Source organism: Artibeus jamaicensis, unplaced genomic scaffold, assembly GCF_021234435.1.
Source record: "Artibeus jamaicensis isolate MK-2021 breed Jamaican fruit bat unplaced genomic scaffold, CSHL_Jam_final contig_469, whole genome shotgun sequence".
NCBI lineage: Eukaryota > Metazoa > Chordata > Mammalia > Chiroptera > Phyllostomidae > Artibeus > Artibeus jamaicensis.
Window position 1 is genome coordinate 1,726,406 of NW_026521847.1, and position 71,150 is coordinate 1,797,555.

Genomic DNA, 71,150 nt, shown 5'->3' on the forward strand with positions numbered 1-71,150 from the left:
ATGTTAGCTCTTAGAATTTCAGGGTGATGACTCAGAAAGACAGGGAAAGAATGTTAAAACTCTGGAGATGCTTGCTGACTCTAGCTGCTGAAGCAGAGCTTGCTTCCCATCTGCTCTGTCTAGGCTTTCCCCTGCTGCATGAGAATGGGCATTGAGTCCCTGGGCCAGGGCAGGGCCCATCTCACCCACTGTAATAGAGGCATGGTTTCCACGTGGGGCCACAAAGGCAATTCTGCTAACATTTTGATGTATTTTCTTCCAGCTTTTTAACATATATATGCCACAGTTGTATGAATTTTAAATCCCTTTTCTCTCTCAAATTCTCACTTTTTCAATGTTAGTATCATTGGAAGATAAGCTTTTAAACATGTTTTCATAACTATTCCTTTGAATGGATATATTCCAACTTACTGATTCAGGTACCTGTGATTTGGAACTTAAGATTGTTTCCTTTTCTGGTTTAGCACCAACAATGTGGTAATGAATATCACCAAGATAATTTTCAATTTCCTAGAATCATAGCTTCCATCTTCCCATATGCTCATTTTGAAGCCCCCAGGACTTCAGGGAAGCCAGAGACAAGTTGCCAGAATGAAAGACCTTGGGAGCTTGTTTGTAGGTTGCCTGGAAAGCACCCACTCAGATATTCCCCAGCCCTTCTGTGTCTGGGAAGGGTTTCCTCTGAGTACTCAGCCATGCCAGGACCATATGCCAGGAGCACAGAGGGTGTCCCACTGGCCAAACAGCTGATGTAGCCTGTAGATAGGGCACAGAGGCAGGAAACATCTTTCCAAAGTAGTCTAAGAAACTTGTCCATGTGGTATTTTCTTGATGTCAATGATTCTGTTTTAGTTGAAACCCACTTATTTTGATTCTGTCCTGCTAGGAGGACAGGCCACTTAGAGGAGAGGTGGCTGTCATTTTGAGTGGTTACAAATCCTGACCCACTCTACTGCTTTTCTGTCCATTTTTCTAGTTGGGTGGTTCTCAACCAGTCCCATGAGAACATTTTGAAAATGCGTGGGCTTTCTTTTTGTAATTATGATGATGGAGGAAGGCACAATTGGCATTCATGGGTAGGGCAGGGGTACAAGACAGTCTTCAAACTAGTCTGCACAATGAAGAACTGTCCCTCATCCAGATTCTCAAAAGTCCCCTAGGACATTTCTTGTAGGTGAAACCTGTGCTTAATTATCTGAGTCTAAAATTTAATAGTTAAAAAAACATTTTAATATACGATGAACTTTCTGGGAATGCAATCACAGTTTTCTGTAAACCTAGGGAAGACTGACTTTGCTAGGAGAGGTGTCCAACACTTTAAGTTACTTCCCAGATGACAACATGCTGGAAGTAGTCTCACCTGCAGTAGGCCATGTGCAGCAGCTCCATCCCTGTGGCTCCATGGGTAAGTGCCAGTGGCTGTGTGCTTATCCCAGGTTCTAGTTTAGTCAGGCCTCAACATTCACACATAATAATATTGTGTATGCAATTTTACTACAAATTACTTTTCATTAGACAGGGAAGGATGTTGGTTCTTTTAAAGGTCTGTGTATGTAGTTAGGGTATAATATCTATGAATTTCAAATCAGCACAATAAAGAAGTCATTACAAAATATTTGTTATAAAAAGGCTGAAGATTGAGAACTTCAGTCCTAATCAGTATTTAGTTTTTCCCCACCTCTTTCCTAGGACCAGCCAGAAAGAAGTGGGGTTCCTCCCCCACAAAAGCCCCCTGTCTCCTCTCTCCCAAAGTCACTCACATGAACAACAGCCACACAAGCAGGAAGGCACGCACGGGTGCGCGCGCACACACACAAACACACTGAGACACCTTCCACCACCTGACCCTAGCCAAGATCCTCTAGAACTGTCAAAAGGCCTGCATTTCCCCCATTCTCTCTAGAGCTTCCAGTTTTTCCTCAGTGAGTAAATACTGATTGCCAGGCCTTGTGGGACTGCAGAAGATAATGCAGGTTCCTGTCCACTTCTTGGAGGCCCTTTTGTCTGTGCGACCCCCCCCCCAACCTCCTACTAGCTCAATTTCTCCCCTTGATACTCCCCTCCCCATCTTTTGCTTCCAGTTCTCTCTCCGCATTCCTTTCCCAGAACAGGCAAGTAGAAATACTGCTGAACCGGTGTCGCCACTCTGATCAAGCGCAACTTCTGTTGCGCTTAGAAGGCTCGGGGAGTTAGAGGGCTCCTGCCCTCCTCTCCACTGTCTGACCCTGGCTTTTCCTTCCCCTCCCGCCTGTCTTCTCCTCCTAGCCTCTGCTTCTCTCCTCTCACTCAGACCCAGAGCGGCCTTCTCTTTGTGCAACCATTTTTCTCCACCTGCATCCTGGATTCCCTGTCTCAACGCCAGCTCCTGCGCCTTGGGCAGGGCTTTCCTCGCCTCTACTACGTCGTCCTGCGGCCTCCGCCGCGGGTCCGGTGGAGAGCGCACGTGCACGAGCCTTCCCTCTGCGCTAACCACCGCCCCTCGCGCTGCGTGCGGTCCAGGGCGGGGCCGGGGTCCAGGGCGGCTCCCCAGGCTCGGGCTGTGGGAGGGGCCCTCCCCCCCCCCCCCCCGCCGGGCTCCCTTCCCCCGCCCTCCTTCCCCACTGTTTCCCCGCTCTTCCCCCCCGCCCGGTCTTCTACCGCACCCGCCTCGTCCCTCCGCCCGGGAGCGTTCCGGGTCCCCGGCGCCGCCTCCTTCGCTCGCGGCTCCCGCGGCCTCCGCCGCCGCCCCGGGGAAGGATAGACGGGGGTGGGGTCGGGGAAAGCTAGGGAGGAGGCCGAGACCCTGGCTGGGCCGGAGCCCGCATTCTAGTAGGAGGGTCAGGAGGAGGGAGAGCGGGGAGCAGCGGCCGGGCCTGGAGCCTTGAGGCCGTGGACCGGCGGGGAGCTGGGCCGGCGCGCCGAGGTAGGAGCCGGGGTCCGGAGCAGGGCTGGGAGGGACGCGGGGAGGGCCGAGCCGGGGACCCGAGGCTGGGGGAGAGCAGGGGCGGCGGGGAGGTAGTCGGGGAGCTGGGTTAGCCGGGCTGTAGAGCCACGGGGCACGGGGGAGAAGAGGTGGAGTCCCGGGAGGGTGGGGGGCCGAGGGAGTCTGGAGGAGGGTGTGGACAGGGTTTCTCTCCTCCTCTCCCCTCGCCCGCCGGGGCTCCGCCCCCGCCTCCCTCGCCGGGCTCTCTTCGCGAACCCTGGCTGGGTCGAGTTGGAGCCTAGAAGCTACGGCAGAGAGGGCCCGGCCACCTCCGGGTTCGGGTGGTGCCGGCGGGGCTCGATGCGGTCCTCACCGCCGCCTCTCACTCAGATGCTGCTGCTGCTGCTGCTGCTGCTGCTGGCGCCACTCTTCCTCAGCCCCCCGGGCGCGGGCGGGGCGCAGACCCCCAACGCCACCTCTGAAGGTGCTTCCTTTTCCCGCGACTTCTGGCATCCCTCCATTTTTCCTGGTCCTCATTCCTGTCCTGTCAGTCAGGCAGGCACGTCTGCTTAGCCCACTGGACTGTTCCTGAGAGCCTTTCTGTCACCCCCACATCAGTACTAGGCTATACCTCTCTGTGACCCTGCGTTATTTTCTCAACTACACCCCTTTTCTGGCCCCACATTACTACTCCAGTTCTGCCTTTTTCTTAGTTCCACGTTTCTCCCAGGTGGCCTTGTAAGACCCTCGTCTCATCTCGTCCTAATTCATCTCAAATGCTCTCTTTGAATCTTTCTCACGCCCCTACGGTTTCTCAGTTACTATTCTCCTTACCTCTAGGCAGCACCCTTTCTTCCCAACTTGTGGGCTTTTTCATTAGACTTAACCCTGACTCATTACCATCTGCCCAGAGTTCCCTGAGCAGAACATTAGCTCTGAGCAGAGTTTTGTTTCTTACCCATCTCCACTCCGACACTCTGAGCATCCCATTCCATCCCCTCTGCCTTCCACCTGTCTATTGACCACACCTTAGGGTCTCCTTACATTTGTGCCCAATGACTCTGCCCTCCGCCATTCCTTTCTTTACTCCTTCTTGACCCACCCCTCAGGTTGCCAGATCATACACCCGCCCTGGGAAGGGGGCATCAGGTACAGGGGCCTGACTCGTGACCAGGTGAAGGCTATCAACTTCCTGCCTGTGGACTATGAAATTGAATATGTGTGCCGGGGAGAGCGCGAGGTGGTGGGGCCCAAGGTCCGAAAGTGCCTGGCAAATGGCTCCTGGACAGATATGGACACACCCAGCCGCTGTGGTGAGTAGCCTCTGAAAGTACCCCCCTTCTTCAAGACCATTCCTCTTCCTGCCTCAAACTTAATACTATTGTTTGCAAGTCAGCACTTCAAATCCAGTGTAATTAAACTCACAAATACATTTACCTAACAGGGACTTTATTGTGTGCAGTGTGAGCCAGTAAAGTTAGCAGCCTGCACATTTAATTGCATCCTTCCTTCATTAGGCCGTTGACCATTGATAAAATAACCTGATTATTCATCGTGTGCGTTATTTTCTTGGAGTAGTATTCATGGCAGATTGTGCAAAAACATTCTAAGATGATTTCATCACATTTCCAAATATCTCTGTCTCCAATGCAGAGACCGCCATACCTAAGAAACAGAATACAGTTTAATATTAATACAAACCAACTAGAATAAGAAAGGCAAATCTGACTGTGCATCTAAAGCCCCCCCCCCCACACACACACACAAAGCCAGGGAGCCACCCACTGAAGAGGTCCCATTTTATGTGCTTGTAGCTCCATCTTGGCTCCCCACGTGGCAATGTTTTTTCCTGTGGGAATGTGGATGCTTCCAAGGCTAAGGGAGGACTGGAGGCTGAGAGGCTAATCCTTTTTACACTGGATTTCCTGCACTGTAGGATACTTGTGGGTCTGAACCCAAAGCTGAGCCTCCTGCTCTCTAAGAGGAAGGAGCCTTCTCCAACCTGCCTGTCTCTCTCTCTTCCTGTCTCTCCACAGTCCGAATCTGCTCCAAGTCTTATTTGATGCTGGAAAATGGGAAGGTGTTCCTGACGGGTGGGGATCTCCCAGCCCTGGACGGAGCCCGAGTGGATTTTCGGTGTGACCCAGACTTCCATCTGGTGGGCGGCTCCCGGAGTGTCTGTAGTCAGGGCCAGTGGAGCAGCCCCAAGCCCCACTGCCAGGGTGAGGGGAACAGCTGCCTGCATGCAGCTGATGAGAGCATAGAGTGGGCTGGGAATGGAGGGACAGAATGGGTGCTATACAAAACTGGGGCTTTGGGGAGGGAGAAGTGAAAGCCCAACTCCTTTCTCCATCCATCTGCCTCAGACTTCCTCCTGCAGTCCTCAGTTTCCATTTTACCTATGTTGGCTTAGGGCTTCCTTTCTTTACCTTTCTCTTTTTATATCTTCTCCCCACTTATAGTTCTTACACCTCACATTTTCTCTTTTCTATTATGAATCTCACCCTCCATTACCCTTCTTAAAATTTAAATACTCCAGTTTTCCCTGTTCTCACTCCCTTTCTCTAAACTTAGAACTTTCTATGCATAAACTTCTTCTAAAATTGATCCCTCTCCCTTCACTGTATAACTGAATTATTGTACAGACCTAGAAATAAATCATGTCATACTTAGAAAAGTTAGTAAGATTGGAAAGAATATCTGGGCTAGCAAATTATCAAAATAAAATGAAAAAGGCTTTTAACTGGGGGGTGGGCGAAACTGTCAGCACTAAGGACAACCCAGGAATGGGGGAGTCAGACAACCTCCATCATTCACCCAGGGAGTTGGTCTCGTGTTCATCACCTTTTCTGCCATCTAGTTTGGCAAGTTTCCCTCTTTCTTAGTCACATAGATTTTCCCTCTGTAGCCTCCTCTCCTGGGATACAGGCATACTTTTTGCTTCTTCTTCCCTTGTAGACTCTTTCAACATTCTCAGATTCTCAGTTATTTATTCTGCATGTAGTTTATCATTCCATTCTGGAAATTAGGGGTCCCATAGAGGGGTGGGTTAACTATGAAACAAATGAAAATTAAGCTTTAGATTTCTTCATTTACACAGGTCTTTTCTTGTGCTCTAATGATGTAGAGAGCTCTAATAATGTTTTCACATGGTCATAGGTATTTTATAAAAATTGCCTAAGATGTTTTAACAGCAATAGCTTAAAACCAATTGTATTTGTAATTATTTTCTCTAAAAGACAGGCCCCCAACTTTTATAATATTTAAGCTCTACAAACCAGGATCTGCCCATGTCTTAGCTGTAGGCATTTCTGTCTTAAATTCTGCTGTCTTATGAAAAATAAAAGAAGAAAACTAAAAAGTCCTGACCCACAGTCCGCCTTGCTCTTATCCAGGCACCCTCCCCTCAGAAAGGTATCCTTTCCAGAGAAAGGTACCAGAATCTCCCCCTCTCCCCTGTCTTCCTTTCAGCATGAACAGGTGTGGGAGGGGGCTGGGGTTGAGGCCAGGGAAGCTGGGCGCCAGTCATAACTCTTTGATCCCGTCTTTCCTGCTGCCAGTGAACCGAATACCACACTCAGGTGAGCTGAGAAACCCTTATCGCGTGCACTGCAATACCCTGTCCCATCACTCTTTACCCTCCACCCGCCCGGATTCTGCCCTTAGAGCCCTCTCAACCTTCCCCAGTCACCCCAGTTTACGACCGGGATGTCCTTTCCCTACCTGTTTCCTGCCTCTAGTCCCGTTTTTTTTGTTTTTGTTTTTGTTTTTGTTTTTGTTTTTTTTGCTAGGCCCTGGTTTCTCCCATCTCCCTGCCTGGATGCCTTTCCCTCAGCGCCTCCTTCTCCCAGACTTTGCTTCGGCCAAATGGCAAAGCCCCAGCAGGGGGCAGCAGGGTGCTGGGATGCCCTGAGCTTCCCCCTTGTCTTTCCCTTGGGGGGGGGGGGTACCTTCAAACCCTCTCGAGAACCTTTTCCTTCCCTAGAACATTACCCCTCTCGAGGGCTCTGAGGACTCTGTCAGCTGTCCCACCTTTCTCACCCCTGGCCCAGCCTCATCTCCTTCCGTTAGCTCCTCCCTTACCCGTTCCTTCCCTTCATCCTTTTTCTCTTTGTTATCTCAGTTTCTTTTCCCATCACCCTTTCAACAGCCTCCCAGCCCCTTGTTTTCTACTTCTGTTCTCATCACTCCTTTTTGCACCCCATTCTCCACCCACTATCTCTCCAAAACCGTTCAGCCCCTCCCATCCCAGCCCTCACCGTGCACCGTCTATTTGCTCTCCCATTGAGACGCCCTGGCCCAGCCCCTTTCCTCCCGCGTCCCACTCCTCTTTGCCTAATCTGCCCCTCTCTGCTTAATGCTCCAGCATTCTTGCCTCGCACTCCTGGCAGGCCCCTCCCCCTCTTTTTTGCTCCCACAATGCCCCTTCCTCGTCCTTTTCTATCGCTATCTCCCTCTCCCCCCTCCGCTCTGGTTGTCTTTCCCAAGGTTGCGCTGGTCTCTATCCCCGCCCCCCTTTTTCCCTCAACTCCAGCCCCACCCCCTCCGCGTCTCCAGTGACGTCAGAGCCCCGTCCATCCCAGCATCTCTCTCTCCCTCCTCCCCTCGTTTGGTCAGTCAGTGGCGAGGAGGTGGTGGCTGGTGGAGACGGTGGAGGAAGCTAGAGCCGTGGGGACCTTAGGAAGCCAACCTTCCCTGCTTCTTCGAGGCCCTTGTCCCTTCCGCTCCACAAAACCAGGGATGGAGAGGCCTCCTCGACACCCCTTCAGCAGCCCTCCCCAGGACAAGTGTCCCCCCTGAGCTCCTCCTCCCCAAGCAGCTACCTCCCCCTCTCTCCCTGCCATGGGTCCAGGGGACGCCACTACCCGGGTGGGGTGGCCACTGCCCCTCCTGGTGGCCATAGCGGTGGGGGTGGCTCCGGTGGTGTGGGCCTCCCACTCCCCCCATCTCCCTCGGCCTCACCTGCGGGTTCCCCCGCACTCCTCCTCAGAACGGCGTGCGGTATACATCGGGGCACTGTTTCCCATGAGTGGGGGCTGGCCAGGGGGCCAGGCCTGCCAACCCGCGGTGGAGATGGCCCTGGAGGACGTGAATAGCCGCAGGGACATTCTGCCGGACTACGAGCTCAAGCTCATCCACCACGACAGCAAGGTAGCCCTGGACAGGGGAGTGGATGGGTGGGGAGGCTTGGAGAGCAGGGGCCAGGCCATCACAGTCAAAGTCATTTCTGGGATTTGTAGGTGTACCCCTCCCATATGTGACTAGCAGGAGAAGGGCTGCGAGTGCAAGAGCTTGGGGAGAGTCACAGGGGCTGGAGGTTCAAGATGAGGGTTTAAGGGTTCAAGATGGTTAGTTGCGTTGCAAGGCAGACCCTCCTGTTCTCAGAGACCCATGGAAATGCTGGGGTTTGGGGAAGCCGGTGATGGATTTAGGGTACAAGCTGAGCCTGATTCTCTGGGGAGTAAGCTAACTCTGGGATGATGGGTTGGGGGATGGAGAGAATGTCAGAGGTGGGGAACTGTATGGGATTTACATTTACTATGGTAACAAGGTAAATAAATCTTGACATTGGTTTTGAGCTGGAAGGAATTAGGGACCAAATGAAAAACACTTTGGGAAGGGACTTGATAGCTCTAGTTTATCACAAAAAAATAGCAGGTAGTGAAGAACCCCACCTGACTTCTCGACCCTAATCCTGTGGATTCCTGGACTGTGAGACTGTATAACATATGTGGTTGGGGAAGGCAGATTCATGGTCAAGAGATGAGCAGAGACACTGGGAAAATGAATTGGATTAGAGGTCCACCTGGGAGCCCCCACAATAGTGTGGGGGTGGAGAGAAATCAGGATATAGGCAGCAGAACTGGACTGGGAAAGGATGGCAGTGAGGGAGGGGCAATGAGGGAGGCTGAGCAGTGAGAGAGACAGGAAATGGGATGTAGGGTTAAAGAAGTGAGGAAGAGGGAGTGGGGAAGGTAAAGAAATTTAAGTCTAGGTGTAGCAGGGGATGGCCCTGTAAGTTTCCTTTCCCTCTCCTATTTGCTACCTAAATAATTGGGAGTGTGGGGAAGGATGTGACACAGGGAGGAAGGAAATTTGGGACCTCACATTTATCTTCTCTGACCTGTGGCCCAGTGACTTAAGGGATTGGGGGAGAGTGAAATAAAGTACAGAGGTAAAGATTTGGTGACCTCACCTCTGGGGTGAACTGAGGATTTATATTCATGCTTTAGAACAGTAATCTATATCTAGAAATAGGTACTCGAGGGAGGGTCTGAGTGGGATTGAAGGCAGAGAGCTTGGGGAGAAGAGAGCACAAGGGCTTGGAGAGGGAGCTTCAGGTCTCTGACTTCAAGTTCAAGTCAATCTCTGACAGTGATTCTCCAACTTCATTGCGCATAAGCATCACTGCAGGACTTTGTTAAATATACAGATTCTAATTCCTTGGTTGGGGATGAGTCCTAAGGGTCTGCATTTTTAACAGTAAAAATTTGTCCTGATGGGTGCCTGTGTAGCTAACCCCAGATGTTAATGGGAAGAGTAACAAGGCTCAGGAAGAGAATTAGGTTTTAGGGCAGGAGAGGCAGAGTGGGAAGAGGGTCATCTGATGGAAGGGTCCAGATTAGGAGAGCAAGAGAAGTAATTGGCTCTGGGGGTGGGTTTCTAGGGCGAGACAGGGAGGGATGGATGTAAGCTTTGTGATGGGGATCACAGGGAGGTCAGACTCATCCACGATGACAGGTGAGTCCCCGGAGGTGTTGGGGAGCAGATGGGGGGTACCTGAGAGAAGGGAGATGGAGGAGAAAATATCAGAGGCAGCAAGGGGGAGATGGAAGGCAGACAAGCCGGAATGTGTTGTTTCCTGCCTGCAAATATCGGTCCTTGCAAGAACAGGGGAGTGGGAGAACAGAGGAGGTGTGTATTAGGGCTGGGCGAGAATCACGTGATGGGGGAAGTCTGTAGGAATGCGCTGGTTGTGGAAGGGGAAAGAGGTGTGAGAAGAAGTAGGGAGGGATACAGATACAAAGGAAGAGACATTTGGGGAGCATACATTGCCCTGTTTGTATGTACCTTATATATGTTCTTGTTGTTCCTAACCACCTTTTCTTTAGACAAGGAAGGGTCACTGAGGAGCCTTGGGGGAAGCTGGGGTAGGATCTAGAGTAACAGATGCTGGGAGAGGTCAGGTAGGTGGGACCTGAGAACTGAAAGATATGCAAAGGTGCCCAAGTAGGGGAGATGAAGAACCTTCAAAAAACAGCCATTGAGCACTGCCCTTGGCAGTGGGGGCAGGTGGGCAGCAGAGTCCTGGGTTCCTGTTGGCTCTTCAGACTCTGCCAGCCTCCCTGAGTCTCCCTTCTCCAACTTCCCACAGTGTCCCAAATGTCAGGGCTCAGTGGGAAGTGAGCAGATGCTAGGGGGCCTTCTTTATGTCCTTGTACCTTGCCCTCCCTGTTTCATCTTCCCCAGTCCCCTGTGCTTCCTATTTGTGTCCCCTCTGCCTTGGCTCCCCACTGGCTTTCATTTCTTCCTTTGGGGCTCCAGCAGCTTCTGAAATGTCATCTTTCAGCAGGAGGGCAACAGGCAGTAGGAGACCCTGCGATCTTCCTCCCCCACTTCCCCTTCTCCCAGTATTCCTTTCCTCTCAAGTTTTCTGCATTGATTGCTTTCCCATCTCTATGCCTCTCCTTCAGTCACCCCTGAAAGTATCTAGTTTCTTGAATATCATTCTACTTATTCTTCCCTCATCCTTGTTTCTTCCCCCAGCCTTAAGTGTCTCTTTTTCTAATGGGCCCATCAAATGTCAGGACCCAGCAGGAGGGGATGGATGCTGATCTAGACTCCCTAGTGGACTTGTTCCTGCTCTCTGTTGTTTATCGCTAGCCTCTGAGGAGAAGAGGGAGGAAAAAAGGAAGGAAGGAAGGAAAGAAGGAAGAAAGGAAGATGGGGAGAGGGAGTTTGCAGAGGTGAGGGAGGAATTTTTCTAAACTGGCTTTGAGGAGGCTGTCTGGGGACTTGTGGAGAGTTTGTTCATGTTCCTGCAGACTCTTCTATGCACAGATGTTTGGAGCATAGAAGCATGGTAAGGAGTAGGAGTGATGGAGGGAAGGTGGTAGGGATATCTTGATGAGCTGGAAGGAGAGAAGGGGTATATGCATTTATACTGACCAAAGGTTGTGGAGGAAAGGATATGGGTTAGCACCAGCTGGAAGACAGAGAGGGTATTTAATAGGTGCAGGGAACCGAGAAAATGGGAACGGATGCCAGGAAGGAGAGGAACATGGCAATAATGACAAAAAGGTTTTAGCAGAGGGCTGGGTAGTTGGGGGAAGTAACTAGGTTTAGTGGGAAAAATAAAAGAGTGAGAGTTGCAGGGATCAGAGGACCTCTAGGAGAGCCCACCTCTCCCCCACCCCCATTTAGTGTGACCCAGGCCAAGCCACCAAGTACCTGTATGAGCTGCTCTACAATGACCCTATCAAGATCATCCTCATGCCCGGCTGCAGCTCCGTCTCCACGCTTGTGGCTGAGGCTGCCAGGATGTGGAACCTGATTGTGGTAAGTGGGGCTTGGGGGTCAGAAGACAGGCTATTCTCTTTTGGGTGTATTTAAGAGGACAGCTTCCAAGATTCAGAGCTCTTTGCAGATCTGAACTAACTGGCCTCCTAGCAACAGTGTCCTGGCTGTGCTGCAGCTGCCAGGCTGAAGTCAGATCAGGGAAGGAGCATCTTGATTGTGAGGGTGTGTGGGCCTTTGAGAATTGCTTTCCCAGGGCAGAAGTAGAGGCACTTGGAGAGAGTGGGCAAGGTTGGAAGCTGTCTTGGCAGCTCTTGGCAGTTCTTGCTGGAGTCCACGTGTGACATCCCCTGTTGCCTTATTCCTGTCCCTCATAGCTTTCCTATGGCTCCAGCTCACCAGCCCTGTCAAACCGGCAGCGTTTCCCTACATTCTTTCGAACTCATCCATCAGCCACGTTGCATAATCCTACCCGTGTGAAACTTTTTGAAAAGTGGGGCTGGAAGAAGATTGCCACCATCCAGCAGACCACCGAAGTCTTCACATCGGTGAGGAGGACCTGGGTAAACGGGCTTTCACTCCAACTGCAGTGCGGAGGGATGTGACATGGAATCCATTTGGGGGGGAAGATCCTGATTCTTTATCACAAGAGAACACAAGGGGGTTAAGTGTATGTTCTTTCTATAGCTAGAGGAACAGACAAGTTTAATTTTTAGGATCCTCTTCAACTTTGTGGTTTTAGGGCTTTTCCCCCACTTTGATGCTTTGTTCCCCAGACAGGTAGTTCCCAAATGACCCAGGTCTATTAAAGTCAGGACACAGTAAGGGAGAGAATATGTGATAGGAACCCAGGTAGCAGATTCCAGAGTTGCTCATGGGGCTGGTGGGTGGGTGTGAATGGGAATAGCAGGGTGGAGCTGTGGAAGTGGGTGCAGGCACAGAGAAGGAGAGAAAGATGGAGACAGGTGGAAAGACAAATATGTGAACACGGGTCAGGTAAAACTGACTCAGAGAGATGCTGACAAACAAGGGAAGGTGGAAGTAGAGAGGAAACACATGATCTGCCTGAAAAGAACAGTTGCTTCCTCTCTTTTATTCTATTTGAATCTTCTATTCACCCCTATGTTCAATGGCCCTTTAATCTTCCCCCCAACTTTGTTAATGATTCAGTACATTCTTCTGTGGTCCTTTTGTCTCTCTGCTCACTTGCCTCTTGAGATTGATATTATCTTATCTATATCAGATCCTGTCTTGTCTTTTCCTGGTTCTTCTGTTTCCTTTTCTCCTATTTTTGCCGTCAGTGGTAAGGGGGGGGGCGGGGAGTGAATGGGTGTGACTTGTCTGGACATAGAAGCTCAGGAGGGCTCACCATGCTCCTGCTCACTTGGAAGCCATATCCTGGGATTCCAGGTGCTTTCCTTTGAGCACTCCTGGACAGGGGGTGTTGAAGGAAGAAGGTTCACACTGCTGCTGTTCCTTCATTGCGCAATCGCAGGTAAGATCTCTGGTCTTTGCCCACTGTGCACCCCATGTTTTCTCTTTTTCATTCCCACTCAAGACTCTGGATGATCTAGAGGAACGAGTAAAGGAGGCTGGAATTGAGATTACTTTCCGCCAGAGTTTCTTCTCAGACCCAGCTGTGCCTGTCAAAAACCTTAAGGTGGGGATGATTGGAATGTCTGGGTGACAGTGGTGGGTTGGAGAGGAGAGTCAGGTGGGGGAATGTTGGTTATTTTGTTTATAAACTGAGATGTAATCGACATATAACATTGTGTAGGCTTAAGGTACACAACATGTTGATTTGATACACTTACAGTATGATTGCCACTGTGTTGGCTAACACCTCCATGACAGTCATCTCCTGGGGAAGTTTATCTCCATCTTCCAGTTGATATCTATCACCTATTGAATAGAACTGTGCACTAAACCCTTTGGGTCAGAAAATCACAGCTGTAAGAGCACTTGGCTTAGCCCCTCCAGCATTCCAGATACACTTAGTGCTGTTTTTCTCTCCATTGTGTAGCGCCAGGATGCTCGAATCATCGTGGGACTTTTCTATGAGACTGAAGCTCGCAAAGTTTTTTGTGAGGTGGAGTTGGAATCTGAATAGGGAGGGGGACTGGGCGGGCTCTTTGCCTTGGGTGTCTCATGGGATCTCTCTCTGCATTTCTGCTGAAGTTGATAGCAAATGATATGAGATGTTGATTAATATGATGTCCCCATCTGTTGGCTTTGACTCCATCTCTTGGCTTCTCGCACACATGGCACAGATCTTATTTTCCTTCCACGTTGTATTTCTGGAGGAGCCTGTGGATCCCATCATTCCTTACTGGCTGTTAAAGGCCACTTGAAAATAGAGGCTGGGGAGAAATTTAGGAGGAAGAGTAGAGCCTTTCCTACCACCCCCCACCAAGACTTGTAGATTTCTCTTTTCAGTTCTCTGCTCTTCTCTGATTCCCAAGAGGGTGAATAGTGACAAGTGAGAAAAGGGAAAAAAAAAAAGAAACAGAGACTCAGCCCTCTTTCTTCTTTGTATTTAGGTGTACAAGGAGCGACTCTTCGGGAAGAAGTATGTCTGGTTCCTCATTGGGTGGTATGCTGACAATTGGTTCAAGACCTATGACCCATCCATCAATTGCACGGTAGACGAGATGACTGAGGCGGTGGAAGGTCACATCACCACTGAGATCGTCATGCTGAACCCTGCCAATACCCGCAGCATTTCCAACATGGTGAGATTGTGGGAACTTGGAAGCTGACACTTGGGCAGGTGGGGAGGTCTGAGGGAGTCTCAAAGGGGAGGGGAACAGGTGTGGTGTTTGGAGGTGCAGGGGGCAAGGGGCCTCTACCCACTTTGAGCTTCTTTTTACATCGTATTTCCATGGGTTCCACTTCTGCTCTGGGAGAGAGAAGAGATGAGAGTGGTTTAATGAGTATAAAGGCTGTTCATGGAAACAAAGAACAGTTAGCAAGAAATGAAATGAGGGAGAGGTATTAATGATAATTTATTGATAGGTGCTATATACATAAGCACACCTTTATAAGAGCAGTGTTCCTGGGCAGAAATACATTTTATTTTCTTGGTGATTTTAGAGATTTTTAGAGTTGGTTTATACTAACTACTTAAAAAAAATTTTTTTTTTTTTTATTGATTATGCCATTACATTTGCTCTATTCCCCCCTCCCTTCCCCTCCACCCTGCATACCCCTCCCCCACCATTTCCCCCTTTAGTTCATGAACATGTGTCTCAATTTCTTTAGATTCTGTATTTCCCCTACTATTCTTACCCTCCCCCTATGTATTTTCTATCTCCTGTCTATGCTACTTATTTTCTGTACCTTCTCCCCCCTTCCCCTCCTCCCACTCCCCTATTGCTAACCCTCCCTGAGATCTTCATTTCTATGGTTCTGCTCCTGATCTAGCTATCCTCTTAGTTTGCTTTTGTTTTAGGTGTGGTTCTTAATAACTGTGAGTTTGCTGTCCTTTCACTGTTCATCTTTTTTATCTTCTTTTTCTTAGGTAAGTCCCTTTAACATTTCATATAATAAGGGCTTGGTGATGATGAACTCCTTGAATTTGGTCTTATCTGAGAAGCACTTTATCTGTCCTTCCATTCTAAATGAAAGTTTTGCTGGGTAGAGCAATCTTGGTTGTAGATCTTTGGTTTTCATGACTTGGAATACCTCTGTCCAGCCAAAAAAAATTTTTTTACATTGATTTGAGGCAGGGTGGGGGAGTTTGGGGGGGGGAGAGAGAGAGAGAGAAAGGAACATCAATTTGTTCACTTATTTATGTGCCCTGGCTGGGGATCAAACCTGTAACCTTGGCATAATGGAATGGTGCTTTAAACAACTGAGATACCTGGACAGGGTGTTTTATATTCACTTCTGATTGATGCCAATTAGCTTGGCTCTTCCTGATGGTTTTTAAATGATCTTACAATTTTAGATGTAAAGGAGACTTTGAAATTATTTCACCCCAGATAGCTGGTTAGTGTCAGACCTAGAGCTAGAAGACACATCCTCTGATTTAGGAAGGCTGAGGCGGCCTTTGCAGGTATGGGGCACAAGTGAGTAGGGTATGGGGGGGAGGAAGCACTGCATCTTAAGGAATACAGAATCTTGGATGGGCTGGCTAGGGCTACTTGTGTGTCTGCTTATTATACGAAGGGCAGCCCCAGGTCTGGAATACCTGCTTGGACAGATTGCTAGGGGTGAGCTAATGGTTATAAAACCCTCCAAATATCTCATTAAAACAAAGTTGTAGTAATAATTGCATTTGTGTAGTAAACCAGGAGCTTGCATACATAATTTCAGTGATCCTCACAGCAATATTCTGATGTAGATTTTTCATTTCTATTTTATAGGCTAGGAAGCTGAGACTCAGAGAGGTTAAGTTACTTGTCCCAGGTCATGAAACTACTGAGTGGTCAGGCTGGTATTGAACCCTAATTGAATCTGAGTCCAAACCACTCTGCCCTCTTTATCTTCCATGGAAAACCATGAAGTCTGCTAAAAAGTTTTTACTTTTATTGGCTAACACTATTTAAGTGTTGGCAGTTTATGAATAAGAGAGAAAGAAGATTTCGTGTTGTGATGAAGGGTTAGTCGTTTGCCATGTGGGCTCTGATTATGGATACTGTCCTGGGATATTCTAAGGGACTCTATTGTAAGGTATCTTGGTTGAAAATATATTGGAAACATTCTGGAAGTTCACTTGATAGGTGAGTCATCCTCAAGAACCTAGGAAAGTGATGTCGAAAAGGCTTGTTGGTGCTGTGAGCCAGGACCTTCCAGTTGTGGCTTCTGCCTCCTTCCCAGGAGCTGGAGGAGCCCCTCACAGGAGGCAGGGATGTGGTGGGGGCATGAAGGGACATTTGAGCAGAATGAATTGGAGAGAGGTCTCCTTTTGACTCTTGCTTTCTAGAGAAAAATGGTACCTGCCTTTGAGCTCATAGGGCTTCTAGTGACACCAGGCAAGCTTAGTAGACTAAAATGCTAGGCGCAGAAGCCAAGATTTACCAGAGGGTAGAAGCAGCCTTAACAGTTAACTAGGGGAGAGATTTTATAGGTCCATGAAAAGTAGATCAGAAGCAAGGATTGGTCTTAGGGGCCCAGAGCCATGATAATTTAGCAAAGAAGCAGAGTCGCCTTTACTCTACAAGGATGGCCTTTAATTTAGATGAATAGTTCTGAAAGTGTAGCATCCATTAGAATTACCCAGAAGGTCAAGTCAGTTAATAAGGGAAAAGGGCCTTTTCCATTAGAAGCTCTGATTCAGGGGTAGGCCTGGGTTTAGGGTTACATTTCTGACAAGTTCTCTGGAGAAATTGATGCTTCTGGTTTAGAGACCACATTTTGAGGACTGTTGGTTAGAGCAGTGGTTTTCAACCAGAGGTTACAATATCTAGGGACAATTTTGGTTGTCATATCTGTTGTCTAGTCGGTAAGCCAGTGATCCTTCTAAAACGTCCTACAATGTACCAGACAGTCCCCCACAACAAAGAGTTACCATACTCCAATGTCAGTAGTGCAGAAACTGAGAAACCCTAGGTTAGAGAAAGAGTGTTTAGGAGTTAGATGTGGGAGAATGAGCTAGAGGGGCTCTGGAGAAAGGTTATTATAGCTCTGGGCTAGAGGGGCAGGTGGGAGGTGGGGGTAAGAATGTGAGTAAAATGAGTAAATTTTGATTGGGTAAAGGTCCCATCAGATCTGGGGACAATATAAAATAAAAACCCACAGGCCTGCAAACCAAAGAGTCACTGGTTCGATTCCCAGTCAGGGCACATGCCTGGGTTGCGGACCAGGTCCTTAGTAGGGGGTGAATGAGAGGCAACCATACATTGATGTTTTACTCCCTCTCTTTCTCCTTCCCTCCCCCTCTCTCTAAAAATAAATAAATAAAATCTTTAAAAAAAAAAACTACCTCAGTCTACATATTTTAGATCACTGTTGAGCATTCATTCTCACATATAGGAACAGCTAGACAGAGCTGGAAAAAGTTACTATCATAAATTTGAAGTTAGTTACTTTACTAATTTCTGTGAATTATGGAATTTTTATTGTTCTCTTCTCCTTAAACTGCCTAGTAACATTTCCATTTGAAAATTGACAGCTCTATATTTGCCAACCCAAAGGGGAAGATGTTTTTGTTTACTTTAGTTGTGTAGGGGTCAGTGATACCACCAGAGCCAAATGTGGTAGTGGTAGTGATCTGGAGCCAGGAGGATGTGAGAGTGGTATCATGCAGAGTGGATGAGTCCTCCCCTATTGGGTGATTTTGTGATGGAGCATTTACTTTGAACTGCAGATTGGTTAGACTTGGTGGCCGAAGGACTGCTCAGAAAGCCTCAGCCTGCCCTGGCCAGGTAGCTCAGTTGGTTAGAGCATTGTCCTGATACACCAACATTGTCGGTTTGAACCCTGGTCAGGGCCCATACAAGAATCAACCAGTGAGTGCATAAATAAGTAGAATAACAAATCCATGTTTCTCTCTCTCTCTTTCCCTCTCTAAAAGAAACCAAATTAAAAAATTATAAAAGAAAAAGAAAGCCTCAGGCTAACTGCTGCCTGCTCAGTAGATGCTCTAGAATAGAGACATTTCAGCTTTCAGAAGCAGTGTAGGATGGTTAGGAAGAGTTGCGACTTTGACGTGAGGCTGCCTGGGTTTGCATCCTGCTATGCACTAGCAGTACTTCAGACAGGTTGAACTTTTCTGTGCCTCAGTTTCCTTATCTCTAGAAAGGGCCATAAACCTCATTAGATTATTTAAGGATTAAATAAGTTGATATATGTACTTTAAAAAAGTGCCTGGTACATTGTATGAACAATATAAATATTAGCTGCTATTCTGTGTAGGGAGGGATGATATTAATGAGATATTTCAACAAAGGAATTAAGAGAACTTGGTGATTTGAAAGAATGTAAGCCCACAGGGATGTCCAACCTTTTGGTGTGTCTGGGCCACACTGGAAGAAGAATTGTCATCTTGGGCCATACATTAAATACATTGTAACTTGTAATCACAAAAAAACCTCATGTTTTAAGTAAATTTACAATTTTGCATTGGGCCATATTCATAGCCATCCTGAGCCGCATGCGGACAGCGGGCTGCGGGTTATACACCCCTGCAGGTGATTCTAAGGATATTTAATCTCATGTCCTGGGAAGTGTTGGGGAGTGATGAAAATTGAGCTTAGTCTTAGATATTTTTAACTTGAGATCATTGACCATATAGTTACAGATGCTTTAGAGATAATTGGAAATATAGGACTGAAAACACTGAGCTGGATTGTAGAGCTCAGTAATAGTGACAAAGATGAAGCTGAGAGACAAAAAAAATTCATGAAGATGTGAATTCACAAAAATGTAACTTGCTTTATACCCAGCATTTTATACATGTGTTATTTCTTCTTTATAATAACTCTTCAAGGTAGTATTATTCTCATTTTAAAGCTGAATAAGCAACTACTAAGGTTTACTGACTTGTTTGAGATTAATAGCAGGTAAATGAATTAGTTAGAATTGGAATTCATTCACCTATATTTATACATCCAAAAACACTTAAACATTTAAGTGTTTAGGTGTTTAAACACTTAACATTTAAAAAATACTTTATTGTTTTTAAAGCAGCTTAAGTCCACAGCAAAGTTGAGAGGAGGGTGCAGATATTTTCTGTATGTTCCCCTGACCTTATACATGTATAGGTTCCCTCATTATCAACATACTACAAAGCAGTTACAAATGGTGAACCTACATTCATGCATCATTGTCACCTATAGTTTACATGAAGGCTCTTTCTCCGAGTTACACATTTTTTAAGTGTATTTTATTGATTATGCTATTATAGTTGTCCCATCTGTTTTCTTCTCTTTATACCCCTCTGCCTCCCACCACCCCTTTCTCCAGCATTCTTCCTTCTAGTTCATGCCCATGGGTCCTACATATAAGTTCCTTGGCTTTCCTATTTCCTATACTATTCTTTTTAAAAAAATTTTTTTTATTGATTATGCTGTTACAGTTGTTCTATTCCCCCCTTCATTCCCCTCCACCCTACCCCCCCGTCCCCACCATTACCCCCCCTTTAGTTTATGACCATGTGTCTCAAGTTCTTTAGATTCTATATTTCCCATGCTATTCTTGCCCCCCCCCCATCTATTTTCTATCTACTGTCTATGCTACTTATTTTCTGTACCTTCTCCACCCTTCTCCTCCTCCCACTCCCCTGTTGCTAACCCTCCATGTGATATTCATTTCTATGTTTCCACTCCTGATCTAACTGTCCTTTTAGTTTGCTTTTGTTTTAGGTGTGGTTGTTAATAACTGTGAGTTTGTTGTCCTTTCACTGTTCATGTTTCTTTAACTTCTTTTTCTTCGATAAGCCCCTTTAACATTTCATATAATAAGGGTATGGTGATGATGAACTCCTTGAATTTGATCTTATCTCCTTGAGAAGCACTTTATCTGTCCTTCCATTCTAAATGAAAGCTTTGCTGGATAGAGCAATCTTGGTTGTAGGTCTTTGGATTTCATGACTTGGAATACCTCTTTCCAGCCCCTTCTTGCCTGTAAGGTCTCTTTTGAGAAATCTGCTGACAGTCTGATGGGGACTCCTTTGTAGGTGACTGTCCCCTTAGCTCTTGCTGCTTCTAGGATTCTCTCCTTCATTTTAATTTTGGCTAATGTAATTATGATGTGCCTTGGTGTGTTTCTTCTTGGGTCCAACTTCTTTGGGACTCTCTGAGCTTCCTGGATTTCCTGGAAGTCTATTTCCTCTGCCAGATTGGGGAAATTCTCCTTTATTATTTGTTCAAATAAGTTTTCCACTGGTGGCTGTTCCTTTCCCCCTTCTGGTACCCCTATAATTCGGATGTTGGAGCGTTTAAAGATGTCCTGGAGGTGCCTAAGACTCTCCTCATTTCTTTGAATTCTTGCTTCTTGACTCTTTTCTGTTTGGCCATTATTTGCTTTCTTCTGGTCCACTCCATTGATTTGAGTCCCAGTTTCCTTTTCATTGCTATTGGTTTCCTGTGCAATTCCATTCGTTTCAATTAGTTTCGCCTTCATATGTTTCTCTAATTTGTGGCTATAATCAACCAGTTCTGTGAGGATCCTGATCACCAGTGTTTAAACTGTGCATCTGAGAGTTTTGCTATTTCTTCATCGCTTAGATTTATAGGCTCTGGGGCTTTGAGATCTTCTTGAGCCATTTTTGGTCTGTTTGCACCCTTTAAGTGTGAGGAGCGGAGCCTTGGACTCCCAGGTCTCTGGGTTGTGATGCTGTATGTGGGGGCGTGGTCAGAGCGGAGAAATGGCAGCACCCTCTGCTGTTTTGCACCCCTGGGTGAGGAGCAGAGCCTTAGGTGGTTCACCAGGGCCGGGCCACTCAGAGTCACTGGGTTATGACGCTGTATGCAGAGGTGGGGTCAGAGCAGCGAAATGGCAGCGCCCTCCCTGCCGCTTGCTGTGGGGACCCGCTGGGTCCCAGTCCAATCGCCCACTCCCTCGCTTGTCTATCTGTGCACAAATGCGCGACCACAGTCAACCCACAGCCCTGCTCCCTTGCTGTTTCCCCGCGGTCGCTCACTTGGTCGCTTGCTCGGTAGCTTACTAGGTCCAACCCTGCACCTGGATTCTGCACGCCTGAGTCCGTCTGACTGAGTTTTCCTGTGCAACCCTGCTCCACCAGCTGCTGGTTTCACCCCTTACCGGTCAGACTGAAGAATTTGTTGTTAACAGACTTCCGAAAAGTTCAATTTTCTGTGTTCTGGCTGTGTTTTCTGTTGCTAATATTTAGTTGTCTCTAAACTTGGTTGTGTGAGAAGGCACGGATATCCATCTATGCCTCCATCTTGGCGGAAGTCCTTTCCTATACTATTTTTAACCTTTCCTTGTCTATTTTGTTCCTACCAGTTACGGTTCTTACTCCCTATACCTTTTTCCCACGATCTCCGCCCTTCTCTCCCCCACTGATAACCTTCCATATGACCTCCATTTCTATGATTCTGTTCCTGTTCTAGTTGTTTGCTTAGTTTGTTTTTGCTTTTGGTTTTTTTAGGTTCAATTATTGATAGTTGTATTCGTTGTCATTTTACTGTTCATATTTTTGATCTTCATTTTCTTAGTTAAGTCTCTTTAACATTTCATACAATACAGGCTTAGTGATGATGGACTCTTTTAACTTGACTTTATCTGGGAAGCAATTTATTGCCCTTCCAATCTAAATGATAGCTTTGCTGGATAGAACAATCTTGGATATAGGTCCTTGCCTTTCATGACTTTGAATACTTCTCTCTAGCCCTTTCTTGCCTGCAAGGTTTCTTTTGAGTAATCAGGTGATAGTCTGATGGGAACTCCTTTGTAGGTAACTCTCTCCTTTCCTCTTGCTGCTTTTAAGATTCTCTCTTTTATCTTTGATCTTGGGTAATGTAATGATGATGTGCCTTGTTGTGTGCTTCCTTGGATCCAGCTTCTTTGGGACTCTCTGGGCATCCTAGACTACTGGAAGTCTGTTTCCTTTGCCAGATTAGGGAAGTTCTCCTTCATTATTTTTTCAAATAAGTTTTCAGTTTCTTGCTGTTTCCTTCTCCTTCTGGTGCTCCTATGATTCAGATGTTGGAATGTTTAAAGTTGTCCTTGAGGTTCCTAAGCCATTCCTTATTTTTGAGAATTCTTGTTTCTTCTTTCTGTTCTGGTTGAATGTTTATTACTTCCTTCTGTTCCAAATTGTTGATTTAAGTCCCAGTTACCTTTCCTTTACTGTTCGTTCCCTATATATTTTTCTTCATTTCACTTTGCATAGCCTTCACTTTTTCCTCCATTTTGTGACCATACTCAACCATTTCTGTGAGCATCCTGACTATCAGTGTTTTAAACTCTGTATCTGATAGGTTGTCTTTCTCCTCATTGCTTAGTTCTTTTTTCAGAGTTTTGATGTGTTCTTTCATTTGGGCCATGTTTCTTTGTCTCCGTGCACCTGTTACGTTGTAAGGGGCAGAGCTCTTTATCATTGTTCCAGGGTGGGGCAACCCACTTCACTGCCTTGTGGTGCTGTCTGTGGGGGAGGGGTCAGAGAACAGTGCTGCTTCCTTGGCTCTCGCCCCGCTTTCAGTCACTTCCCTCACTTCCCACAAGTGGATTGTGTCCTTTCAGGTTCTGATTCTTGGGTGGGTGGGCTTGTGTATGTTCTAGGATCCCATGGGCCCCTCCAACGATCTCTCCTGTGAGACTGGGAGTTTCTCCCATTGCCACTGCAATCCTCACGGGTTTTTAATAGCCAGCGGTTTTGGGGCTTGAGTTTCCCACACTGGAACTTTGGGTTGTGTTGTCTGGCTCACTCCCCAGTTGTGCCTCCTGGCCTATCTGCATGTGAATGTGGGATATTCCAGTCCGGTGGCTGCTGCCTTGCCTGCCCTGGTCTGCCAACCACTGTTTTTCATGCATCCTCATTACTCCGGCTTCCCATCTCCTCCTTACCTACCAGTCTGGATGGATTTTTCTTTAACTTCTTGGTTGTTAGACTTCCATACAGTTTGATTTTCTGGCAGTTCCAGTTGTTTTTTTTTAATCAGTTGTTGTCCTTTTGTTTTTGAGGAAGCAAAGAGTATCTACCTATGCCTCCATCTTGGCTGGAAACCTCTGGAGTTATACATTCTGATATATATATATATATACATATATATATGTATGTATGTCTGTATATAGTCTGTCTGACAAGTCCAGCCATTGTTAATATAACGAGAGTGGTTTGTGAGACATTGGTGTAACCTGGTAGCCATGGGAGATGGACTGGAATGCCCAGGCATGTATAATGACAACTTCACTCTACTAGTCAGTGGGAGCAGTAGATGCTGTTGAGTGAACATGTGTACTGTGTGGCTGTCACATTCAAAATGACAAAGCATGGCCCTGGCTGGTGTAGCTCAGTGGATTGAGTGTGGGCCTGCGAACCAGAGTATCGCGGTTTGATTCCCAGTCAGGGCACATGCCTAGGTTGCAGGCCAGTTCCCAGCAGGGGACACACGAGAGGCAACCATACATTGATATTTCTCTCCCTATCTCCTTCCCTTCCCCTCTAAAGATAAATAAATAAAATCTTAAAAAAAAAGACAGAGCAAGTAGAGCAATGAATCTGTATTAAATTTTTCAATAAGCTTGAACATTCCTCCAGGGAACCTATTTGGATAGTTCAGAAGACCACAGCTGTGGATAACTAGTGATTGACATCTTCATTGTGACAATGTACCCACACATGTATCACATCTTGTCTAGTGTATTTTGGCAAAACATTGAATCACCCAGGTGACTAAGCACCCCTAGAGTACAGATGTGGTGCCCTGCAACTTCTGGCTTTTCCCAAAACTAAAACCTTTGAAAGAGAAGACATTTCAGATTGGTGATGAGATTCAGGAAAATATAACCTGACAGCTGTTGGTAATTGGGAAAACTGTGTGAGGTACCAAGGTGTCTACTTTGAAGGGGACTGAAGTATCATTGTCCAGTGTATCTTGTATTTTGTTAAATTAATGCCTCTATTTTTCATATTACATGGCTGGATACCTTCTGGACAGACTATATATATATATATATATATATATATATATATATATGCAGGTATATATGTATATGTGTGTGTGTATATATATCTGTGTGTATATATATACATGTATTTATTTCCATCATTATAGTATCATATAGAGTATTTTCACTGCCCTAATCCATTGGACATCCATTATCAGCTGAGCACAATGCTCTGTTCTGAGGATAAAGAGAGAAATGGAACCCGATCCTGTCCTTAAGGAGAATAAAGTACAGGCCTATCTGTTTTGAAAGCCCAGGCTGTTTCCACTGTACCACAACTGCCTGTCCTTTTCATTTTCCACTCCTTTGTGTCTCCAGAAAGTTGAAGAGAAAGTAAAATGAGCAGGGCATGGGGAATGGATATTTTTATCTATTTTTCATTTCTTCATAGAGTATGTGTATGTTAATATATTCCAAATCTAAATAGAAGGTGTAGTGCCTGTGCCTTACTTGTGCCTTGCCACGAGGTGGCCACTGAGCCTTTTTGTTTGTGGTTTCTGGGACATAAGGAAGGGCAGGTGTGATTTTCTATATTATGGAAGACATTTCCAAAAACTTAAAGCAATTTGCCTATGGTCATTTAGCTAAGCCAGGTTACTGCTAAGTATAGAAATTTGGGTCTCTCAATCTATTCCATGACAGAGTTAAAGGAGCTGTCATTCTATTCAGCTTTCTTGGAAAAAAGGTTTAGGGTTGGAACAAGTGTTGTGGGTAGGGATTGAATAACAGGCTTTAAAAATGTTAAGGTTATTTCCATAGTACTCAGTTTTCTCAAAACCATTTAAGAATCAGTGAACTGAAAGCACATGAGGATGGTGAAAAGTCAGAACACTAAAGAAAAATCTTCCAGGCTGACAAGTAGACGAAAAAGGTGTGTTGCCACCTTTTCTGAGATCTTTCAGAATTAAAGGAGCTGTTTGGTCCTGGGTCAGTTCTGTTGGGAAGGTCTGAATGAGAGCGCAGTGTTGCAACTCTCCATCAGACTATCCATTCTTTTGCTTTTCTCTATCTCTACTTTTTATCTTTTGCCATTTATTATGCAAAGTGTCTGTTCTTTAAGAACTTGGTAGTTCTGAGCTAGCAGCTATGCACACTAAGACCATTGGACCCAACTAATCTCTGCTCTAGTCTAGTATAGCTTCTGCTACAAGAAAGACACTTGGGTATGGTCATAGTTAAAGATTTTAAATGTGCATGCATTTAACATGACAACATGAACTTAAACCATCTAGTCAAGTCCTAATGTCAGAACCAGAATCATGCCACCACCCATTCCCTATCACACTCTAATTCTTTCCTCCTCAGACATCCCAGGAGTTTGTGGAGAAACTGACCAAGCGACTAAAAAGACACCCTGAGGAGACAGGTGGCTTCCAGGAGGCACCTCTGGCTTATGATGCTATCTGGGCCTTGGCACTGGCTTTGAACAAGACATCTGGAGGGGATGGCCGCTCAGGTGTGCGCCTGGAAGACTTCAACTACAACAACCAGACCATTACTGACCAAATCTACCGGGCAATGAACTCGTCGTCCTTTGAGGGTGTCTCTGTGAGTTCCAGGGACTTCTTCTCACTCCTCTGGTCTCCCACTGAGAGAGAGATACACTCTCTTGGAATCATGTGTTCTCTGTCTGTTACCTCCCTGTGATAATTGGTCTCAGACCAAGGAAGTAGGGATCCCCAAACCTGAAAACCAACCAGGGGCCAGAAGGGAAAGAGGGGTCTGTTCTATTTCTTTCAGTCCCACCCCTCATTTCTTTCTAGTCCAGACACTGATTAGTCAGATAAGAGTCATAGGATTTTGAAAGAAGAAACGGAGACCATCTCCTTATTTCTTTTAAAGTGGGAAAAGTAGCATCTAGGGGGATTTGGTGACTTGCTCAGGTCACACAGCCATAAGCCAGGTCTCCTGGTGCTCCCTCTACCTGGGGATTTATCCCATTTCAATATCATGGGTGAAGTTTCTCTAAAAAATAACGTTTCTGAAATCTAGGGTATGAGTATCTGGGGTACGTCCTATATGCAGGCAAATGCCATAAATAGAATTCATTCTGAAGCTCAATTAACATAAAAAACCTAAGGATTCAAAGAGTCTTTGATGTTCTCTTTCACTCTTGCCTTTGTCCTCTTTGCCTTACTGCTCATGTTCTTCTCCCTCAGGGCCATGTGGTGTTTGATGCCAGTGGCTCTCGGATGGCATGGACGCTTATTGAGCAACTCCAGGGTGAGCACAGGGCCATAAGTTGGGGCAAAGGGACCATGGGGTGAGGGCATGGGGCCCAGCTGGAGCTGGGCTAGGACACCAGATGGTATCACAAGGCAGCCTGGGTGCCTCTCCACCTCCTGCCCTCCTCTTTTAACTGTTCATTGAGCTTTTATAATAATAACAAACAGTAAAAACAACTCATATATGGGTGGATTTCTTTGAGTAGCAGTGCTCGTTTTCTTGAAAAGTGGCATGTACTTTGGAAACAGCCTCTGTGTCTCCATTGACTTTTTGAAAAGATTTTTTTAATTTATTTTTAGAGAGAGGGGAAGGGAGGGAGAAAGAGAGGGAGAGAAAAATCAGTGTGTGGCTGCCTTTTGCATGCCCCCTACTGGGAACCTGGCCCACAACCCAGGCATGTGCCCTGCCTAGGAATTAAACTGGCTTGAAGGCCACCAGCCAGGGCTGTGTTTTATTTTATTTTATTAAAGAAATATTTTATTTATCTTTTTTTAGAGAGAGGGGAAGGGTGGGAAAGAAACATTAGTGTGTGGTTGCTTCTCATGTGCCCTCAACTGAGGACCCGGCCCACAACCCAGGCATGTGCCCTGACTGGGAATTGAACTGGTGACTCTGGTTCGCAGGCCAGCTCTCAATGCACTGAGCCACACCAGCTAAGGCCTGGGTTTGATTTTAATTAAAGAAATTTTCTTTTGGTAGATTGGGTTGCAGGGTTAATGACCTCTCCTTTGCATACCCGTGGACTCAAGGAAAGTTGAATCTAGGACACCTTTTATTTTTAAAGAGAATTTATAGAATTTTCTTGCTATCTAAGTAAGCATTCTGAATATTTCTGCAGTATGTATAGTTTGCCCTTTCTAGGTTGTATTTTCTTATAGCGTAGCACAATTATGTATTTGAAAAACTTTGAGTTAATTTTTCAACTCCCCCACATTCACCCTCATAGCATGGTCAAGAGAGCTGTTTCTTGGCTTCCTGTGAAAAGTTTCTTTCCTCCTCCTACCTCTCACAGTCTCTCAGTTCCTCTTTGTATCTAGGACAAGAGGGAATGGACTTCAGCCATGGTGAAGGGGATGTGAGTTGGCTTTTGATGGAAAAGTTAGGGTAACTGGAACAGTTTTAGAACAGATATCTTAGGAGTGACTGAATTTTACTTTGTGGCTCTTTAAGGGGCAGGTACAACTTACTTAAGAAATTAAAACCCAAGCCAAGCAACATAAAATAAATTTATAAAATTAAAAGGAAAGCCACTGGGAAAATAATTCTATGATTCTGTCTATCATGAGAGGGAGAATAAACGAATGTTTAAAGCTTTAAAACTAGAATCAAAGTGAGATATCTTGCTAAGAGAGGTGTGGGGCAGTGGAATGAATGGCAGACACATGGTGGAACCTTCTTCGCTGAACAACTTGACACATACAAGATTGATTTGTGGGACCCACACTGCTTTTAAGTCAGGTTACTTATTCACATGACCCCTCAGGTCCTCGCAAGTATCTTTCAGGGGCTCAGGTGAAGAGAAAATCAGATATAACCACAGAAGGCTACTTTAGGGAAGTGGGAAATTGGGAATGCCCATGATCTGCTCTTCACCAACCTGTGGTAACTTTTTTTATTGTCGTCTGTCCAGGTGGCAGCTACAAGAAGATTGGCTATTATGACAGTACCAAGGATGATCTTTCCTGGTCCAAAACAGATAAATGGATCGGTAAGTAGATCCTATTTTATTTCCTTTCATCCCCTCTGAACAATCACAGAAAAGGGTCATGAATTTGAATGAAAGTGGGGTGGTAGCTGCCATTAAGTTGAAATGCTCCAGAGAATGGACCAGGAGCTGGGTTCAGAGAAAGGAAATAGACTCTCCAAGACGTAGATAGGGGAGACTGGTGTATTTGGAAACAGAATAGACAGTTGGTAGCATGCACTATTAAAAGCAGTTATGGGGGTCAGAGGCAGGGCAGGAAATGGAAACTCCATTTGGGTGTCCCAGATGTTCTGGTGCCTTGATATGTTAGGTTTCAGTTGCCTCTTTATCTCTGAAGAAAACAATTGCTTAAACTATAGGAGATAGAAATTGTCTTCTACTAAAATGTGCATTATAAAAGGGGAAAGTAACCAATATTCTTTGCTTGGTGGGCTAAAATAATAGGAAATGGGAAAGACATTAAAGGTGGGCAAAAGGAAGGTCTTCCTGATAAAATAAAGGCTTGACATTTTAAGAATGGAGGGAGGCACAGCCATGGAAGACCCTGCCATTCACCTGCTCAGCTGGAGTCTAGTAGCTCCCACCCCTGCTGGAATTCTGAAATGTTTTATAATTTGAATGTAGGGCAGTGTTCTGTATAACTATAAATGCTGCGTGGCCTAAATTACACTTTTCCCCAAGCTAACCAAATGAAAAACTCCCCCCTGCCCTGCCCCGAAAACTCTGACAAATTTCAGCTTCTTCTTAGTGCTTAGTGATAACTGAAAAACACCTTTGGGAATATCAGCCTGTCAGAGTTAAAAATCATAGATTAGTTCTTGTTTCTTCTTTTCCTAAAGTTAGGCGGGCAGACTAGATACTTGGAGGCTCTTTAGCTTTATGAATTTACAGTCGTTAAGCTTTTTTGCAGCTTTTGATTTGAGTCATAAGAAACCTCATCATTCTCTCATCTCTCCCCTTCTTTCCATTCCCATTTTCCTTTCCTGCAAGAAAAACAAAGAATAAACAATAACAAAAAAAGACTATAACTTTGGTGACACATCTCAGCCTCTGTCAGCCTCTAGTTCACACATGTACTCCATTTGCCGATCGCTTTTCTCATTGTCCCTTAAGAGCTTTCTTTGCACCTGCAGCAGCACTGCTCAGGGCACTTAAGTCTCCTGTCCTCCCAGCCAAAGGACTGAGTGTCCACCAGCAGCTCTGTCCATTGCCTTCCCCCATCCCACCTTCATTCCTTCATCCCCCTTCCTTTTCTTTCCCTTTCTCCCCCTCCCCCTCTGCCATAGGAGGGTCCCCCCCTGCTGACCAGACCCTGGTCATCAAGACGTTCCGCTTCCTGTCACAGAAACTCTTTATCTCCGTCTCGGTTCTCTCCAGCCTGGGCATTGTCCTAGCTGTTGTCTGTCTGTCCTTTAACATCTACAACTCCCATGTCCGGTAAGTGTATCTTCTGATGTTTTTCTTGTCCTGTCTGCCTCTCCAAGATAATGATCATTGAAGGGAGTAAGAATCAAATCTGAGTAACTTCTAGGCCATGTATAATTGAGGTTTTTACACTGTCTTACTGCTTCCTCAATGATCACTGAGCATGAAAGTGGGGAAACCAACTAGAACTCCCATCTCTGCTTCAAAGCAGCTAACTGTGCAGGCAACACAGTGCAGGGCTCCAAATAAAATGTTTGTGAAGGGAAGCCCTCTGTAAGTCCATGCATAGCCCCTCATCAGTCATCTTTCTCTCAAGGCTCTGCTGCCTGCTGCAGGCCTGTCTTCCTTTGTCTGTGGCATTTGGAGAGCTGAGCCTCCCTTCAGAAGGGGGTGATTCTGCTCTTCTCTCTCTCCCTCCCTTCCTGCCTCTGCCCTAGTTATATCCAGAACTCACAGCCCAACCTGAATAACCTGACAGCTGTGGGCTGCTCGCTGGCATTAGCTGCTGTCTTCCCCCTCGGGCTGGACGGTTACCACATTGGGAGAAACCAGTTTCCCTTCATCTGCCAGGTGAGGGGGGTACAGATACCATGTATGGTCTGGCTGACCCGCCACTTAGGAGCACCTCCTGTGCTGTCTAGTTCCCTGCCTTTCCTTCTAGTGTCACTGCTCTGATCTCTGTCTGTCTCTGCCCTATCTTTCTGTGTCTCCAGACACTTTCATTCTGTAGCTCACTTCTTGGCTCCCAGGTTGCCATGGTGTGCTTTGCCAAGAAGAGGAGTGGGTATTGAAGATGAAGGAAGGGGTTTGAACAAAGGAACAGTGATGGCTTGTCTTTGGTGTGGGGACTGAGAACAGGAACTGGGGTTCCTGTGGGAGCCTTAGTTGGGCCTGGGAAGGATGGAGGCAGAAATGTGAATTGACAGCTGGGAGAGTGCGGGGAAGGAACCACTGTTACACAGGGAGAGGCCCTATGAGACTCTTGATACATGAAAGATTCTGCAGCTGTGGGGAAAGGCTGGTTTCAGCAGTGATATTTGTGTGGTTCTATGTTATGCTGGTAGGAAACATACACTGTTTTCCCTGCCTACCTTACTACTTCCCTTTCCTCTGCCTAGTGCTTGTCTTCATGCCTCTCTGCACTGGGCATTTGTACATACATGCACATCCCACTCATTAGGAGCATTCTCTTTCCAGTGAGACCAGAATGCAGTGAGGAGGCAGACAGTTTGCTACAGTACAGTGTGACAGGTGTCTGAATAGGGATATGTGCAAAGTGCTGTGGGAGCAAATGAGAGCAGCTCAGAGTGGTTGGGCAGACCTTAAAGAAGAGGTGATGTTTAAATATTGAAGGATGCATGGGATTTTGTCAGCTGGGAACATCATATGACTAGCAAAGACACAAAAGACAGCAGACCAAGGGAGAGCCCGTTGAGCAGCATGGCTAGAGTGTTGGGCATGCAAGGGCCTGGGAGCTGAACCTGGAAAGGCAAGTGAGACCATGCTGTAAACAGTCTCCTGCCATATCCTGAGATTTCTAGGCTGCACCCTGTAGGCATTGGGGAATGGTCAGAAGTGACTGGTCGTTAAAACCAGGAGGTTTTAGCCAGATCACCTGGTGGCAAAGTAGAAGATGGATGGGAGGAATCTGTTGAAGGTAGGGAGCCCTCCCCTATGGGTATTCCCCTCCCCCACTATCCCTGCTGGCTGCCTTTTGCCTGCATGGTCATCTGTCCCCTGCTGCATCCCTGCCCTATTCTGCTCCTGCCCCTTTCCTTTCCTAGGCCCGCCTCTGGCTCCTGGGTCTGGGCTTTAGTCTGGGCTATGGCTCCATGTTCACCAAGATTTGGTGGGTCCACACAGTCTTCACAAAGAAGGAGGAGAAGAAGGAGTGGAGGAAGGTGAGCTGTTTGCCATCCCTCAGCCCCTGGTGCCTTGGCTGTCAGCTTAGTGGACTTCCCCTTATGTGCCTGTACTTTGTGTTTGCCCAGACCCTGGAGCCCTGGAAGCTGTATGCCACGGTGGGCCTGCTGGTGGGCATGGATGTCCTCACTCTCACCATCTGGCAGATTGTAGACCCCTTGCACCGGACCATTGAGGTACCACTTGGGTCAGAAGGCTGAGCAGTCACGGCCTTCAGGGCTGTGTGTGGTTCTGAGGAGATAAGCCCCTCTGCAGGAGTGTGCTTTTCTGCCTTCTGCATGTCAGAGCTTTTCCTCCTCCTTAGAAGGAGTTCCATCAGAGGCCTCTGGATTAATCTGAAGAATGGAAGCAGTAGGGGGTCTGGGAAGGATTTGCACACTTTCCAGGATTCATGGAAAGAGGGGGAGTAATCATTTCTAAGGTGTTTAGGTGAATGCTTTCTGGCCCAGAGTGGAACTTGGCCTCATCCTGGGGGTCTCATAAGAAAGGGGGCCAAGTTGGGAGTCAGGGACTGAGCAGAAGTGGGGGGAACAGGGAAGGATGACAACCATCTTTCCTGTGGCCTTATTTCTCCCTTAGACTTTTGCCAAGGAGGAACCAAAGGAAGATATTGATGTGTCTATTCTGCCCCAGCTGGAGCACTGTAGCTCCAAGAAGATGAATACATGGCTTGGTGTGTTGATGTGGGGGACAGACTGAAGGATGGGGCAAGGACAGTGGGTTTGGAGAAAGAAATGTCTTTAAAAAAAGAGGAAGAGGTGAACCCAGTTTGAATGTCCTTGTCTGTCATGGGACTGATCTTTTCTGAGACTGGGGGACAGTTGGTATTTTGCTGGGGGGAGGTTAGAAGTTAAAGAAGGGATAAGGCAGAGTTGGGTTCAGCAGAAGCAGAGACCAGTGGGAATAGCCTCACTCTCATCTTCAGACCTGACACGTCTACATCTAGACAACTCCCTAGAGTAACACTGGGGCTCTGTGGGCATGGGTTTAGGTCTCTTCTGGCCTTTATAAAATTGCTCTGATCTGTGATCACAAATGGTATACCTGCCCCTAGTCTGAAAAGCTGTCTTCCCACCTTAAAGGTGAGAAGACACTGTGTGGCCCAGGCCCTTGCCTTCCTGGCAGCCATTATTGACTGTCATCTTCCTGTGTGACATGGCTCCTAGTCCCAGGAGGAAGTGGTGAGGTGGGGGGGGGCGGAACTGGATAGACACTGGGGGCAGTAGACCGGAAGGAGTATGCTAGGTCAGAGGGTTTGATTGGGGGGGAGGCTCCCTTTTCATTGGGGAACTATGAGAAGGATCCATGGTGGGTGACTAGCATAGAGGACGGGGAGTGGATGGGACCATGGAGATCATGCTGCCTAGGTGACCCTTTTCTGCTGTCGCAGGCATTTTCTATGGTTACAAGGGGCTGTTGCTGCTGCTGGGTATCTTTCTTGCTTATGAGACCAAGAGTGTATCCACTGAGAAGATCAATGACCACCGGGCTGTGGGCATGGCCATCTACAATGTGGCGGTGAGCTCCCTGGACACTTGGCATTGACCTGAGGGGCTGACTACAGCAACCCAGATGGGGTGGCATGGGAAGGATCAGGCACTGGATCATGGATGCTTCAGATTTGTAAAGTACTTTACAGTTTATAAAACACACACCGACACTACCTTATTAATCTTCACACTACCCAGTGAAGTGGATATTAGTGTCCACACGACATAGATGAGAAGGCAGAAGGAAAGAAGTTAAATTGCTTGTCTGGGGTTCGCAGGCTGGAATCTGAATTGGGAGTTCCTGCCAGGTATGACCAGGGATTGACTCTTCAGGACTCTGGGTGTGTTGGGTTGACCTAGAGCTGTGAACTGCTTTAGGACACTTTATTTGTGATTCTTCTTAAGCGAGAGTTGAGGATGATCCTATCTGGAAAGTTCAACAACTCTCTTTCCTTTTCAAATGGAAAGTTCAACAACTCTCTCCCGGGGAAAGAAAATCCTGGATCTTGTCTGAGCCCATAGAGCTGAGACTCCCCAAACACACTGCCCCCAGGTCCTGTGCCTCATCACTGCCCCTGTCACCATGATCCTGTCCAGCCAGCAGGACGCGGCCTTCGCCTTTGCCTCTCTTGCCATTGTCTTTTCCTCTTACATCACGCTGGTTGTGCTCTTTGTGCCGAAGGTAAGCTCCTGGGTATGCTTCTACCCTCCCCATTCCTTCTTCCCAGGACTCTGCTCCCCTGTCCCCTTTACCCTGTTTGGGGCTGAACTTGTTCCTCTTATTTTCATTCCTTCCAATTCTAACCCACCATCAGTCTATTGCCAACACAGACCCTGCTTGGCCCTCCCACATTGGCCCCAAACATTCTTCCCCAGATGCGCCGACTGATAACCCGAGGGGAATGGCAGTCGGAGGCTCAGGACACCATGAAGACAGGATCATCAACCAACAACCATGAGGAGGAGAAGTCCCGGCTGTTGGAGAAGGAGAACCGGGAACTTGAAAAGATCATCGCTGAGGTGTGCTGATGCAGGGTGCAGAAAAGGTCCAGGAAGCCCCATCACAAGAGAAACCTGTCAGGGAATGAGTGCAACAGACAAGGGAAGGAGCGGGGGGGGATAGGGCAAGGAGCAAGGATTCCGTGCCAGGTAAGATCCAGTGTTGGCGTTATCAGGAGGTGAGGGCTCTGCTGGGCAGTGGTGAGCCTTCAGCAGCTAATGTTGAGCATACCCTCCAGGAAAGGGGATGGGCGGGTGTTCATGGTGTCCACTGGGCCCCAGGCTATGCAGTGACAGTGCAGGGCATGTTCAAACTGGGTTGACACAAATCTGTATGAGTTGTTGGAAGCAGTGTGCACTGACCTTTGCCCCCTTCCTCATTTTCTCTTTCCATTTATTTCTCTGATCTTTTCCTTCAGTGGTGCTCCCATTAATGCTCTTTTGGCTTTTCTTGTTCTTTCTGGATTTCTCATTTTAATTTCTTTTGTCCACCTACTTCTGTGTCCCCCACCTCCATTTTTCTCTGTTGTCCCCTTTACCCTCCCTCACCCTTCATGACTTCCCCTTCTCCCCATCTCCTAATTATTTTCTTTTTCCTCCAGAAAGAGGAACGAGTCTCTGAATTGCGCCATCAGCTCCAGTCTCGGCAGCAGCTCCGCTCACGGCGCCCACCTCTGACACCCCCAGAAGGTCCTGGGGTCCTACCCAGGGGCCCCCCTGAGCTCCCTGACCGACTCAGTTGTGATGGGAGTCGAGTCCATTTGCTTTATAAGTGAGGGGTGTGTAGGGAGGATAGGCCAGTAGGGGGAGGGATGGGAAGAAGCAGGGCTCCCTGTCCCCAGATGGAGGAACATACTGCCCCATTCCACCTCTTGTAAATACAGCCCCTCTGTGACTCCTCTGAGGTTCTCTGGTTCTCCATTGTTCTAAGAACCAGACCCTTTTTTATTCCTCTTATGATTTTATGTCACTACTTAATAATCTAGTTGGTACCTCCTTGAAGCTTTTCACTCACTAGCTTCTTAGCAGCCTCATACACACACCTCTCCCTTCTGTATACTACCTCCCAAGATTGCTTCCTTGAGTTTTGTGTTTTTCTGGGGCAATTAAAGGAGAGGAAATGTGGGGAGATTTGGGAGCTGCTTCCAGTGGATAGTTGGTGAGAATTCTGAGCAAAGGAAGGCACCCCTGACTGTTGACATGGATAGATGGGCCTATGGAGCAGGAGGTGGTATCCCTTTCACACTTTGGTGTCTTTTGGGAAAAGATCTCAATAAACCAGTGAACAGTGTGACTTAGCACCTGTCCCTTATTGGGAACAGAGTGGGCTTCAGTCCAGCCACAGAGACTTAGAGGGCTTCATAGCACTGGAAAGGCATGAAAGTGGAGGGGTATAAAGAGGTGTTTTATTGATCCTGTGAGGACTTAGCAGGACAAGGCGGGACATGCTCAGGGCTGCCATTACTGAGTAATGGCATTAATGGTTAAAAATGGGGAGTCGAACTACCAGATTGTTAGGTTCCACAACATGCAAAAACTTCTGTACTCTGTATTTTCTAAGTCCTTATTTGTGAAGACAATAATTATATTCCAGCACCACCATCACCATGCAGATTCTGGGTAAATGCTAGCCACTTTCATTGCTGTTTAATGAGTTCTCTCGCAGTGATGGACACATTTTGAGAGCCCAGAGCATGTAGCTGAACAGATGTGAGGACTCTCCTTATTAGGAACTAAGAACATCAAAATGATGATTGCTAGGAGGTAGTGAATGAGCTGGCCACTGAGTGCTTCCAAACTTAGAAGTCTTTGTCTAAGAACTCTTGGCATCTTGGAAGGACTTTCTATCCAAATAAAAAGAAAGTTTTGAATGGCTGTTGGAAAAAAATAAACAGTTTTGCCTGGGACTTTTATAATCCTTTGTGTTCTCTTGGAGAAGCACTTTAGCTTTATTTCTTTCTCTCTTTTTTTTTTTTTTTTTGAGAATTTTTATAAAGTTTATTTGAGCGACAATGACAACATATGCCAGGGAGCAAGATCTCAAATGCTCCCAGAGACGTGTTTTTCTGAAGCTCAAACTTTCTCTTTCCCGTTCACACTGATTCTTTTAAGTGATTTTTGTAAACAAGCTCAAGGGTTGGGTGGGCTGTATCATTTCATTGTCCTGTTTCAGGGTCAGTTTCTGTAGTTCCATGAAAGCAGTGGTCATCACCTCTTAGACCAGGCCTTCCACTGTGATTATCTGTCTTGGACCATTTGGACTTAATGTGAGGTTCCCCTCTTCCTGCCATGGAACATTCTCAAGCAAGGCAGAAGAAGCCTATGGAGTAGGTAAGCCTTCAGCATGTAAATGAGCAGCTAGCTGCCTTTAGAAGCAGCAGAAGCTATATATACCAGCCCTGGGTAAGACCTAAAAGAGCAGAATTACCACTTTGAATTTTCTTTGCACTTAGGCATAGTGTGTGTTACAAAGGATTGGAGGTTCTCTTATGGCCAAGTGCAAGTTGGACACTTTGCTGGCAGCCGTGTGAGGCCATGCCCCATGACAGGGCTAGTGGAAGCTCCTGTTGCGTGGGGAGCTCTGCTTGGTGGTAAGACCACCATTCAGCAGGCTTGTGGGGAGTGACTCCCTTGGTGTCACCAGCTCTACCTGTGTCACCCTCAGGCTTTAGATCTGACTTTAGAGTGCCCCGCACTTGAGACTGCCTGTCAGCGTTTCATGACACTGACAGCCTTTTTTCTCCCCACCGTAGTCACTTTGGCATTTTGTGAGCACGTTGATGCTGTTACCTTTTTATTTCAGTCAACGTGTTTCAATTGGTAAGGTTGCTGAGAGCAGTGAGGAGAATGGTCTTTCATGAAGGTACATTTTCAAGGGGGAAGGTGAAGCCAGTAAGCAGGTAAAATAAAGATGGCTGGAGCAACCAGGACTGTTGGGCATCTTGTCATTAGCCCTGGTGCCCAGGACAGCCCTGTAGAGGAGGTGTGTGTTCTTACCTGTTGTCTGGTAAGGAGACTGGCTCAGGGAGAGGAGGACTCTTGTCCAGGGTCACATAACCAATGAGTACAGCTGGCATTCACACTGCATGTATTGTTACCTACTACCTGTTACCCAAAACAATAAGCATTATCACAGTTTCTGTGGGTCAGGAACTCAGGTGGGACAGCAGGGAGATACCTGGAAGATTTGAAGGCTGGGAGCTGGAGTCATCTGAAGGGTGTAAAGGTAGGTATTGGCTGTCAGCTGAGACTCCACCAGGGGCCTCTCACTGTGGCCTGGGTTTCCTCATGACATGATGACTAGGTTCCAAAAGTGAGTGTCCTGAGAGAGCTGAAAGGAGAGAGCCAGCTAGGTTGTAGCCATCTCTTTTCTCTGACATAGCCTCAGAAGTCACATAGCACCACTTACGTGGAACCCTATGATCTAGGCTGTCAAAATGCTGCATCCAGATTTAGGGGAAGGAAATACAGACCTTTGACCTCTTGATGGGATAAGCATCAGTCCTACTGTAAAAAGAACACGGGATGGGACATGCGGTCACAGCCTTCTTTGGAAAAAATGATCTGCCACATGTGGTCTGTCCACTCTGGAGCAAGTGTTCACTTTCCTTGGCCACACTGCTTGCCTGATTGCCAGTATTGTCTCTTCACTGATTTTCAGCCTCTCTGGACACTTCAGGACCAGCTGTTGTCCCACACCTAGCCCTTTCTGCAGCTGTGGCTCTTCCCATAGTCCTGTGTAGTTTCAGGCCACTCTGGATGGACACCTTATTCATTCACTCAGGCTTTTGAAGCAGGGAGTTCTGTTACTTTACACTTCATGGTGAATTAACTGGTGGGAATCAGGATGAGCTTCATGTCAGGTGATGCCCCAAACAAGTGATATTTGACATACTTGGCAAGTATGTCATCTACTTACCTGACCCACTGAAGCAAGAAAGGAAATTGCTAGACTGTTGAGGAAACATGCAAACCTATAGAGGATTGTTATGAGTTTAGCCAAAATATTGAGAATTGCTAGGAAGCAAAATCTCATTGGATTGAGACAATGCTCTAGAGAATGGGAGTTTAACATATTATTTTATACATTAGAATTAAAGGAGTAGACAGGGGTACATGAAATCCGTTGGTGATAAAGGAGGCAGGAGAAAGCAAAGCAGGACAATTGAGATTGGATAGAGTAAATGCAGACATTTCTTTTACCTTGGTGGGCACAGGACAGTTAATTATATTTTCAGCACATAGAATTGGTATCTGGGGACCAAGATAACAATGAGGGGTTTCATTGTTTCTGCTTAGGTATCGTGGGTGTGCCTTGAGGGATCTGGAAAAAGGCGAAAAGATTATTCTGAAATTCCAAAGGTGGTTTTTATGTGGCCCCTTTTTCAGCCACAAAACTATCGTGGAAGATGAACTCCAGCACCACTGGCCCACATGGTGAAACACTGAGGTCTGCGTGAGCCAGGAACTCTGCCAAGGCCTGATACAATCAAGGAGACAGACATGCCGAAGTCATGCTACTGTGGCATGCAGAATGCCTTTAGGTGTGTGTAGAGGGGAGGGGAGGAAAAAATAACCTTTTTCCTTTACCCATGTTGGGTTGTCCAGCTGTAGTCCTCTAAACTAGACTGGCAAAAGGTGGATTAGCAACAGAGAAAAGTTTAACAGGAGTGCCACACATATACACATGGCAGCACCCAGTGATGAGTAATCAGTCCAAAGGAGTGGTTAGAATTGGGGCTTATGTACCATTTTAGGCTGAACAAAGAAAAAGGATTTGGGCTTCTGGGCGGTGGAAGCAAGTAATGTGAAGGTGATCAGGAAAAGTGAATGAAGGTTCTTTAGTAAGGACTGAAGTAGGTTTAAGTCAATGCCTTCTTCCTGCTACAGGACATGGAGGCACCTTTACAAATGTAAATTTCCTTTACTAAAGAAAAACTTTTGCCTTGATTTTAGAGCTTTTCCTGAATCTGCAGGTTCTCAATAACCTATGGCTCTACATGCTGAAGAAGCCTATTTGGGGGTGGTATATTCTGGTACTTGGGTTGAGTGATTAATTGTACATGGGGGAAACCAGGAAGGCTGGCTTCACTGTGGGTAGGAGGTATTCAACAGGGTCTGGGCTAGTCATGACTCAGTGAGCCCTTCAGCAGTGAACTGGTGATTATAACTTGAATAGGCAACTAAAATGAAGGTTCTAGAATAACTCCTTAAAGCTCCCAGCTCAAGTGTTGTATTAGGTGGATAGGTAAGTGCCCTCCCTCATAAGATCTAAATCTTGTAGCTTTTTTTTTAATCCTGGAAGTTATTCTCTTTTAAACTTTATCATTTAATTTTGTCTTTTCCATTACAGTTTACATTCAATATTAATTTGTATTGGTTACAGGTGTATAGCATAATGGTTAGAGAATCATATACTTTACAAAGTGCTCCTTTTGGTGTTTCTACTACTCACCTGGCACCATACATAGTTGTTACAATATTATCGACTATATTTTCTTTTTTTTAAAAATAATTTTATTTAGTTATTTTTCAAGTACAGTTTTTTGTCTATTTCTCCCATCCCAGCCCTCCCCCCCTGCCCTGTGCTCCCCACCTCCCTCCCATTTCCACCCCCCTTAGTTCTCGTCCCTGTGTCCTTCATATTTGTTCCTCCAAATCCCTCCCCTTTTTCCCCCCTTAAATTCCCTCCCCTCTCCCCTCTGGTCACTGTCCCCTTGTTCTCTATTTCAGTGTCTTTGTTTTTATTCTGCTTGCTTGTTTGTTTTGTTGTTTAGCTTCCTGTTAAAGGTGAGATCATATGGTATTAGTCTTTCAACCCCTGGCCTATTTCACTCAGCATAATGCTTTCCAGTTCCATCCATGTTATTGCAAAGGGTAATAGCTCCTTCTTTCTCTCTGCTGTATAGAATTCCATTGTGTATATGTACCACAATTTTTTGATCCATTCACTTACTGATGGGCACCTTGGTTGCTTCCAACTCTTGGCTATTGTAAATTGTGCTGCTATGAACATTGTGGTGCATAGGTTCTTTGAAATTGATGTTTTAGGATTCTTAGGATATAATCCCAGCAGTGGAATCATTGGGTCAAAAGGCAGGTCGATTTTTATTTTTCTGAGAAAATTCCATACTGTTTTCCATAATGATTGTACCAGTCTGCAGTCCCACCAACAGTGAACTAAGGACCCCTTTTCCCCACACCCTCTCCAACATTTGTTGTTTGTTGCTTTGTTTATGATAGCCATCCTGACCTGTGTAAAGTGGTATCTCATTGTGGTTTTAATTTGCATCTCTCTGATAGCTAACGATATTGAGCATCTCTTCATGTGTCTCTGGATATTCTGTATGTCCTCCTTGGAGAGGTGTCTGTTCAAGTCCTTTGCCCATTTTTTAATTGGGTTAGATGTCTTCTTAGAGTGGAGTCATGTAAGTTCTTTGTATATTTTGGAGATTAAACCTTTGTCTGAGGTATCATTGGCAAATATGTTTTCCCATACAGTTGGTTGTCTTTTTAATTTAATACTGTTTTCTTTAGCCCTGCAGTAGCTTTTTATTTTGATGAGATCCCATTTGTTTATTCTTTCCTTTATATTCCTTGCTCTGGGGGACATATCGGTAAAAATGTTGGTGCATGAAATATCTGAGATTTTCTTGCCAAAGTTTTCCTCTAGGACTTTAATGGTGTCAAGGCTTATACTTAAGTCTTTTATCCACCTTGAATTTATTTTGGTGTATGGTGTAAGTTGGTGCTCAAGTTTCATTTTTTTGCACATAGCTGTCCAGTTCTCCCAACACCATTTGTTGAAGAGGCTATCTTTACTCCATTTTATGTTACTGCCCCCTTTGTCGAATATTAATTGACTGTAGAGAGTTGGGTTGATTTCTGGGCTCTCTGTTCTGTTGCATTGGTCTATGTGCCTGTTTTTATGCCAGTACCAGGCTGTTTTGATTACAGTGGCCTTGTAATACAGTTTGATATCAGGTATTGTGATCCCTCCTACTTTGTTCTTCTTTCTCAAAAGTGCAGCTGCTATTTGGGCTCGTTTATGGTTCCATATAAATTTTTGAAGTGTTTGTTCTATGTCTGTGAAATATGCCATTAGTACTTTAATATGTATTGCATTGAATCTGTATATTGCTTTGGGAGTGTGTACATTTTGATGATGTTAATTCTTCCAATCCATGAACAAGATATGTGTTTCCATTTGTTTGTGCCTTCCCTGATTTCTTTCTACAGTGCTGTGTAGTTTTCTGCATACAGGTCTTTTACCTCCTTGGTTAGGTTTATTCCCAGATATTTTATTTTTCTTTTTGCTATATTGAATGGGATTTTTTTCTTCATTTCTGCTTCTGCTGATTCACTGTTAGTATACAAAAATGCCTTTGATTTCTGGATATTGACTTTGTATCCTGTGGTTTGGCCAAATTCATTAATTAGTTTGAGCAGTTTCTGGGTAGAGTCTATAGGATTTTCCATGTACACTCTCATGTCATCTGCAAACAGTGACAGTTTTGTTTCCTCCTTTCCTATTTGGATGCCTTTTATTTCCTTTTCTTGCCTAATCGCTGTGGCCAGAACCTCCAAAACTATATTGAATAGAAGTGGTGAAAGTGGACATCCTTGTCTTGTTCCTGATCTTAGTGGAAAAGCTTTTAATTTTTGCCCGTTGAGTATGATATTGGTTGTAGGTCTGTCATATATGGCCTTTATTATATTGAGGAATACTCTCTCTATTCCCACTTTGCTGAGTGTTTTTATCATAAATGGGTGTTGTACCTTACCAAAGCTTTTTCCGCATCTATTGATATGATCATGTGGTTTTTGTCTTTGCTTTTGTTTATGTGATATATTACATTTACTGATTTGCGAATATTGAACCATGCTTGCATCCCTGGGATGAATCCCACTTGGTCATGGTGTATAATCTTTTTGATATATTGTTGGATGCAATTTGCCAATATTTTGTTGAGGATTTTAGCGTTTATGTTCATCAGCGATATTGGCCTGAAGTTCTCTTTCTTTGTTGTATCTATCTGGTTTTGGAATTATGATGATGCTGGCTTCATCAAAAGAATTTGGGAATTTTCCAGTCTTCTGGTTTTTTGGAATAGTCTGTGGAGAATAGGGGTTAGCTCTTCCTTAAATGCTTTCTGGAATTCTCCTGTGAAACCATCTGTTCCAGGGCTTTTGTGTGATAGGAGTTTTCTCATTACTGCTTCAATTTCTTTTGCTGTTATTGGTGTGTTCAGATTTTCTGTTTCTTTTTCATTGAGTTTTGGGAGATTATATTTTTCTAGAAATGTGTCCATTTCCCCTAGGTTTTCAAATTTCTTGGTATACAGTTCTTCATAGTAATTTCTTACAATCCCTTCTATTTCTGTGGTATCAGTTGTAAACTCTCCTCTTTCATTTCTGATTGTGTTTATTTGAGTCCTCTCTCTTCTTGATGAGCCTACTTAAAGGCTTGTCTATTTTGTTTATCTTTTCAAAGAACCAACTCCTGGATTCATTGATCCTTAGAATTGTGCTTTTAGTCTCTATGTCATTTAGTTCTGCTCTGATCTTGGTTATTTCCATCCTTGTACTGGCTCTGGGCTGTTTTTGTTGTTGTTCCTCAAGTTCTTGCAGGTGTAGGGTAAGGTTGTTTGTTTGAAATGTTTCTATCTTCTTTAGGTAGGCCTGTATTGCTATCAACTTCCCTCTCAGGACTGCCTTCTCTGTGTCCCATAAGTTTTGGGTTGTTGTGAGATCATTTTCATTTGTTTCCAGAAAGGTTTTGATTTCTTTCCTAATTTCATTCTTGACCCATTCATTGTTTAATAGCATACCATTCAGTCTCCATGATTTTGGGTGTTTTGGGTTTTTTCCTTTGGGGTTGGTTTCCAATTTCAGTCCCTTGAATTTGTTGAGGTTCGTTTTGTGTCCTATCATGGGGTCTATCTTTGAGAATGTTCCATGTGCATTTGAAAAGAATGTGTATTTAGCTTCTGTGGGATGAAGGGCTCTGTATATATAAGTTAAGTCCATCTCATCAAGGGTGTTGTTTAATGCCCCAGTATCTTTGTTGATATTTTGTTTGGAAGATCTGTCCATTTTTGATAGTGGGGTGTTAAAATCCCGTACTGTAATTGTGTTGCTGTCTATATCTTTCTTGAATTCCTCTAAGATCTTCTTTATATATTTGGGTGCTCCTATGTTGGGTGCATATATATTTACGATGTTAATGTCTTCTTGGTGGATCCTTCCCTTGAGTATAATGAAGTGACCTTCTGGGTCTCTCTTTATGGCCCTTTTTTTGAAGTCTATTTTGTCAGATATGAGAATTGCTACCCCAGCTTTTTTTTCTTGTTCATTTGCTTGGATAACTTGTTTCCACCCTTTCACTTTTAGTCTCTGATGGTCTTTTATCCTGAGGTGGGTCTCTTGTAGGCAGCATATGTGTGGGCCATGCTTTCTTACCCATGTAGCTATTCTGTGTCTTTCAATTGGAGCATTTAATCCAATTACGTTTAAGGTTATTATTGATAGGTACTTATTCATTGCCATTTTTGTACCTGTATTCCTCTCTGCCTCTCTCTTTTCCTTCCTTTCCTTAAAGCAGTCCTTTTAGTATTTCTTGTAGGGCTGGTTTGGTGGCAGCATATTCTTTTAGACTTCTTTTGTCTTGGAAGCTCTGTATTTGACCTTCTATCTTGACTGAGAGCCTTGCTGGGTAAAGTAGCCTTGGTTGTAGGAGTCTGGTTCTCATTACTTGGAATATTTCTTGCCATTCTCTTCTTGCTTGGAGTGTTTCCATTGAGAAGTCAGTAGCTAACTTTATTGGGGCTCCCTTGTATGTTACTTCTTTTTTCTCCCTTGCTGCCTTTAAGATTCTCTCTTTGTCTTGGAATTTTGCCATTTTAATCATGATGTGTCTTGAAGTGAGCCTCCTTGGGTTCCTCTTGATTGGGACTCTGTGTGATTCCTGGATTTGTGTGACTTTTTCTCTTATCAAATTAGGGAAGTTTTCTCTCATTAGTCTTTCAAATATGTTTTCTATCCCTTGTTCTTCTTTCCCTTCTGGTATTTCTAGTCTTCGGATATTATTACGTTTCATATTGTCTTGTATTTCTCTTAATCCCTTTTCATTCTTTCTGAGCCTCTTTTCCCTTTCCTGTTCTTTCTGTGAGATGCTTTCTACTTTGTCCTCCAACTCACTAATCTGGTCTTCTGTCTCATTAACTCTATTTTTAACGCTTTCTACTGTGTTTTTCGATTCAGAAATTGTATTCTTCATTTCCTCTTGTCCCTTGCTAATAGTTTCCATTTCCTTTTTCATGTTGATATAGTTTGTGGTGAGATTGTTGTAGCTCCCCTGTAGTTTCTGGTAGCTGATTGTGAGCTCTTTGAACTTCCTGATAACCAGTGCTTTGAATTCAATATCTGATAGTTGACTTGCCTCTATTTCATCTAACATTCTTTCTGAGGGTTTCTCCTTTCCTTTCATTTGGGGATTGTTTCTTTGTCTTCCCATTGTTTGTGAGACTCTTCTTGTTAGCCTCAGCTTCTTCGATTGATCTGTTTTGACTCCCTGGGTTTATGGTGTGAACTTTTGTGGTGGAATGCCTGTGAAATTCAGTGGTGCAGTCTCTTTTGGTTATCCTGTCGTTCTCTGGTTCCACCTACTCCAATATGCAGCAATCTGTGGCTTCTTTCCTGCAGGAAAGTGCAATTTGTCTCTCTGACTCTACTGTTGGGAGGCCTCTTCTATGGGTCCAGCTCTGGCCTTTTCATATTTTCAAGTTGTTTGTGTCTCTTGTGGGTAAAAGAAAGAAAAGAAATAAAAGGAAGGTAAAAGGAAGGTAGGGGAATGGAGGAAAGAGCAATAAGTTTGGAAAGAAAGGAAGAAGGAGTAAAACAGAAAATCCAAGAAAAGAAGACAAAAGTATTGAAAGATAAAACAGTAATAAAATTGAAAAGAACAGATTACTTTACAAAAGCAAAAAGATAAAGAAAAGGAAAGGAAAAAGAAAGAAAAGTTAAAAAAAGAATAAAAATAAAATAAAGTAAAATAAAATTTAAAAAGAAAAGAGAGAAACAAACAAACAAACAAACAAAAAAGGAAATGTTACTTGTTGGTTTCAAACTGGCCAAACCAGTTTTTCTGGCTGCAGTTGGCTGAGGGTGGATTGTTGTGATTTTTCTGTCAGCCCTCTCTCAGGAGCCAGACTGTTGGCGCCTCTCTCGAGTTTCCTACAATGGGGAACTAGGACTTCCTCTGAACACTCTTTTCCCAGTGGTTACTGCTGTGGGTTGGGTTGTAGCGTGCTCACAGGTGCTTGCGTCGGCCAAGTTGCCTGGTCCCCAGTGCATCGAGCACAGAGCACAGACCTGCCCCTGTTCTGTGGGGAAGTTCCAGGCCCTCTGCCCAACCTCGGGTTTGCTGCCAGGTTGGGTGTGGTGCCGACCAGGCAGTTGTGTCTATTGGATTCAGAACCCCACACTGTACCTGATCTCCGGGACTGGCAAGCACAGAGTCCTCAGCATCCTCTCTGTAAACTCTAGCAAACAAGTCTCTCCTGGCACCCAACCTTGCTTGGCCAGAAAGGGAGGGAGTTGAGGACCTCAGCTCTTTCCCCAGGACCCCTTGGCAGGCCCGTGGCTTCCAGATAGTCCGAGGGAGATGAACTGAAAGCTGGGAGCCAATCTGAGGGCTGGGTGCCAGCGAAATGCTGTGTGCTCGCACGTTAAGGTGCGCTGCAGGTTGTGTACTGATCCCCTGAACTGTGTGCTGGCTGAAATCCCTTCTGCTCCTGTCTTTGTTTGGGTCCCCTGGCAAGCCTGGCCGTAAAATCCTAGGGAGGGAGCAGCGCCGGAGGACTGTCCCGGGCGCTGAACATTGGCCCAAGTGTGCCCGGCAATCGCCCAGACACACTGCGCACCAGTCACTGGATCCCTGACCTGTGCGCCAGCTGAAATCCCTTCTGCTCCTGTGTTTATTTGGGTCCCTTGGCAGGCCCCGGCCGAAAAAATCCTAGGGAGGGAACAGCTCAGGGGACTGGTGCAAGTGTGCCCGGCAATTGCCCAGATACACTGCTTGCCAGCGCTGGCCCCCCAACCATGCACCAGTCAAAATCTCTTCAGCTCCTGACTTTGTTTTGGGAGGCCGAAGCCTCCAGACAAATCCAAAATAGGGAGTTGCACAGGTCACTGGTCCAGAACACTGGGCGCTCATCAAGGGGCGCCGTGCGCCGAGCATTGGTCCCCGGACTGTGCACCCCCTGGCTTCACTGCTGTTCCTCTCTTTGCTCCATCCCCGAGACTCTACTGTACCGCTGCTGTCTCCCTACCGTCTGGTTCCTCCCTGACCGTGGAGATTTCTGGTCCCTTATTTTCATATATGCTGGGCAACTGCTGGCTTCTCCTCCGCTCACAGGTTTCTCTCCCTTGTGTACAAGGAAGTGGAATCTGCTCAGTCCTACTCCGTGGCCATCTTGCCTCTCCCTCCTTGACTATATTTTCTATGCTGTACTTTACATCCCCATGTTCTAAATCTTGTAGTCTTAAAGCATCTGTAAAGGATCCCCTTTTTCCATTGTATCTCACTTAGTATTTTCTATATACTTCTTTACGTATATTTTATAGATTATGCTATTATAATTGCCCCATTGTTTTCTCCCCTTTATCCCCCTCCACCCTTCACCCCTCTTCCTTCCAGTATTCTCCCCTCTTAGTTCATGTCCATGGGTTATACATATAAGTTCTTTAGCTTCTCCATTTCCTATACTATCCTTAACCTCCCCTTGTCTTTTCTGCCTACCAATTATGCTTCTTAGTCCTTGTATTTTCCCCCCAATCTTCCCTCTCCCCCTCCCTGCTGATAACCCTCCATGTGATCTCCATTTCTGTGATTCTGTTCCTATTTTTGTTATTTGCTAATTTGTTTTTGTTTTTGTATTTTTTGGTCCAGTTGTTGATCATTGTGGATTTGTTGTTATTTTACTGTTTATAGTTTTGATCTTCATTTTCTTAGGTAAGTTTCTTTAACATTTCATACAATAAGGGCTTGGTGATGATGAACTCCTTTACCTCACTTCCGGCCAAGATGGAGGCATAGGTGAAAACACTGTACCTCCTTGCACAACCAAGTTTAAAGACAACAAAGTCTTAGTAACAAAAATGCAACCAAAACACATAAAATTGAACTGTACAGAAGTCCGACAACAACGAACCATTCAGCCAGACCAGTAAGAGGGGTGGAGCCAGCAGCTGGTGGAGCAGGGTTGTGCAGGAAAAATTGGCCAGACTGACCCAGGCACGCAGGCGGTGGTTGGCAGATCCCAGGCACGGGGTAGCAACAGGCAGACCCAGTGAGGACCTGAGGAGACAGGCTGACTGCAGTCACACATTTGTGTGTGCAGATAAACCAGGTGAGGAAGCGAGCAGTGAGACAGACAGTGCGGGCCCCAGCAGCTTGCAGGAAGCAGCAGAGGGGACCACTATTACCCCTCTCTGACACCCCCCCCCCCACATACAGTGTCACAACCCAGCGACCTGGGTTGCCCCGCCCTGGTGAACTCCTAAGGCTATGCCCCTCATACATAACAGGCTCAACCAGACCAAAACATTATGGCTCAAGAACAGCTCAAAGCCCCAAAGCCAATAATTCTAAGTGACCAAGAGATAGTCAACCTATCAGATGCACAGTTCAAAACACTGGTGATCAGGATGCTCACAGAACTGGTTGATTTTAGTCCCAAATTAGATGAACAAATGAAGGCTAAACTAATTGAAATGAAGGGAAATGCACAGGAAACCAATAATGATGGAAAGGAAACTGGGACTCAAATCAAGGGAGTGGACCAGAAGGAAGAAAAAAATGATCAAACAGAAAAATGTGAAGAAAGAAGAATTCAAAAAAATGAGGAGAGTCTTAGGAACCTCCAGGACATCTTGAAACGCTCCAACATCCGAATTATAGGGGTACCAGAAGGGGGAAAGGCACAGCCACCAGTGGAAAACTTATTTAAACAAATAATAAAGGAGAACTTCCCCAATCTGGCAAAGGCAATAGACTTCCAGGAAATCCAGGAAGCTCAGAGAGTACCAAAGAAGTTGGACCCAAGGAGGAACACACCAAGGCACATCATCATTACATTAGCCAAGATTAAAATGAAGGCGAGAATCCTAGAAGCAGCAAGAGATAAGAGGACAGTCACCTACAAAGGAGTTCCCATCAGACTGTCAGCTGATTTCTCAAAAGAGACCTTAAAGGCAGGAAGGGGCTGGAAAGAAGTATTCCAAGTCATGAAATCCAAAGAACTACAACCAAGATTGCTCTATCCAGCAAAACTTTCATTTAGAATGGAGGGACAGATAAAGTGCTTCTCACATAAGATCAAATTCAAGGAGTTCATCATCACCATGCCCTTATATGAAATGTTAAAGGGACTTACCTAAGAAAAAAAAGATAAAAAAGATGAACAGTGAAAGGACAGCAAACTCACAGTTATTAAGAACCACACCAAAACCAAAAACAAACTAGGAGGACAGCTAGATCAGGAGCAGAACCATAGAAATGAAGATCACATGGAGGGTTGGCAACAGGGGAGTGGGAGAAGGAGAAGGGGGGAGAAGGTACAGAAAATAAATAGCAATGGGGGGAATGGTGGGGGAGGGGTGTGCAGGGTGGAGGGGAATGAAGGGGGATAGGACAACTGTAATGGCATAATCAATAAAATATATTTAAAAAATAAAAGAACTCCTTTACCTTGAGTTTATCTGGGAAACACTTTCTCTGTCGTCCCCATTCTAAGTGATATCTTTGCTGGATAGAATGATTTAGGTTGTAGGTCCTTGCTTTTCATGACTTGGAATACTTCTTTTTTGCTTTGTTTTGTTTTTTAAAATATATTTTATTGATTATGACATTACAGTTGTTCCATTTCCCCCTTCATTCTTCTCCACCCTGCACATCCCTCCCACCCACATTTGCCCCCTTTAGTTCATGTCCATGTGTCATAAGTTCTAGCTTCTACATTTCCCACACCACTATTGCCCCCCCCTGTCTATTTTCTCCCCACCATCTATGCTACTTATTCTCTGTACCTTCTCCCACCTTCTCCTCCTCCCATTACCCTGTTGGTAACCCTCCATGTGATCTCCATTTCTGTGGTTCTGTTCCTGTTCTAGTTGTTCCCTTAGTTTGTTTTTGTTTTAGGTGTGGTTCTTAATAACTGAGTTTGCTGTCCTTTCACTGTTCATATTTTTATCTTTTTTTCTAAGATAAGTCCTTTTAACATTTCATTTAATAAGGGCTTGTTGATGATGAACTCCTTGAATACTTCTTTCCAGCCCTTTGGTGTCTGCAAGTTTTCTTTTGAGAAATCAGTTAATAGTCTGATGGGAACTCCTTTGTAGGTAACTGTCTCCTTTCCTCTTGCTGCTTTTAAGATTCTCTCCTTATCTCTGATCTTGGGTAATGTAAGGACAATGAGCCTTGTGTGCTTCCTTGGATCTAACTTCTTTGGGACTCTGAGCTTTCTGGACTGCTGAAAGTCTATTTCCTTAGCCAGATTAGGGAAGTTCTCCATTATTTTTTCAAAAGAGTTTTCGATTTCTTACTGTTTTACTTCTCCTTCTGGTGCTCTTATGATTCAGATGTTGGAATATTTAGAGTTGTCCTTGAGGTTCCTAAGCTGTTCCTTAGTTTTCTGAATTCTTGTTTCTTCATTCTGTTCTGGTTGAATGTTTATTTCTTCCTTCTGTTCCAAATTGTTGATTTGAGTTCTGGTTTCCTTACCTTCTCTGTTGGTTCCCTGTATATTTTTCTTCATTTCACTTTGTATAGCCTTCATTTCTTCCTTTATTTTGGGACTGTACTCAATCATTTCTGTTAGCATCTTGATTACTAATGTTTTGAACTTTGTATCTGATTGGTTGGCTCTCTCTTCATTGCTTAGTTCTTTTTCTGGAATTTTGACCTGTTATTTAACTTGGGCCATATTTTTTTTATCAGCACACCTGTTACATTGTAAGGGGCAGAGCCATAGGTATTCTCCAGGGTGGGGCAACCCACTTCACTGCATTGTGGTGCTGTCTGTGGGGGAGGGGTCAGAGAGGGAACAATGCCATTTTCCAAGCTCTCATTTCACTTTCAGTCACTTCCCTTACTTCCCACAAGGAGTTTGTGCCCTTTCAGGTGCTGATTTCCAAGTGGGTAGACTTGTGTATGTTCTAGGATCCTGTGGACCCCTCCAATGGTCTTTCCTGTGAGACTGGGAGTTTCTCCCACTGCCCTGCAACCCCCACAGATTTTTAAGCCAGATGATTTTGAGACTTTCGAGTCCTACACTGGAACCCTGGGTTATGTGGTCTATCTTGCTTCCCAGTTGTTCATCCCAGCGTATCCACACATGAATATGGGGCCACCTGGTCTGGCAGCCTCAGTGGCCACCTCGCCCATGTGGTCTGCCTGCCAGCCACCTCCTTGCCTCACACCTCCACCTCAGATTCCCATCTCTGCCCCTCATACCTGTCTGGACGAGTGTTTCTTCTTTCACTCCTTCGATGTTGAACTTCTATACAGTTCTGGCAGTTCAGTTTTTTTTTTTAATTGGTGTTTGTCCTTCTTTTGGTTGTGTGAGGAAGGAAAATGTAACTACCTATGCCTCCATCTTAGCCAGGAGTCCTATATATTTCTAAAATAATCTACAATGAGAGCTGACACAAGGCTTCACAGTAGAGAAAGATGGGCTATGTTATAAATGGTATCATCCAAGAAATGGGGAATGTTTGTTCTCAAAAGCTCAAACTCCTCACTGGCTTACAGACAAAAAGGTTTTATAGAGCAAAAATTACAAGCAATCATGAGTAACTGAGTGGTTCTTGATTAGGTAAGCAGTTAATTTTTATCTTCCAGTAATCTGCTTCCCCCCTGGAATCACCTTGTCTGGTTTGACGGGGTGCTCATTCACTTTGTGGGTGGAAAAAGCCTTAATGTGTGCCATTAGGTTTATCTTAGTGTGCAGGAGTGGAAGCTGTACATCTGTTACTCTTACTCATTGTATGCTATCATTATTTCTGCTGTCTTGGTTATTTATTTTTTCTGCAGTCAAATAGGCTCTAGGCTAAATAATTTTTATATTGGTTAACAGGATGCTATGTGACTTCTTTTTTGTGGCTATTAGTCCAAACTAGCTCACCAACCTATTTTATATTAAATATATTTTTCTCAGGGTATTACTTCTCAGACTTTACTGGTGTAACTCCTTCCTCCCCATCTTCCCATTCTTATGTACAGCATACTTTAGCTCTTTCCACCCAGTAAATCAGCAAATATTTTACATTATTTTTGTCCCCTCTGCCATGGTTTAAAGCTCTAGCAAGGATTCTCTGATTGCACCCTGGCCAGTGTGGCTCAGTTGGTTGGAGCATCATGCCTCAGGTTTGACTCTAGGTCAAAGCACATGCCTGGGTTGTGGGTCCACAGTCAGGACGAGTAGGAGAGACAAATGATGGATGTTTCTCTCTCTTCCTACCTTCCCCTCTCTCTAAAATCAATAAACATATCTTTGGGTGAGGGTTTAGAAAAAACAATTCTGTGAGCACCACACCACCCAAGGACTTACACACTTTTATTCTTTTGTTAGGTAGGATACATAGTAAACCAAGGCAGGGAGAAGGAGGGAGACATGTCTCACTAAATTGACTCAACAGACCTGATCCTGAGCTGGGTAAGATTGCTGGGTGTTCCATCACAAGAAACACCATAATAGCACAGGAGGAAGGGAACCCTTGAAGTTTTTTTATGTATCTTTTCCACTGTCTGAGAGAAAAGCCTTTGAAACTTTGTATTTTTTCCAAGGCCTGGAAAGGGGAAAAGATGGGTGTCAACAGTGCCCAAAGAAGAAGCCCATAAAACAACTTTGGTTAATTGCCTGCCTCTGGTCACTATCTGTTTTACTAGGGGGCCCCTGGTGCTTACAGAAAGAGCCCATAAATAACTTTGTGTAACTACCTCAACTTTAACTACTGCCAATGAGATGAACAAATGTGGTCTGGGGCAAGAATCTGGACTAACAACCCTCCCCACATACCTATATTTAGGTAGCTATGTTCCCCAGGGAAAGCTGGTACTGCCTTTACCCTCCAATCCATATGTAACTCCCTCACCGTCAACTGTATATCTTCAGGACAAAGGACCTGATGCTTTTTGCCGCCCTTGCCTTGCATTTACCTGTGCCTTTCTTCCCAAACTCAGCAAGGCCCATTCTCTTTTTTTTCTCCCATTATCTTCTGTGAGAATGTATCACCAATGAACTTGGCTTGCATGACAATAGACATGCTGATCTGTAATTCTTTACTGCATCAGCAAGAAGGATGGATTTTTCCCATAACATTTATCCTGTATTCCTCTGGCCTCTTATTTGTTTTCAGCCAAGCTGTGTAACTTACTTGTGATGGAAATATGTCTCTGACCATCTCTATCTTCTTCAGACATGTTGAAGATTGAGACAGGGTAACCTTATGTTGGATTTTCTCCTAGAACGTCCAAGAGCTAACTCTCCACATAGAATAAATTAGGAATAACATTTTAGTTCTAAAGCTGATGTTAAGTCATTTATTCAACAAATTAGGTTTTATTACAACAGATTCTGTTAGATTGCTTCATTTAGTCGCCTGTTGTATTTCCTTTAGAATCTTTGTACAAAGGACTTTACATAAACTTTAGGGTCTCTGGGCTTAGGGAGCTGATAAATAGGCAAAAACAATAGAGGTTTTCAGGTCAGTGAGAGAGGGAATAGAAGTGGTCTTGAGAAAAAGGTATTACATAAGTGATTTAAAAAGTGAAATTAGGGTTAGTATTATAGGGTGAGATTAGGATTATCAAATATAAAATGAGGGTCTATATTAAGATCAGGGCACAAACAAGGCTGAGGAGATAATATTAGTGCATGGATGGTTAAAATGAAGATTAGAATTAAAAGAGCATTAAGCTGTCCTGTTCTGTGCTGATGATGCCATGTTAAGTGTTGAGTCAAAGGCATTTTGTATTCAGACTCTAATAAAGCTAGGATTTTCCTTTTTACTATTTTGTACCAAAGAGAAAAATATACCCAAAGAGATTTTGGTATTATTGCCATTGGCATGGAAAAGCTAGGAAAAGGCAACTATGAGATTAAGCCCTCCAGAGCTTCACATTCTTTGGAAAGATTTCATTCATTCCTTCAGTCATTCATCTATTCACACACTCATTAATAATTTTATAGAAGTAACTGGGTGCCAATATTCTGCAATATTCTGATTGTTTCCTTAGGGAAGTATGAAATCTAGTGGCAGAACTAAGCCAGGAACACACACCATGAGGTGTCATAGAACTTCTTTCCAATGGGCTATTTTTTCTTGTGTCCATAGGATGCTTTCAGTCATTTAATAAACTCTTATTTCAAGGAAGCAAACCTCCTTGGCTGGGGGATTGAATTAGATGCATTTCTAGATTGGGATGATTTTCTCCAAGTTTATTGAAAGGTTGAGACCCCTCAGTTGGGCTAGGAAGGCACTGTTTGTACCAAAAGCCAAGGTTAATAGCATGGAGACTTGAATTAGTCCTTTTGGGTCTAAATCTCTGACATTTTAAATCTTCTACTTAAACTGTTTCTGTATCTGGAAGAGGATAATAATATATGCTTCATAGTGTTGTTAAAGGGATTAATGAGTCAATGTGTGTAAATTATTTTTAAATGGTACTGGAATATCATAGTCATTATATAAATAATCAATAATAACAATAAAACAATAATTACCTTTTTGAGCAGAGTACAAGACTGATGACCTTAGAGAGAAGTCTTACGTCAGGAGTCTGGGATGCCATGCTCAATGCCACACTTTGCCAGGAGATGGCACCAAGGTCCCCATTGTCAAAATTGTCCTGACAGCCTGGACATTAAGACATTTTGGTCTCCCAGCTGTTTGTTTACCTACATTTTGTGTCTGCTGTAAAAGAAATGCTGGTTCCTGTAACTAGTATAAAGGACACATGGACAAATGCTGGTTCCTGTAACTAGTATAAACAACTAAGGGGGGTGGAAATGAGAGGGAGGTGGGGAGCACTGTGGGGGGTGGGCTGGGATGGGAGTAAAAGACAAAATTATACTTGAATAAGAATTAAATAAAATTTTAAAAGAGTAAAAAAAAAAGAAATACTGGGATTGAAGAATTTAAACTTTCTCCTTGAGGCTGTATCTGGCTTCAGACCTAACGATACTGGGATATTTGATTATGGCATGAAAGCAAGGGGATGTATTTGAGAGGTTGCCTGACAGGAACTTATGGCTTTCTGAACTTACCTGGGTTTCAGCTGTGCCCCTCCTTGCTGTCATTTAGGGGGATAAAATAGAATAAAAATGCAAAACAGACATATAAGCAAGTAGAAAAACACTAAAAAGAAAAGCAAAGACCATATGGTAGATATTAGAAATGGAGGTGAAGAAATAGTGATGATATGTCAAGGGAGATGACAGAGAAATAGAAATGATACAACTAGGCACATCATTCCAGAGGCAAAGACCATTAAAATAAGACAGAAAAAGAAAATACTCAATTTGATTTATATAATTATTTCCCTCCACCCCAAATTGGTTTAATTCCAGAGTTCAGAATAGAACAAAGACTGAGGAACACACTTTGGCAGGATTCTCTGCTGGCCTCACAACTGAGTGAGAACTAAAGAGATGAGTCATTGCATGATTATTATTATTATTTTTTTTTATAAAACCTTTTAAATCTACAATGGATTCCAAGACAACATTTCATTCTAGCTATAGGTGGCAACAGATGTGATAACAAGGAACCCAGATGTTAAAAAAGAAATGGAATTAAAAGTTACCATTGCCCCAGGCACCAGGAAAAGTTTGGCCAGATTTCTTAATTCTGTCTGTGGCCAGGGTGATCTTCCTCATAGCCTGAGTGGTTTTTTTTTTTTTTCCTCTCTGCTGGAATGCTTTATCTCATCCATCTTCTTTGCTTCTTGGGCTACTTTAAAGACTTCTTGCCACCTTTGCAGCTAGATATGGTACCTCCATATAATGTTTTTTTTTAATATTTTATTGATTATGCCATTACAGTTCTATTTCCCCCCTTCATTCCCCTCCACCCTGCACACCCCTCCCCTACCACTCCCCCCCTTTAGTTTATGACCACGTGTCTCAAGTTCTTTAGATTCTATATTTCCCATACTATTCTTGCCCTCCCCCCATCTATTTTCTATCTACCATCTATGTTACTTATTTTCTGTACCTTCATCCCCCTTCTCCTCCTCCTACTCCCCTGTTGCTAACCCTCCATGTGATCCTCATTTCTATGGTTCTGCTCCTGATCTAGCTGTCCTCTTAGTTTCATTTTGTTTTTGGTGTGGTTCTTAATAACTGTGAGTTTGCTGTCCTTTCACTGTTCATGTTTTTTTAACTTCTTTTTCTTAGGTAAGTCCCTTTAACATTTCATATAATAAGGGTATGGTGATGATGAACTCCTTGAATTTGATCTTATCTGAGAAGCACTTTATCTGCCCTTCCATTCTAAATGAAAGCTTTGCTGGATAGAGCAATCTTGGATGTAGGTCTTTGGATTTCATGACTTGGAATACCTCTTTCCAGCCCCTTCTTGCCTGTAAGATCTCTTGAGAAATCCACTGACAGTCTGATGGGAATTCCTTTGTAGGTGACTGTCCCCTTATCTCTTTCTGCTTCTAGCATTCTCTCTTTCATTTTAATCTTGGCTAACAAATTAGAGGAACATATGAAGGCTAAACTAATTGAAATGAATGGAAATGCACAGGAAACCAATAGTAATGGAAAAGAAACTGGGACTTAAATCAAAGGAGTGGACCAGGAAGAGAAAAAATATGACCAAACAGAAAAGGATGAAGAAACAAGAATTCCAAAAAATGAGGAGAGGCTTAAGAACCTCCAGGACATCTTTAAACATTCTGACATCCTAATTATAGGGGTACCAGAAGGGGAAAAGGAACAGCCATGAGTGGAACACTTATTTGAGCAAATAATAAAGGAGAATTTCCCCAATCTGGCAAAGGAAATATACTTCCAGGAAATCCAGGAAGCTCAGAGAGTCCCAAAGAAGTTGTACCCAAGAAGGAACACACTAAGGCACATCATCATTACATTAGCCAAGATCCATATAATGTTTTATAGAATGATATATTCCTCCTCTTATCAACTTTACAGTCTGTCTCTCATACATACACATGCACACTCATAAACATACACATGCACACACATGTGGTTATCATTCATTACTGTGGCATGATGGGTGTGAGGAAGCAGAGGTATGAGGAATACACACTCCCTGACAGAAGCATGAAGAATCTCCTCTCAATATGAAAGCACACTAAGCCACTCTCCTGGAATTTTTATTTTTCTCCAGCCATCCTCCAAATGGCCTCTTTACCTCCTCATTCCAGAGGGTGTATTTGAGAGGGTCAAGTGAAGGAGTGCCCACTGGATAGAAGAGACCAAAGAACTTCCTCTTTTCATGGGCATAGGGATTTTGGGGAAGGAGGTAGACAACAACGATGGGGTACCACTGTGAGATGAGAAGAGCAGGTTCCGAATCCTTCCTCCACCCTTTTGCAGAGTTAATCCTCAGCACTGCCTGGGCAATGGAACTGTAAGAAACAAGGATGAGGTTGAGGGGCACAACCAAGATGAAGACACTGACAAGAGTGCAAATCTCATTGTAGGTGGTGTCCCTGGTGGAGAGTCAAATTAAAACTGGGACCTGTGCCATTTGGGGACACATATGAGATCATGGGCACTTAATTTAGAGGTTCAGATTCACAGACAATAAAACCCCAAGTCAAAGTTGAATAGTTAAGCTCTTTATTAAGCAAGAGCAAAGAGAAAGCAAGAATCAAGAGCATACATGACCAGACAGGAAATCACCAATACCCGAAACATAGATGCTGGGGAATCTCGGAGACAGCATTTGTGTCCAACTGGGAAAAGTTCTGAGTGAAGCATCCTCTCGGGTGAGATTCCAAAGCCTTACTTTGGGGGCTATGGTTAAATATGTTTTAGGCAAAAGTGGCTACATACCAAGGGCCTTGTGTGACTTAGCTAACCAACAGGTCCCTCTGGGACAAGGGCCAGTTCTCCTCAAAGGAATAGTTAAATATTAAAAGTAATCTCCCAGGGAGAAGGGCCAATTCTCCCTGGGAGACAGCATGCCTATATTTCATTCTTACAATAAAGTCACAGCTCGGGTGTAAACCGGGAGAATTCTCAATGTCCCTTTAACCCGTCAGGACCTCACCCACAAACCATCCATCTGCTGGTGGGGGTAGAATAGCAAGTGGGGAGTAAGTGATGTCTGGACCACTGATCCCAACAGCCTAGTGACCCAGGGAACAGCTGCCAGTGGCCAGCTAGCACAGGTGAGGGTGGATGATGGAGGCCTTGTGGAGGGGCTGATAGCTACGTAGAAGTTAAAGATGATAGTTTTCTTTGGGCCCTAGGGGATGACCAACATCTACGGGACATGATTTGTGGTGAAGCAGATGATGTCCAAGAAGGAGAGATTGGTGAGCAAAATATATATGGGAGAGTAGAAGCTGGGGTTTAGCAGAGAGGGCAGTATGATGAGTGTGTTGCCCACCAGGATGTTACCAGGAGGTAAGAAATCAAGACAACCATAAAAAGGATTCTTTCAGATCCTGAATATGCAGAGAAGCCCAGAAGGACACTCCCTGGGGATCTCTGGCTGACTGTGGCTTGTTTCTGCCCAGACCTAGAGGGGTGAGAGCTGTCAGACCAGTGCATTCTAAGCTGTCTTATGAAAACTCACTGCAGGTACTTGTCAGGTCATACCAGGTGGACATTTCTCTTCCCTTTTCTCTCACTTAACCTCTCTTTCTCAGGTATATCACCATGCAGTAGCTCTTCTTTTCCTTTGTTCCTCCTGGCCAAATGTGTAATAAAAAGTGAAGAAATCATGAGTGTGCTGGAAAACAGATGGAGCTCACATTGGTACTGCAGACTGATAAGCTGATTGTAACTGAGGCTGATGTAAAATATGGACTAATTAATTAGTGAGAGGAAGCAGAGTTTGCAACCCCCTAAATGTGCCTTTTGGGATATTAATGATTTAAGTTGGTTATTTTTAAGAAATGACTCAGGAAAAACCTTTGAGCTTTCCCCTAACTGCCTAAAAGGAATTTAGAGTACCTGTTCCAATAAGGGAGATATATTAGCATAGGTAACTGTAACTTAATATGAACTAGTGTGTGATAGGGAGGAACATAGCAAGGCCCATTGTTCAAAGTTCCCTCATGTTCCTCTGTTAAAGATGGCCCAACAAACATTTATTTATGAAACATTTGCTTTCCTATCTCCATTTGAATTGCCTTTCTGTCCTTTGAAGTCACAAACCACAAATTCCCCATTTTCCTTAGCTCATATAACTCTTAACTGCCCATATGTTGTCAGATCTCATATTAGCTTTATTATTATTATTATTTATTTTTAGAGAGGGGGAAGGGAAGGAGAAAGAGAGGGAGAGAGTATCTCCTCCTCTTTGTATTGTGCCTCTTGCGTGCCAACAACCCAGGCACGTGCCCTGACTGGGAATGGAACCAGCGACCATTTGGTTCACAGCCCACAATCAATCCACTGAGCTACACCAGCTAGGGCCAGGTCTCACATACTTATGGCAACCCCACATGTCATACATATTAAATTTGGATATTTTTCTCCTGTTAAAAAAATTGGGTATTTCTGAATGGGTAAGAGAACAACAGACAAATTAAATTGGACAAGGAAAATTGTAGAAAGTTTGTAAAAAAGGAATGGTGAAAGAGAAATTTTATATGTGGCCAAGCCAAATAAGATTGAAATAAATTAAATTAAGTAAACTTAAATAGCAAATGTAAGGTGATGCAGAATTAAAGTTTGGCTTTTTTTTATGGTAAAAGGTCTAAGTTTTCCTGTACTATTCGTATGTTCCTGATAAGATATTATGAAAAGTTTTTTGCCTAGAAAGCAAAGATCCCATTTTAATCAAACTTTCCTGTGTTTTATGTTGTCTTAATCAGGTCCTTGATGACTTAAAGAAACCTAATCTCAATAACACGAACAAAATCTTTGCTATCAATTATGTAACCTTCTGTATTTGTCTCTGAATTCTTTTATTGTCACTTTGGTTAAATGAATAATTAAGAATTATTTTATAATGACCTGTGATTTTTTTGGTGAAATGTCCAAACTTTTTTATATGTTTGACAAACTTTCTAAAATTCGAATTTTGAGTAGAATTTTTTCTTGACCTGAAATACCTCAAAAGATTTGTTCTCTCTCTTTATAAAGGGAAATATTAAACTGATTAGACTTATTCGCCAAGATGGAAGCATAGGTGGATATGCCGTGCTTTCTCACACAACCAAGTTTAGAGACAACTAAATATTAGCAACAGAAAACACAGCCAGAACACAGAAAATTGAACTTTCCGGAAGTCTGATAACAACAAATTCTTCAGCCTGACTGGTAAGGGGCGAAACCAGCAGCTGGTGGAGCAGGGTTGCACAGGAAAACTCAGTCAGACGGACTCAGGCGCGAGGAACCCAGGCGCAGGGTTGGACATAGTGAGCGACCAGCGAGCGATCCCAGGGAAATAGCGAGGGAGCAGGGCTGCCGGTTGACTGTGGTCGTGCATTCGTGTACAGATAGACAAGCGAGGGAGTGGGTGATTAGATGGGACCCAGCAGACCCCAGCAGCAAGCGGCAGCAGAGGGTGCCGCCATTTCCCCGCTCTGACCCTGCCTCCACATACAGCATCATAACCCAGCAACCTGAGTGGCCCTGCCTAGGTAAACCACCCAAGGCTCTGCTCCTCACCCAGTGGTGCAAAAGAGCAGAGGGGGTCACCATTTCCCCGCTCTGACCATGCCCCCACATACAGCATCACAAACCAGCGACCTGGGAGTCCAAGGCTCCGCTCCTCATACTTAATGAGCACAAACAGACCAAAAATGGCTCAAGAAGATCTCAAAGCCCCAGAGCCTATAAATCTAAGCGATGAAGAAATAGCAAAACTCTCAGATGCACAGTTTAAAACACTGGTGATCAGGATCCTCACAGAACTGGTTGATTATAGCCACAAATTAGAGAAACATATGAAGGCGAAACTAATTGAAATGAATGGAATTGCACAGGAAACCAATAGCAATGAAAAGGAAACTGGGACTCAAATCAATGGAGTGGACCAGAAGAAAGCAAATAATGGCTAAACAGAAAAGAGTCAAGAAGCAAGAATTCAAAAAAATGAGGAGAGTCTTAAGAACCTCCAGGACATCTTTAAACACTCCAACATCTGAATTATAGGGATACCAGAAGGGGGAAAGGCACAGCCACCAGTGGAAAACTTATTTGAACAAATAATAAAGGAGAATTTCCCCAATCTGGCAAAGGCAATAGACTTCCAGGAAATCCAGGAAGCCCATAGTGTCCCAAAGAAGTTGGACCCGAGAAGGAACACACCAAGGCACATCATAATTACATTAGCCAAGATTAAAATGAAGGAGAGAATCCTAGAAGCAGCAAGAGCTAAGGGGACAGTCACCTACAAAGGAGTCCCCATCAGACTGTCAGCAGATTTCTCAAAAGAGACCTTACAGGCAAGAAGGGGCTGGAAAGATGTATTCCAAGTCATGAAATCCAAAGACCTACAACCAAGATTGCTCTATCCAGCAAAACTTTCATTTAGAATGGAAGGACAGATAAGGTGCTTCTCAGATAAGATCAAATTCAAGGAGTTCATCATCACCAAGCCCTTATATGAAATGTTAAAGGGACTTACCTAAGAAAAAGAAGTTAAAAAAACATGAACAGTGAAAGGACAGCAAACTCACAGTTATTAATAACCACACCTAAAACAAAAGCAAACTAAAAGGACAGCTAGATCAGGAGTGGAAACATAGAAATGAAGATCTCAAGGAGTGTTAGCAACAGGGGAGTGAGAGGAGGAGAAGGGGGAGAAGGTACAGAAAATAAGTAGCATAGACAGTAGATAGAAAATAGATGGGGGGGGGCAAGAATAGCATGGGAAATATAGAATCTAAAGGACTTGAGACACATGGTCATAAACTAAAGGGGGGTAATGGTGGGGATGGGGGGGTAGGGTGGAGGGGAATGAAGGGGGGAATAGAACAACTGTAACAGCATAATCAATAAAAAAAATTAAAAAAAATTAATTTATTTTCCAAGGTAATGTCAGTAGCATGTCAGTGTGAGAGGTTCTCCAGGTCTCTCTACTTGAAGTTACAAGATGGACAGCTATAATTCAACAAAGGATTCCCTGATCAACGCACAAACATGTCCAAGAGATTCTTGCATCAAAATATCTGAAGGGAGGTTTATTGGAGTGAACAGGAGAGGAGGGAAGGTGGAAGGACAGAGACAAGTGCCAAAGATGCAGCCTACAGATCACTGCAGCACTGGGTAGCAGGGGAGGAGTCAGATTTTAGCAAGTAAAATCTGCAGCCCTAAGAAGCAGCAGGGTAGAATCAATATTTTTGCCTGAGACTGTAGCATGTACCATGTCAGCACATACTATAGCTGAACACAGGGACAGGAGCAGAGTAGGAACAGGTATGGCAACTGTGATCTAACAGCCATCATTACCAGGCAGAAAATAAAGCCACATAGGAATAGCAGCCACCCCCATATACACCCAGAGCTCGAATTTCCTAATTTTTCCAGAGGTAGCTGTGGGCCCAATTAGAAGCTATTGCATTGGAAGTGTTGGATTACAGAGGACACTATCTGCAGCCCTAAGAACCAAAGAAGCAGAAACATTTCTACCTAAGTAGCAAGCTCACACTCCAGCTGATTCCAGTGACTGGGGCTGATATACAAAGCTGCAGCAGCCGCCACTACTGGGAAGATAACAAAGCCACAGATGCGTAGTCCAGCCTCACCCAGCCCACTCAACTCCCACTCATTGTAGCAGAGCCCGGTGCAAGCACCTGGGACACCTCAGATAGCACCTCCTGCATTTATTGTGGGAAACAGTGCTAAATCTTGTGGACCTGAAACCACATCACCTACCACATTTCCTTACAGGGGTGGTGCCCTGAGACTGATGTGACCTGCTCACAGAGGAGACACCCATAGTCCCAGGGGATACAGGGTGTTATTGATGGTCAAGGTGACACTTCACAGAGATCCCTGAAGCCCCAGCAGTACAAGTACAAGAAAATAAAAACAAGTGCTTCAGTGTCAACTATAGGAAATCAAAAGAAAGATCACTGTCACCAACCGGCTAAATAGAGAAGTGTCTAAAAAAAGAAGACTTTATTTCCATAAAATCAATTTATTTTCCAATATATTAATTTTACATACAAAATTATACTAGTTTCATGTGTACAACATAGTGATTAGACAATTATATATAGTACAAAGTGATTATCCCAATTAGTTAAGTACTCATCTGATACCATACATAGTGATGGCAATATTGATGTCTATATTCCCTATCCTGTACTTTACATCCCCATGATTATTTTTATAACTGGAAACTTGTACTTCTTAATTCTTCTTAATCACAATTAGGTTTCACCCATCCCCCCAACCCTTCTCCCATCTAGTGATGCTCAAAATGTTCTCTGTATCTATTATGAGTTTGCTTCTATTTTTTGTTTGTTTACTTTGTCTCATAGATTTCACATATAAGTGAAATATATGATATTTGTCTTTCTCTGTCTAACTTATTTTACTTAGCATAATTCTCTGTACATCCATTCATGTTGTCACAAATGGCAAATTGTTAAATTTTAGAGGAACCTCATACTGTTTCCCTAGTAGCTACACCAATTTACAACCACAGCAACAGTGAATTCGAGTTTCCTGTTCTATATTTCTTCAACAAAACTTGTTGTTTGTTGATCTGCTGATGATAGCCATTCTGACAAATGCGAGGAGATATCTCATTGTGGTTTAATTTGCATTTTTTGTGATGATTAGTGATGTTGCATATGTCTGTTGGCCATCTCTCAGTCCTCTGAATATACAAATCCTCAGCCCATTTTTCTCTTCCTCTCTTTCTCTCTTTCTTTTTCTCTTTCTCTCTCTTTCTTTCTCTCTCGTCTTCCTTCCTTCCTTCCTTCCTTCCTTCCTTCCTTCCTTCCTTCCTTCCTTCCTTCCTTCCTTCCTTCCTTCCTTCCTTCCTTCCTTCTTCTTTTCCTTCTTTCTTTCTTTCTTTCTTTCTTTCTTTCTTTCTTTCTTTCTTTCTTTCTTTCTTTCTTTCTTTCTTTCTCTCTCTCTCTCTTTCTTTCTTTCTTTCTTTCTTCTCTCTTTCTTTCTTTCTTTCTCTCTCTCTCTCCCTCCCTCCCTCCCTCCCTTCCTTTTTATTTTATTGTTGTTCAAGTACAAAGTACAGTTGTCTGCCTTTTCTCCCCAACTCTCCACCCCACCCCAACCATCCCCACCTCCCTCCCCTGATTCCACCCCTGCCTTGGTTTTCTGCATGTGTCCTTTAGAGTTGTTTCTGAAAACCGTCTTCTCTCCCACCCATTATCCCCTTCCATCTCCCCTCCAGTTACTGTCTGTTCTTATTTTCAATGTCTCTGGTTATGTGTTGCTTGCTTGTTTATTTCATTGATGAGGTTCCACCTAAAGGTGAGGTCATATGGTATTTATCTTTCATTACCTGGCTTCTTTCGATTAGCATAATGGCCTTCATTTCCATCAATGCTATTACAGAGGGTAGGAGCTCCTTCTTTCTTTCTGCTGTGTAGTATTCCACTGTGTAAATGTACCATAGATTTTGATCCATTCATTTACTGATGGGCACTTAGGTTGCTTACAGCTCTTGGATATTGTAAATAGTACTGCTATGAACATTGGAGTGCATAGATTCTTTTGGATTGTGTTTCAGGGTTCTTAGGATATAATTCCCAGCAGTGGAATTGCTGGGTCAAAAGGCAGTTCTTTAGTTTTCTGAGGAAATTCCATACTGGTTTAAACAGTGGCTACATAACTCTGCATTCCCACCAACAGTGTACTAGGGGTCCCTTTTCTCCACAACCTCACCAGCCCTCGTTGTTTGTTGATTTGGTTATGATGGCCATTCTGACTGTGTGAAGTGTGTTCTCATTGTGGTTTTAATTTGCATCTCCCTGATGGCTAGTGATGCTGAGCACCTTTTCATATGTCTCTGGACCCTCTGTATGTCCTCCTTGGAGAAGTGTCTGTTCAAATCCTTTGCCCATTTTTTACATTGGATTCTTGGTGTTTCTGGAGGGGAGTCGTGTGAGTTCTTTATATGTTTTGGAGATCAGTCCGAGGTATCAGTGGCCTATACATTTTCCCATAGAGTTGGTTCCTTATTCATTTTGCTGAGGTTTTCCTTAGGCATGCAGAAGCTTTTTATTTTGATGCAGTACCACTAGTTTATTTTTTCCTCTCTGTCCTTGCTCTAGGGAACATATCGGTGAAAATATTGCTGTATAGAATTTCTGAGATTTTACTGCCTATGTTTTCCTCTAGGACTTTAATGGTGTCATGGCTTATATTTAAATCTTTTATCCACCTTGAATTTATTTTTGCATATGGTCTAAGTTGGTGATTGAGTTTCATTTTTTTCCTTTAGTGTAGCTGTGCAGATCTCCCAACACAATTTGTTGATGAGGCTATTTTTACTCCATTTTACCCTTCTGTCCCCTTTATCAAATATTGATTGATTTTAGGGACTCGAAATTACTTTGGGGTATGCTATTCCATTTCATTGGTCTATGTGTCTGTTCTTATCCCAGTACCACACTGTTTTGGTTATATTGGTGTTGTAATATAGTTTGATATTGGGTATTTTGATCCTTCCTGCTTTGTTCTTTCTTCTCAAGATGGCTGAGGCTATTTGGGGTCATTTCTGGTTCTATATAAATTTTTGAAATGTTTGTTCTATATCTGTGAAATATGTTATTGGTCTTTAATAGGAATTGCATTGAATCTATAAATTGCTTTAGTCTGTTGTGTGTTCATTTTCATTTGTTTCCAAAAACACTTTGATTTCTCTCATGATCTCATTATAAACCCATTCATTGTTCAATAGCATGCTATTCAGTCTCTATGAGTTTGAATATTTTTGAATTATTTTCCTTGGAGTCAGTTTCTAGTTTCAAGCTCCTTTGGTCCAAGTTAATGCTTGATATAATTTCAATTTTCTTGAATTTGTTGAGGCTTGTTATTTGTCCTATCATGTGCTCTATCTTTGAAAATGTTCCAAATGCATTTAAAAAGAATGTGTATTTTGCTTCTTTGGGATGAAAGAATATATATATATATAAAGAATATATATATATGAAGTCCATTTGATCTAATACGCTGTTCAGTTCCACAATATCTTTGTTAATATTTTGTTTGGAAGATCTATCCATTGTTGACAGGTGTTGCATTCCCCTACTATAATTTTGTTGCTGTTGATATCTTTCTTGAAGTCCTCCAAGATTTTCCTTATATATTTGGATGCTCCTATGTTGGGTGCATATATGTTTACAATAAATACGTTCTTGATGGATTCTTCTCTTGAGTATTCTGAAGTGTCCTTCTGTGTCTCTTTTTATGGCCTATGTTTCGAAGTGTATTTTGTCTAAGATAAGTTTTGCTACTCTGGCTTTTCTTTCCTGTCAGTTTGCTTGGAATATTTTTTCCAACCCTTCGCTTTCAGCCTATGTAGGTCTTTGTTCTGAGGTGTGTCTCCTGTAGGCAGCATATTTCGGGCCTTGTTTTCTTAACTATTTAGCTACCTATGTCTTTTGATTGGAGCATTTAATCTATTTACATTTAAGGTTGTTGTTGATAGGAACTTATTTATTGCCATTTTACTCCCTTGTATGTGAGCTCTTCTCTCTCTCTCTCCTTTTCTTCCTCTTCTTAAAGCAGTCCTTTTAGCATATCTTGCAATGCTGGTTTGGTGGAGGAGTATTCTTTGAGCTTTCTTTTGTCTGGGAAACTCCTTATTTTGCCTTCTATTTTAATTGAGAGCCTTGCTGGGTAAAGTAGTCTTGGTTGCAGGCCTTTGCTTTTCATTACTTGGATTATTTCTTGCCATTTCCTTCTTGCCTGCAGTGTTTCTGCTGAGAAATCACCTGCTAGCCTTATCAGAGTCCCCTAGTATGTTACCTCCTGTTTCTCCCTTTCTGCCTTTAGGATTCTTCTTGTCTTCGAATTTTGACATTTAATTATGATGTGTCTTGGAGTGGGCCTCCTTGCGTTCCTCTTGATTGGGACCCTCTGTGTTTCCTTGACCTGTTTGACTTTTTCTCTCATCAGATTAGGGAAATTTCCTATTGTTACTTTTTAAACAGGTTTTCTATCCTTACTCCCTTTCTTCTCTTTCCTGTAATTCTACAATTTGAATGTTGTTGCATTTCATGTTGTCCTATAGTTCCCTTAAGCTATCTTCATATTTTTTGAATCTTCTTTTGTGCAGCTGGTTTACCTGGCTATTTCTGTCTACCTTGTCTTCCACCTCACTAATTTGGTCCTTTGCTTCATTCAGCCTGCTTGTAATTTGTTCTAACAAATTACGGGTGGAAATAAAGATGGAATGGATAAGAGTATTTTTTAATTCAGATATGGCATTCTTCATTTCTTTCTGGTTCTTGTTCATAGTTTCTTTCTTTTTTTTTATACTGTTGTAGTTCCTATTCACTTACTTGTAGCTGTCAGTGAGTTCCTTAAGCATCCTTATGACCATTCTTTTGAATTCTATATCTGATAGTTTACTTGCCTCCATTTCATTTAGTCTTTTATTGAGGAACCTTCATCCCTTTCAATTATGGGGTCTTTTATGGTATCCCCATTTCTGGTGACTCTTTGTTTGTTTCTGTGATTGACGATGCTCTGTTTTGCCTGCTATCTTCATATGGTGAATTTCTATGGTAGGGGTTCTGTGGGACTCAGTGGTGCAGTCTCTTTGATCTGCTTGTCTGGATGCTCTAGGGTTGCCCTTTCTTCCATTTGTGCCAGCTCTCTTGTTGTACTTGGGCCTTACCTGTTGGTGGCTTCTTAGTTGGTGGGTTTTCCCCTCCAGTGGGCTTATTGGTATTCATAACTCCCACCTTGTCTTGTATGCTGTTGTACAGGTGTTGGCTAAGCAAGCAATGTTATCAGACAACCAAACATATGCCAGCAAAAAGAACCCCCCTACCACAACAGCAATCTCATCTTCAATTGGTCTAAGATTAATAAAGGTGAAGAGACATTGCATATATTATAAGGTATCTCAAAGGGAATATGAAATGACTAATGAGAAGAAAATGTAGTGTGGTAAGAGGGAGGAGAATTGATAAGAGCTGGGATAGAATGCAGGTGAAGAAAGGGAGAAAACAAAATTTAAAACAGTAAAAATAAAACATAAATGGGTGATGGGAACATTGGGCTAAGAAAATGGAAGGGTAGAGTCTGAGGTTTGAAGTAAATTGAAAAGGTATTGGACCAATGGGAGCAAAACTGCAGAAAAACCACAGCAGGGTCAATAGCAATGACAGCTGAATGAAATATAATAAGGATAGAATGGGAATAAGAATATTGTAGAGAAGTGAAAAGTGAATATGACATATCTACAGTAAAGAGAAATGATTATGAGATGATAGGGGAAGCAAAGTAATAAGAGTAAGGAGTAGAGCCCAGGTTGACAGAGGGGAAATAAGGAAAGAAATGAAAAAGAAGAAAAAGAAAAAAAAGGAAGAGAGAAAACAATGAAATAAAATTCCTTACTCAACTGATCATGGGCAGGGTGAAGGCTGAATGGAGTAAGACAGTGGAAGAGTATTCTGGGATTCAAAATACAAACAAGTAGTGAACAAATAGGAGTTCCTTTAGAGAAGTACAGCAATAACCATGATGTTTCACCCAACTAGCCACTGTTTATTAAAAGTGAAAAAGAAATAAGACTCTTATTAGAAGGGAAAAAGATTGTGAGCTGACTTAAGAAAGAAGAGCACTTGTGCTAGATTAGATGGAGGAGAAATAGTGAGAGTAAGGCATAGGAATATGGAAGAGTGTGAGATAAAATGTTTACCACAGCAGTAATAAACCTCAGGAAGATGGAGAAATAAATTAAGACCAAGGAAGGATGTGATATGGGAAACTTTGAAGAACCTCTGTTTAACCTTTTTTTGCCCAGGCCCCAGGCGCCCTAGGGAGAATGATAGGATAAGTAAACAACAGTGCATTAGCTAGGACTGAGATTAACAACCGTGCTGTTAAAAACTAACCTTCGAATTTAGCCTTTGTACTCTGCTTCTGCCCCATAGCTAGAACTAACTTCCGCATTCCGCTTCTGTATCCCGCTTTGCTATGTAGACAAGAAGACCCTGTAAACTATAAAAACCCCAAGAATCCTTTGTTCAGGGCTCAGAATTTGGAGATTGACTCTTCTGGGCCCGTACACGTTAATAAAACCTTGTACTCCAGAAACCCTCGGTGTCTGGTTGCTTCATTTTCCTACAACAGATGCTATGTGGGACTTGGAATCAACAGTAGTATAATAAGAAATGTATAATCTGAATAAAAAGTAAAAGACCAAGAGTTGTGTGTTCTTTGGAATATGAGTGAAGTGAAAGAAGAAAAATTAAAGTGAAATATGAAAGGGAGGATAAAACAAACAACTCAAGCAATAGGAACAAATAAACAAACTAAATAAATGGAAGGAAGAGAAATTTTAAAAATGCAACTTCTAAAAGACAGCAAAGTGAAATTTGTCTCAGCTATTGGTGATCACCTTCTGACTTCTTTCCTAGATCAGTCTCTGGTTTCCTCACAGCTCCATGTCTTATTGTCTTACTCTGGATTAAAAAAAAAAAATCCTCCTGCTAATTTTACACCTGTCAAACCAGTTTTTCAGGTCTTCCCAGATCCTGTAGGCATAGGGTGGAGGGGCTCCTTTATTTTCCTTTCCTGTCATTCCGAAAGGATGGGGGCTTAGTCTGGGCTACACTAAATCAGGTGCCCAGTTTCCAGTCCATGCCCTCAGAACACTGCAGCCAGACCTGGCCACTCTGCATATTCGTGCCATGCCAGTGCCGAAAACCCACCTCATTTTGTGAGTCTTGATTAATCTGTGAAGTGCAGTGAGTAGGAGCAAATCACACCTTCCCTCCTCTCTTTTTTTGTTGCCCTGGCCCCTATGAGGTCCCTGCACAGAGGCTCAGTTCCACTATTAGAAGTCTCTGTGAGCCACTCCCTCTTTGCTGCCTCTCTCAGCTCCTGCTGTCCCCCTTTCATTAATCGGTGAGGTACTCTGAGTGGGAGCAAATTACACCCCCACTCCTCTTGAGGACTTTTCTTAACTGTCTAATATTTTTGTTTATTCACATGCTTGCTAATTCTTTTATTTTATATTGGGTTGACCAAAAAGTTTGTTTGTTTTTTTTTTCTGTAAGATGGCTCTAGTAGCTCTTAGTTGTCTTTAACTTCATTCATGTAACAGGGTGCAGCCAAGAGGGGGGCCCCCAAAAAAGATTTGGGATGGGGTCCAGAGCTCAGGGTGTCCAGGAAATATTAATATGTCCCCCCACCCCCAGGTGTCAGTTAGGGGAAGGGACAAATGGATCAGGGCGAGAGCTGTTTTGCATAGCAACAGTTTCACAGCTAACCTCTGGCATGGTCATTTAACATATCTATAACCTTTAACTGGTTTCATAGATATGTTAAATAGCTGTGGCCATGCTTTGAGCCAGGGAGAAGGAAGCAACTTCCATCCAAGACGTAACTAGGGGCAGGTCCCCTGAGTTACAGCGCCTGCGTGGGAGCTTGGAGTTGATTGGCTCCACACCATGGGGCCACACGTGCCCAGACTCACTATGGCAGCCCAGTAAACTTGTAGTAATACAGAAATACTGGCAGGTGTAACTGATCGTGGAAGGAATCAGAATTAGGGCTACAGAGGGGGATTGGCACTGGGATTTAAATGCAGATGCAGCAGCCATTGGGGAGAGAGCCATTTGGTTTTGGGCAGAGTTAGGACCCCCTCTTGCCCAGGTGAAAAAGAGAGCCACACAGTTTGGGGCAGAGTGAGGACTGCCGCAGTCGTGTAAGAGGGCCACGTGGTTTTGGTGGAGTACGGATGCCCTCTTGCCCAGGTGAAGAGGAGAGCCACGTGGTTTTGCCGGAGTGGGGACCCCTGCAGCCATATGAAGGAGTACCACTCGGCTTTGTCAGTATGGGGAGCCCTGCAGCCAGGCGAAAAAGAGAACCACATGCTTTTGGCAGAGTGCAGATCATTGCAGCTTTGGTAGAAGAGGCCCACATGGCTTTGGGGTGCTCCCTTTGGCTGCGTGGCCTGGGAAGCAGGAGAGACTTTGACTGGAAAAGTGGGTACAAAGAACTCTTTGCCAGTAAGCCATGAGAAGGTGCCACATGACTTTGGAGTAATTAGAGATCCTGTCTGGATGGCGACACAGCTGACGGTGCCAGCAGCCTGAAACATAGACGTATGCTTCTTTTCCTGAGATACGGTATCCCAAATTAGGGCAGGGGGAGAAGGAAGTGCTGTGGGTGTCTGTGGTTATCCTAAAGGACTTTGATATTTTAATGGGGACATTGGGTCACTACTTTAAGTCTGCATAGCTTTAAACAAAACTTTCCTTTCCTTTTCACAAATCTCTGGCATTGCAAGGTGTCTTTCCTTTGGCAGAGGACAGACAAGCCCAGTAGGTATTAGTATACTGTCCTTGGGAGGTATTAGTATACTGCCCCATTTTCTGTAATAGTTTTCGGCATTCCTTGGTGGGCCAAATATTACCCCCCTTGGACCTCTGTTCGGTAACATTCATAACAGTTTTGTTAGATTGTATTATAACAGTTGTGATATTGGTGCCACGGACCAGCCTCACCAGGAGAGGGGAGGGGGTGGAAATGAGTCAAGGACGCAGGGAGTCAGGTTGGAGAGGTCTCAGCATCCCGCTGAGCCCCGAACTCCATTTATTCAAGGCTTTTATTACAATTATGGGGAATAAGCAGGAGGGGGCCGCACCCAAGCCAGTTTCTTTGTCCTTTCTGCAAAGCTACTCCACGGAACAACAGGGGAACACAGGGTGCTATCAAAACTTCCCTGTTTTTCAAGCACCGGTGCATGACCTACCCTTCTACAGGGAAACAGGCTGTCTAGCTTATGCTAATAAGTTCTTGGGAAACCTATTGTCTACCCACAGCAGGTTCTAGGCAGGGAGCCAAGCAAGGTGGAGAGGAACTGCGCCATGGGCAGCGGCCTTGCCAGCTGGTCCTGGCCCCCCGGCTTTGCCATGGGGGGCTAGTGGTGCCCACAATATTGGTGTGCATTTAAGAAAACCATCAAAATTGATGAATTTTTGTGTAGCCATTTTGATATAGAA

General features: G+C 44.1%; 1 protein-coding gene across 3 annotated transcripts; it reads left to right on the forward strand.

Annotated features, from left to right (window-relative positions):
- The first annotated feature begins 2,588 nt into the window (after positions 1-2,588).
- Positions 2,589-35,064, forward strand: GABBR1 (gamma-aminobutyric acid type B receptor subunit 1). Of its 3 annotated transcripts, XM_037167078.2 has the most exons (23): positions 2,589-2,902; positions 3,293-3,386; positions 4,012-4,215; positions 4,939-5,124; positions 6,463-6,483; positions 7,893-8,053; positions 11,327-11,461; positions 11,797-11,967; positions 12,978-13,079; positions 13,443-13,508; positions 13,960-14,151; positions 25,304-25,546; positions 26,158-26,221; positions 27,855-27,932; positions 29,216-29,366; positions 29,792-29,924; positions 31,139-31,255; positions 31,346-31,453; positions 31,857-31,950; positions 32,668-32,795; positions 33,321-33,449; positions 33,644-33,787; positions 34,369-35,064. In XM_037167078.2, exons 2-23 carry the CDS (start codon positions 3,293-3,295, stop codon positions 34,540-34,542), a joined length of 2,895 nt encoding a protein of 964 aa, XP_037022973.2. In that variant the 5' UTR covers positions 2,589-2,902; the 3' UTR covers positions 34,543-35,064. The 3 variants fall into 3 exon arrangements, with proteins under 3 accessions (XP_037022973.2, XP_037022974.2, XP_037022975.1); XM_037167079.2 differs by lacking the exon at positions 6,463-6,483; XM_037167080.2 differs by lacking the exon at positions 3,293-3,386 and having other exon boundaries at positions 2,773-2,902.
- The last annotated feature ends 36,086 nt before the right edge of the window (positions 35,065-71,150 follow it).

What these genes read in the sequence shown, in the direction of transcription:
- GABBR1 (XM_037167078.2), top strand. Translation starts at nt 3,293, where the DNA reads ATGCTGCTGCTGCTGCTGCTGCTGCTGCTGGCGCCACTCTTCCTCAGC. An exon ending in TGGCCATCTACAATGTGGCG is followed by an intron (nt 32,796 to 33,320) that starts GTGAGCTCCCTG and finishes CACTGCCCCCAG; the next exon opens with GTCCTGTGCCTCATCACTGC. An exon ending in TTGTGCTCTTTGTGCCGAAG is followed by an intron (nt 33,450 to 33,643) that starts GTAAGCTCCTGG and finishes ATTCTTCCCCAG; the next exon opens with ATGCGCCGACTGATAACCCG.